The sequence below is a fragment of the Acomys russatus genome, chromosome 28 (assembly GCF_903995435.1).
Source record: "Acomys russatus chromosome 28, mAcoRus1.1, whole genome shotgun sequence".
NCBI lineage: Eukaryota > Metazoa > Chordata > Mammalia > Rodentia > Muridae > Acomys > Acomys russatus.
Window position 1 is genome coordinate 21,803,474 of NC_067164.1, and position 72,089 is coordinate 21,875,562.

General features: G+C 41.0%; 1 protein-coding gene across 1 annotated transcript; it reads left to right on the forward strand.

Moving 5' to 3' along the window:
- The first annotated feature begins 32,495 nt into the window (after positions 1–32,495).
- On the forward strand, positions 32,496–56,626 carry Bmp3 (bone morphogenetic protein 3). The gene is made up of 3 exons (XM_051170816.1): positions 32,496–33,203; positions 48,333–49,237; positions 56,368–56,626. Exons 1-3 carry the CDS (start codon positions 32,894–32,896, stop codon positions 56,557–56,559), a joined length of 1,407 nt encoding a protein of 468 aa, XP_051026773.1. The 5' UTR covers positions 32,496–32,893; the 3' UTR covers positions 56,560–56,626.
- Positions 56,627–72,089: the final 15,463 nt, after the last annotated feature.

Here is a 72,089-nt window from a genome sequence, read left to right on the forward strand (position 1 = left end):
GTATTCACCTTATAGACTCCCAAAATAACTCTGCTAATGGCTGTGCTGCTAAGGACTAATAGGTCTTGAAGTCCTGTCATGTTCATGGCCACGAGGACCTAAACTTACAGGGATTTTGCATGGACAAAAATAGGTAAATAATGTAGCTGGTTATCGCCATGTTCCCCTAGTGCCCAACAGGCCTGTGTCCCAAGATCGAGGGTGGGAATCCAATCTTGCTCTTCTAGTTCCAGGCAGCAGCAAGTCAGCCCTTAGCAGAAACCTTTGAAATGGTGTGTTTTAAGCTCTGCGTGGTTTCGTGTCTTAGTTTTAAAAGAAATTTTCTCGTGAAATAATTTTAAATTTTACTTTCATTTTTTTTTTAAATTGTGGAAGAAATATTATGCCCCAGGTACCTCTAAATAAGGGCTTTACTTCATTTAGTCTTCAAGACACTGTTGCAAAGTATGAATTATCCATAACTAGAAGGATAAAGTTAAATTAGACCAAGATAAATTAAGAAAAAGCTCACTGAAAAGCATACCGAGGCTTTCTGCCATCCACAGACTTACGGATGCCAACTCGGATGCAAAAGCTGTTGTGAGTCCTTCAAGGACACTGCGTCCTCACTACACATGGAAAGGAGTCACTCCTTCCTGCTTTGGAGTCACTGTGTTGTGTATCCAGAGACACACAATTGGACTTCCATGTTATGTAGCCAATACTCTGTTTGAATGTGGGAAAGGATTTGTCACCGTCCCCTCGCCCCCTCTCCGACATCCTACCATTCCCGTGTCCTTGCTCTACCTCCCAAGTCACCTTCCCCTCTACACTAGCTGTTATTGTCGCACACGCACAGAAGGCTATCTTTCTCAGACTCTAGGAGGGAGCCCAGGTTTTGCTCACTGCCTTCAGCGATGAGGCCATGCACCGGCTCAGAAAGATACTGTACTAGACAGGAGTTCTGGAGACAAGAAATCACAGTGGCTCTTCCTTGAGGAAAGGACAAGACTGTGCCCACTCAATCCTAATCTGCCCCCACCTTTAGGAAAGGGCTCAGTGCCCTGAGTTGAACACGGTGATACAGATTTGACCCGCGCAGCCTCGCAGAAACACCCTGTGGAGGAGTCAGTTGAACCAGGGTTTGTGGGATTACACACTGCCAAATTCTCTATCCTTTTGTTTCCCTGGCTTCCTAAAAAAAAAAAAGAAAGAAAGAAAGAAAGAAAGAGAGAGAGAGAGAGAGAGAAAAAGAAAGAAAGAAAGAAAGAAAGAAAGAAAGAAAGATTCCTTCCGAGTCCTGTGCTAGTATATATGGTTTCCCCCCTGAATTTGCCACTGAAGGTTCACTGTACTGAGGTTTGGTTCCGGAATGGGAATTGACTGAGCCGTTCTTTCTCAGATAAAGGCAGAGTCAGCTCCCATGACTGTGAGCCAGATGGAGGCTCCTCACGCATACCGAGCCACTGTGCTTCAGGAAGGAAAACAAAACGCCAGGTGCAGAATGTATTGGAAAAAGTGCAGATGGGCCTTCAAGAGCATCCACTGTTTACAATAAACAGGGATGGAGGTCTCATTACCGAAGGCATGCTCTTCCCGGAGATGCTCTTCCCCAACAGCTGGTCTCAAAAAAAGAGTACCACCCCAAAGACACAAGCAGCCTCCGGGAACGACCTCTGCCCCTTCCCAGGGTGAAGCTGGGTGGTGCTCTCACCGGGCCAAGACGAGTGCATTAGCAAGCCCTGCAGCAGTGTTTCTACAGCCTGGTCACCTCCTGGCCATATTTCCCATCTCCTCCTTAAGTCTGTTCTCAGAAAAAGAACTGTTTCCTTCTGCTTCTATTCCGGTTCCGGGCTTTGCCTCCTCCACCCAGTTGTGCAGGATCCCCTCCCAGGTGTGTCTGAGGCATTGTGGGAATGAGAGTCAGTTCCACCAGGAAGAGACTGGGAGGAAAGGAGAGGCCCTGTGGATCGGCCTGTGCCCCCCACCCTGTGAGTTCTCGTGTTTTCACATGGGTTTATCTGGCCCTTGTCACAACTGACTCACTGTTGGAAACTGAAGGGCAGGGAGGCTGGATCTTTTTAGGGCTCTAGGGATGGAGGGCCTAGTGGCCTTGGCCTTTTATCTCAGTACGCAGGGAGGCAGACATAGGAGGAGCTCTGTGAGTTAGAAAACACCCAAGGTTGCACAGCAAGACCCTGTCTCAAACAAAACAACAACAACCAAATCAAATTTAAATTTAAAAAAATTTAATCACTCCTCAATCTCTCTTCTCCCCAAATTATCTTTTATACTATTCAACTAATTTTCATAAAATAGAGTTCTGATTATTCCACACTCCAGCACTCATTCTCTGGCTCATAAATAAAGCACACGTGGCTTCTCTAGACGCGTCCACTGCTGAACCACCCAGCTGTGCCTCAGGTCCTCCACAGAGGAACTGCCCTCTAGCAAAATCCCAGGTGTTGGCCATTCCTTAACTGAGAAGTCTTGAGTGATGAACCTGCTTTCATCGTTTTTCCCATGCTTCTCACAGGGGTACCCAACCACACTTCACAAGTGAGCACAAAGATTGTCTCCATTTATCATCTCTTTTACAACCGACTTGCTCGGCATTAAGCCCATCGTAGCTCATTAAACTGTTGACACTTGCCTTCTTTCAGCGTATGTTCAAACTTAAAATCAGAACCTCCTCAAGACAGGGGAATTCAAAGATCCAGGCCACATAGTAAGACCCTGTCAAAACAACAACTATGAGCAAATGATAATAATAATAACAACAACAACAATAATAATAACTAACAATAATAGTGATGGCTGAGGTGGGGAAAATAAACACTACTTCCCTATAATTAGAAAAACCTATATAAAACCCCATATATATATTATTTATATATTATATACGAAGATAAACTCATAAATGACTAACAATATATCACTGAAAAGAAAAGGCTCTGTTGCCTTTTGCCACTATACTGCAAATACTTTCATTACTGATAATTCAATTTCAAGCTACACTTGTAAAAAAAAAAAATGTTGGAGGAACTATCCAGTCCTGGCTCCAAAGAGTTGGCACCACAGCCTTCAAGCACACAACAGTGAAAGCCAGTTTTTATCCTTCAAATCAGGGAGGATGGTGACAGCACAAGTTGCTTCAGAGTGGACCAGATCCTTCAGTAGGCTTGTGGGAACCATTGGCTTCCAGATAGCTCTGCTGTGTGCAAACTTCACGCAGTTGGAGGCTGCTGTCTAGACGATCAGCAAGTTACTGAAAAGAGGAAAAAGTACATAGACAACCTACATGCTTCTTTTTTTGCTTGTTTGTTTGGTTGGTTGATTGGTTTTGGTTTTTCAAGACAGGGTTTCTCTGTGCAGACTTGGCTGTCCTAGACTCACTTTGTAGACCAGGCTGGCCTTGAACTCACAGCAATCTGCCTGCCTCTGCCTCCCAACTCACAGCAATCCGCCTGCCTCTGCCTCCCTGGTGCTGGGATTAAAGGTGTGAGCCACCACACTCCGGCTCATGCTTCTTGTTTCTACCAGAAGAGAGGGGAAAGCACCAAGGATTGGTCATGTGGGAACCAGGTTCTCCATAGGAGCCTCAGAAGAGGAAGCTCGCATAGCACACAGTAACAATGGTGAGAAACACCGGCAGGTGGAGAGCAGGCATCCTTTGCCTTACCACACACACCTGCCGATCCCTCTCCATGCAGAGAAACCCAGCACTTTTTGTCTCTTAATCTAGCACACGGTGAATTTCTCCTTGCTCCCTCAGTCTATACAGTTTCCTTCCTTTTCACCCTGCAGTGGCTTACTGTTCTTTTCTTCTGCTTGGTTCCTTCTCTCTGTTACCGTTGTCTTACTGTTATCTTTTGGTTATAAAGACTCGAAAGCAGTGAGTATGCTGTTTCCCAACATTGCACTGCACATGTAATTCATGATGGATTGTCAGGGAAGGACTCGCATAAACGGAATATTAAACTGTGGTGCCCAATGTCAGGAATGGGAGAACAGGCTTTAAATTTCACTCATCAAGAGGAAGAGGCAAGTAGTTCTCTGTCAGTTTGAGGCCACCCTGGGCTACATTGCTAGTTCCAGGCCAGCCAGGGCTACACAGTGAGACCCTGTTCTCAAATAAATACCTAGATGATAGATAGATAGATAGATAGATAGATAGATAGATAGATAGATAGACAGACAGATGAGGAAAAAAAGTAAAAGACTCCATCTTACAGCTGAGAAAATACAACAGTCCCATCTGCAGATTGGAATACAAAATTAATTTCTAATACCCCAAGGCATTTTAGTTCTTTTCAGTGGGCACAGAGCAGAGATATTGTATAATTTTTAAATTTTTGGAGGTCCTAAAGATTGAACATAGGGCCTTGGTACATGCCAGGTAACCGCTATGTCGGTGAGACACGTCCCGAACTCGAGGCACAAGTTTACAAGTATATAAAGCTCACATTCCAACATCTTTTTGAACTTCATCACCACTGTGTGACTGTGCGTGGGCATGACATGTTGGTTGGGTGCTGGAAGCACATGCCATGCCACAGCATGTATGTGGAGGTTAGAAGGTGACTTTGTGGAGTTGGTTTCTCCTTCCTCCTTTATGTGGGCTCCAGGAATCAAATTCAGGTCTCCATGTTTGTCTGGCAAACGCCATGTCCACTAAGCATCTTGCTGGTCCTTCAGATCCCATTATCTTAGAGGGGGAGAAAAAGGAAGTTTGGTGAGAAATAGACTAAGTATATCTTGTTTCCATAAAGAATTCTCTGGTATATCATTTAACATTGTTCGTTTCAAACGCAGCTTCATAATTGAAAGAAACAATTGATAGTTAACAATAGTTGCAAATCAAGCAAAATACAAAATAGCTCATGACAAAGAAAAGTCTTTGCAGTTAAATCAAATAGTTCTCTTTTTTTTTTTTTTAAGTTATATGCTCAAGAGTCACTTTGCAGTCCTTAGCCGTTGTCTAAAGTATTCCCAAGGGGAGAGTTGGCCTCTTTCCCATCCACCAGCACCCTCTTCGTGCGCCCCATTTGTCAAGCCATTTGTCAGCACACAGCCGCGTCCAGCAGGCCTGGACTCCATCAGGTTCTCGTCTGGAAAGTAACGCAAAGCTGTCTATGGGCACGGCTGTCCCCACATAATGAACAGGGCCCAACCTCCACGAACCTGCCACTGCCGAGCCATGCTCACCCTGCACCCCGTCTCTGTGTAGCTGCAGATCCACATCTACAGCCCCATTTATAAAACTGACCGGGAACGGAGGCGCAGGATGGACACCTGGCTCTGAGCACCTCCAGGACTCTGAGATCGGAGCCAGATGGTCCTAAGGTCATTTCCAGGTCAGAATCTCTATTGTGACTTGTTGTCTTAACTACAAAGATTCTGAGCTTGAACAAGTGTGATAACTTTGGGGTCATTTATCCTAAACAAGAGAAGGCTTTAGAATTTCTTAGCGATTGTTGTTACTGGTAAACAAAAATCTCCAAAAGCAAAAAAAAGGGAGTTAATACCCACCAAAAATGCACTGTATAGACACATGTTCTCAGAAGGCACGGCCTCCACCTGCTTGCTGCATGGACATAAAGTTGAACATCTCTGAGTATTTTGACCAGAGCTTCCACCTTTCTGGTATCAATTTTGTAATTGAAATATAAGGGGCTTAGCTATTCTCCTTAGAATGGCTGTCCGCCCGCTGAAGCAACATTATTCCCCTTTCATGAGATGAGGAAACTGAACCTCAGAAATTTTGGGAAACTTCTCTAAAATCCTAATCATTTAGAGATGCAGATTGGTTTTAAACCTTAGTCTCTCAAGCTATAAATCTACTTTTTTTTTTTTTCAATATTCTAGTATGTAGTGTGATCTCAAGACTACCTACATGAGAATCCCCCAGGGTACATGGTAGTGTTCATTCCTAGACCTCAGGCTACACTTCGCTAACTCCCCCTCATGTGTGTGTGTGTGTATGTGTGTGTGTGTGTGTGTGTGTGTGTGTGTGTGTGTGTGTGTGTGTGTGTTGTAGGTGGAATGGGGAATAATCATTTAAAAATTCTTTAAAAAACAACAAATTTTGGTAGGTCATTATATGTATCCCAATTTGAGGTTCTGCACAATAGCATTTTGCCTTTCTAAGTAAAGTTGACAAGTACTTGATATAATATCAATATTCATATAGAAAAACTTACAGGACATGAAGATACTGAGAACGTTGTGACATTCAGGTAGGATGGCCAGTCTATTCTCTTCCAACACCAAACCTTCTCAGTAGAGGGGACAGAGAACAAACCAGAACAACTGGAAAGGATTTTGAACTGATTGACATATTTATCTCCACTCTAGGCTGACATGACAAGGAAACTAGTTTTCACAGTGCCCTGTAATTGGCCAGGTCTAAGTTAGAGCTGATAAATGTTTGCTCTTTGTCTCCTCTGGTCAAACCAATTCACTCATCAATACACTTTAATCAGTCACAGAGTAATATACTATCTACTTGCTATGAGTCCTGTGAAGAAACAGCCTCAGCCAGTTAGCACACCTGAAAACCATTGCACTCAGATTGTAGGTGATACAAATAGGCGATACTTACAGACACCATGGTCTAGGTGTTCTCCTAAGAGTTTGGTTGTATCATCTGTGTGAATTTTTACAGCATTGCAATGAGGGAAAACTCATTCTAAGCGCTCCTTTCACAGGTGCTAAATCCGAGCCTCTAAGAAGTAGGCAGGCAGAAGAGCTGGGACAGGAACACAGGCAGCTGAGCAGCAGGCCAGACTTTTCCCCACCCTGGCCCAGAACTTCTAAAAATGACCCATATACTTATTTTTTTTCTATTTTTAGCTGTTGATGACAAACCTACATCTATGTTCAAGTGGCATTTTAAAGAAAGACTTTGAATCTAACAATTAAATATTGGATAGTCTAACAGATGTTTCTGTCATAGAGACATGACAAAGACATTAGAAAACTAAATTGCTTTTAAGTATCTGGTTTTCCTATTCCTATAAGCACACTGTCCATTCTAATCCAGTGATGATTTTAAAATTACATAATACAAATATTAAACACTGACGTCACTTGGGAATATTAAGTTAAGTGAGTGAAACATGAGATGTAAGCATATCATTTCTCCCTGGTTGCTTCAACCCCCACCTAACATTTGCTGGGTATTTTTTTTATGATAAATTACTTATGAACTTAAGTTAGACTGCCTAATTAGTGGTTACCTCACCACCCCCCTCCACACACATACACACCGCATTGATGCTGACAGTAGGGACAACTTCCTGTTGGCTTACCCGTTTCTTTTGCTGTTGTTGTTTTGCTGTGCTACTCATCGGTCCTAGTTTACAAATGAAATTTGTATGTACTTGTGGCACATGATGTCATACTAAACTAATTATACTTGTAGTGTTCACTTGCTTTTCAAACTCTATTCCAATGAAATTACCCTACAAAAATACACTCATGTTAATTTATAGAATGCATCTAAATTTTACTTACCTTATAAAAAAATCTCTTCCAGAATCAGTATATGGCTTACTACTTTCTAAATACAAACAAAAATGCATGCAATCTAATTTTTTAAAATAAATATATGATCCTGACTCAAATGCTGTCAAAGAAGACAGTAAGATGTCCTTGAGAAATCTACCTTTGGTTTCCCTTGGAGAAATAACTCATCAGGATGTAAACATTTATAAAATTGGTGTAGCAAAACACTGTTAATGGTGTTTATTTACAAACTTTGGTAACTAATGGGTGTGGAAGAGGGACCAGGGAGCCTCTGTTTAGTGTGGAGCTGTGAAAGCTATCTGACTTACTCGAAGTTACATGTAGCTTGTGAATCAACACAAACCAATCTCAAATAATTTCTTAAGCCTGAAATAACTCAATGAGCTCATTTAATCTGCTGAGGTCGGCAAGAAAACTGTAATAGTTTGATTTATGCGAAGAAGGAGAAGAAGAAGAAGAAGAAGAAGAAGAAGAAGAGAAGAAGAAGAAGAAGAAGAAGAAGAAGAAGAAGAAGAAGAAGAAGAAGAAGAAGAAGAAAACTAAGTTTCTGTCCCAACTTCTCAATCCAAAAGTAATAGTATACAGTATTCTTTCCACTGCCAATTTTTATTGGCTGACACCCAATGGGTGTTAATTTGCATAAACACTCATATATAAAATGGTCTTCAAAATTAAGGACTCCTGGTGCTAGAAAGGGCTTTAACCCTACAGATTGGAGATAGTTTCTGGTCTTTACTTTTTTTTTCTTGTTTGGTAATTTTTTAATAAACTGATTTGATTTTTATTTATTTTATTTTATTATTATTCCTTAGATGGTTGTTTGTTTTCTAAGATGAGACAGAAAGGTTGTGAATCTGAATGAGAAACAGGATGGGGAGGAACTTGGGGCAGTGGCAGGGAGGAGAAACTGCAATCAGAAAATAATGTATAAAAAAAAAATCTATTTTCAACAAAAGAAAAACTAGGATTTGCTTTGGGAAATAAATAAATAAATAAATAAATAAATAAAATGGCCCCTTGGAGGACCAGAGCAAAACACTCAGCCGAGGTTATAGGGTTTTGTGAAAACAATAGAGCCTCTCATGAATTATCCCTCAGTGAAAAGATCTTAGCCTCAAAAGAAGCAACAACTCAAAAGAAAAGGTAAGAACCTATAACTGAAAATGCATTAGAAAACTGGGTGGATAGAAATTCAAAAGGCAAGAGGTACTTAAAGAGTATCTAGGATTCAGCTGGAAATGTACTCGTCCATATCAAGTTTGTCAGCATGCACTACATTTTATTTTCAAACTGCTGCCTGGAAGGTCTACTGCATCTGGAGGTGAGATCTGCAAGGATGAAAACCAACCAGATACTAGCTCTGTCTATCAGGTCTTGTCTTTTGCAATAAGACCTTCCATACCAGCCTGAGCTTTCCACTCTGAGTACTCCCTGGTGTTATGCTGTGTACCTGTAAGATAAAGATACAATGTAATTTGAATTTTCCAAGGCGATGATTTAGGTTCCTGTGACCTCAGTCAGCATTAGGAAACAGGCCATGTTTCTTCTTGAAATGTTTGCCTTTGTTTAATAAACAAACTAAGGGTACAAGAGTTTCTCTTTCTTACCATCCTTTCCCCCTCAGTTTTGACTTTATATTTGGGTTCTAAATGTCAATCCAGTTTCCACTATTCCCGTTCTAGGCAAACTCAAGCAACTTCTGCTAATTGAAAAGTAAAATGTGCTATAATGTTGCCTCAAGCATAAATTAAAGTTGATTATCTACAAAATGAAAATAACTTTAGACTTTCTGCTCTATTAGATAAACCAGGCAGGCAGTCAATCAGCTGGTTTATGTATTGTAGGGAAATCAAATATACAGAAAAGAAAAAAGAACTGAATGATTCAGTTGTGACTGGGTGGCTAGCTGGATGCCAGCAGCCCTTGAAAGAGAATACCAAACAAGATTTCTCTCTAGAGGTTTTTTTTTTTACTCCATGCCATTGTAAGAAAATACTTCACAGACTGGTCATTTGTAAATATTAAAATTGGCTCCTCATCAGTCTAGGAGCCAACAGTGCAAGAGGAGAGTGGCAGCAGAGTCAGTGTCTGATGAGGACTCCCTCTGCTCCGTAAATGGGACACTCTGTGGCCCGTCCCAGCAAAGGGGCAAGAGAGGTCTCTTCACCTCTTAATAAAGGCACTGACCACCTTCAGGAGAGCAGACCCCTCACCACTTAGTCATTTCCCTCAAGGCCAGTCTCCTATTACTATCATATTGCTACTGAATTCTGAGGAACGCAAATAACATTCAAAATATTCTGTTCATCACCTGAAATTACTCATTTTCTTCCTACGTTGCTATCAAACTGTGTTTTGTTTGAGAACATATGCTTAGCCTAGACTTTATTTTTACATCAGTGGGCCTTCTAAAATATAGCCCTCCAAAATAAACTCCAGAATTAATCCTAAGAATCCACAAATATAAACATTATTGTTTTCAATCTTACTAGATATAGAGGTAGGATGTCTAATTTAACTCCAAGGGACAGAGTCCTTTATTTGCAAGTTTAAATTATTATCATTTATTATTATTGAGTAGTTTCTACTCCCTTGGTCAATATAAGATTGTACATATACATGTGTAACATATATAATCTTACGTATAATATATATTTAGCATGTACTAAGTTTTCAATAGACATTGACTCTATTATATCTAAACAAAATATTAGTCAGTTTAATTAAGCATTCAATGAGGTTTATACAGAGATGTTATATTTTTATTTCAAAAGTGTCTCTCAGGACTGAGAGAGTAGCTCTGGCAGACTGTTTCCAATGCCACCAAACAATGGCTTCCTTTTGTTTTGTTTTGTTTTGTTTTGAGACAGGGTCTCTCTGTGTAGCCTTGGCTGTCCTGGACTCGCTTTGTAGGCCAGTCTGGCCTCGAACTCACAGTGATCTGCCTGCCTCTGCCTCCCGAGTGCTGAATGGTTTTCTACAATAGAAGAATGTGCAGTTTGTGCTAGAGTTAGGAATCTATGGGTATAATTTAACCAATTGTCATATTTTTATCCTGTTTTTAGCTTATAGTATATTATTAGCTATTAGTATGGTATTATATAATGAACTCTATCATAATGCAAAAAAAAAATCTTTTTCATGTCCTAGACAATGGGGATGCTTTCTTGTCTTAGTTGCTTACTACAGGAAAACTCTTCAGGATGGCAGTTCACATCTTCATCACTATCTCACTCCATATGCAGACAAATACATGCAACTGCCAATCACAAGAGGACCAGATATTTCAAATACTGAATCACATGCATTGCTTTACTACCCCCCCCCCCATTTTAATCTATTATCAAACACTGGAATATTATCTTTTAAAAATCGTATCTTTATACCTAATAAAAGAGTAAAATGTTTCAACATGTTTTTACTTAAAGTATGAAACATTGCTATACACGGCTACATCTGCCTTTCCATAGACAACCAAAATAGGTATAATAATACGGGAAAACATATTAACAGGAAGGTGTGAGGCTGACAGATATAAATCCATTGTATCTTGAAAATTTGGTGTTACAAAATATAGTATGTATACGGCCCTGATCTCACAGAAGTCAGTTCTTGAGGAGAAGGTATGATTTAATATGTAAGAGTCAACTGTGCAGAGCCAGTCAGCCTGTTAGGAGGGTAGAGACTGTAGAGATCAAATCAACACCATTTTGTGTTCAGGGCCTGAGCACCTGACCTTCCCCGGCCCCCGACACACCCATCCTCGCCCCAGAGTTTCCAGGAAGAGCCACAAACACACAGCTAGCAACTGTTCCTAAGAGCTTGCACCTGGGGCCAACCAATCATAGCTACAGGTCACAGTGACCAGAAGAAATGAAAATTTTCCTCCTGTGGTCTGGCCCTTGGTCCCCTTGCTTAGTCCTGGTTACCCAGCCAATCAGTGTAAAGGTCAGGTCACCCTGTTAGCCAATCAAGTTTGTACTAATCGCTGTTGCTGAAGTCGGCTTCTGTAAAGGGTATAAAAACCCACAGCTTTTGCAGTTCAGGGTCTCCTCCTTGTCGAAGGCAAGTAGACCCCCATTGCATTGGATCAATAAAAGCCTCTTGTGTTAGCATCAGTCTCGGACTCCGTCTCTCATTAGGGCTTCCAGGAAAAGACTCTCCTGACACAAGTCTTACAGCGACAAAGACATTTTATTTTTTATTTTTTGTCTTTTTTTTTTTTTTGAGACAGGGCTTCTCTTGTAGTCCTGGCTATCCTAGACTCACTTTGTAGACCAAAGACATTGCTTGAACAACTTTAAGCCATATGATTTAACACAGCATAGCCCAGCCCTGCAGTCAATACTAGGCCTCACGCACAGTGAGAGTTCTGGGTCTATCTCTGGATGAATGGACAGATGAATCAACCATAGTTCATCTATAAGCAGACAGACACAGCAAGATAATTTTTGTGGTGTGTGTTTTGTTTATTAGAAGAACCTCAGTTTCTTCCTCAGAAAAACAGTTATCAAAAGAAAATAATTCCACGTCCTTCCTACTCCTAGGTGTTTTGTGATTTTTTTCAAATGGGTTCTCTGAAGTACACAAACATTTACATAGTTTTTATTTTACTTCCTCAAAAAAAAAAAACAAAAAAAAAAAACCAAAAAACAAAAAACAAAAACAAAACCCCACTACGTTTTTGCCCATTTTTCTCCCACTAAGTCTTCTGGCACATCTCCAGATGTGGAATGAGGTCAAGGGTAGAACGGAAAGGGCATTCGTGGGCACTGGTACTCAGGAAGAAGTGAGAGAGTTTGCTTGCGTTCATCCTTCTTTGGAGTGACTGAGACTGCCTGGAACAGGCGTGGAGTCACCATTTCCTTCTCTGGGTCAAGCTCTGGATGGTTCACATGAAACAAGGTGTGGGAGAGCAGCTACCACCCTGAGCTGAAGTACAGTCATCACAAGGTCAAAGTGCGAGAAGCATACGTTGTTAGGCAGGGCTGCTTTAACCTTCACTTGCCCTCATAACTGGCCTGACCAGGTGTGACAAACACGGTCCTTTCCTGAAGGCAGAGGAATTTTTTTTAGGAGTGCACAGACATGAAGCAGAACCAGAATTTCCTAGGTTAAATATTCATTACATGTGGGTGGTATATTTTAAACATATCCAGGACTTGCAATTGAAATGCAGATGTGAATTTTCTGTCATGAGGGAGATTGTCAGAAAGAAAGAAAGAAAGAAAGAAAGAAAGAAAGAAAGAAAGAAAGAAAGAAAGAAAATAGACAATGCCCAGAGCTAGAAATTGCCCCCTGGGCCAAGGGCAGATGTGAGGCAAGATCATAAACATGCAGGGAAGACATGACGAAGAGAAGAATAAGGAATAAAAGGAGCAAAAAAGAAAAAAAAAAAAAAAGTATAAAGAGCCAGCAAGTTCATCCCAGGAGAGCTAATTAAAAAGTCACATCTGAGCTAAGCTTTTTCAGCATCCAGGAAAAAAATCCTCAGGATGTAATGGGCAGAGTGGTCCACAGCAGAGGGCTTGGAGGCCCCTCCTCACAGAAGCAAAGGTGTGAGAGCTGAGCTTAACTTCTCCTGGGAAGACAAGACTCAGAAATTTCCTCCTGTGAGTGGCATAATCCTAAAGAAACTCCATAAACAGTGGAACAGCAGCACCATGAGGGACACAACAGAAGAGAAATGGCTGACTGAGGCAATACACAGGAGAGACTGAATCAGACCCATGAAACTGACTGCTTGCTAGCAGAATGTCTGGGGGGAAGTGGGGAGAGAAAAAAACCCATTAATAACACTGTCCATCCTTACATCATTTCCCTACCCTAAAGCTGTCTAAAATATGAGCAAACACTGTAGCCAGGCAAGGTTATAAATGCAAAAGCATTAATGCCTGAGACAGCATTGCTGTTTCTTGAATGTTCGATATATAAAAGCAAAATGGTAAAGACAGTTGGATGGATGGATGATGATAATAGGTGATAGATAAATAGATAGATAGATAGATAGATAGATAGATAGATAGATAGATGATGGATTGATGGGCAGACAGACTGATATATAGATGATAGATGAAAAACAAAGTGAAAACAAAATGCAAGATATGCTTCATTGTAGATACAGTGTCCATGTGAGTCCATGTGCATTAAAAAGTATCATGAAATTAGATACTTCATGTACAGATTAAAGTTAAATAGAAGTTAAAGAACAATTTTAATCTTTTAAATTGATTTGTTCAACCAAACATCATCCACAAACACTTAACTAATGTGCTGTAGGCTACTTTAAATCCTGAGCACAGAGCACTGAGCAAAGATGGACACAGTATCCACTCTATCCTTAGATCAACAGAGCCTGCATGCTTTTGCCCTAATGTGCTGAGGGCCTTTCTCCTGGCAGAGATGGGAGATGCAAGACATCAGATGTCACTTTTCTCAGAGTAAAGTCAGAATCAATTTATATTGGAGAAAGATGACCACATTAGCTGCTTAGGGATTGGATGCATGAGAGGGAGGGTTGTAAAACTGAAGAGGTAAGGTTGCTGCATTACCATGGCTTAGAGGACAAAGAAATGGTCACAAGAATTGTGTTGATGAATAAATACACTGCTATTACTATCGCTACTCACTATGATGATTGTGGTGATGGTGGTGGTGGTACCAGGCCTTTGCCAGACTGACAAATTTCCAAGCAGCCAATCACTGGAAGAAAAGAGGAAAGAAAGTAAAAAACAGAGAAAAAGTTTTACTAGAAAAATCTACATGCTAGGAAATAATTTCTTAGTTTAAATGAACTCATCATTCTAAGAAGCAGAGAGAGCCAAGAGAGTAAGTTCACTTGACTGAAAAGGCAAGCCTGAAGGGTTGCAGCTCCCCAGCCCCTGCGGTCAAGGTGGGGCTGGGACTGCCTGTCCTTGACTCACCTGTAAGAGCCTCATGGATAACACAGCCTCACTAGAGCTAAGATTGTTTCAAGGTTGGAGCTCCCCTTCATCTTGCCAAAACTATAAGAAAAGAAAAATACTTCTAAGACAAATCCCTTATCCATCTCTTGGAATATACCCAGAAGATGCTCCACCACACAACAAGGACATATGCTCAACTATGTTCATAGCAGCTTTATTCGTAATAGCCATAACCTGGAAACAACCTAAGTGTCCCTCAGTCAAAGAATGAATAAAGAAACTGTGGTACATTTACACTATGGAATACTACTCAGCTATTAAAAACAAGGAAATCCTTAAATTTGTAGCAAAATGGATGGAACTAGAAATGATCATACTAAGTGAATTGACCCAGACGCAGAAAGACTCATATGGTATATACTTACTTATAATTGGACATTAGCCCAAAAGGGATGTCCCATGAAAGTCTGCACTTACTAGGAGATTGGGATAGATGCGGGGACCTCCTATTGGGACTCTAGATGAGAGAAGTATGGGAGAATAGGGAAATAGAAGGATCAAGAGGGTCCTAGAAACCTACAAGAAAAACATCAGGACTGGCAGATCTGGGCCCAGGGGTTCTGTTCAAACTAATGCACCAACCAAGGACAACACATTCAGTAAACAATGAACCCCTACCCAGATCTAGCCAATGGACATGACATTCTCCACAGTTGTGTGGAGAGTGGGGGCTGACTCTAACATGAACTCTGGTGCCCCATATTTGACCACTTCCCTTTGGTGGGGAGGCCTGGTGGCACTCAGAGAAAGAATAGGCAGGCTACCAGGATGAAACTTGATAGGCTGTGACCATATGCTGGGGAAGGAGGTCCCCTTCTGTCACAGAGATAGGGGAGGGGAAGAGGGTGAAAGAGTGAGGGAGGGAGGAATGGGAGGATACAAGTGAGGGGATAACAATTGAGATGTAATCTGAATAAATTAATTTAAAAAAGACTAGTCCGTTATTTATTCTTAAAAATGTCCTTTCACAGAACATGTCTCCTTTAGAAGGTAAAAAGTAACAATAAATTTTAAGGAATATCAGATTAGGAAAACAACAACAACAACAGTTATTTTTTCCCTAGCCCTGCTCTGCTGTCTACTAGCTACACAACCTTGGTAAGAAAGGCACCACACTGTGCTTAAGTCCACACCGGAAGCTGGGATCTCAAACCCATTCATTCTTTTATTCATTCAATAAACATTCTGTAAGCATCCTCTTTGGGCTAAGCAATATCTATGACCCTGTGGGGTCATACTTGAACATAAATCAATATTGAGGGAACACAGTGTACATATGTGTGTAGGACGCATAACTAGAGAAGATCAGTACTCTCTTTTGGGCTCTGGAAACTTCTTAGAGACAGTCAAATGCAACCTTAGGCTCTAGAGTTGAGCAGGAGTGTGCTAGGTTCATCTATTGAGGTTGGCTTTCCCAGTGGAGTGGAAGAACTCATGACCAGCACAGTAAAATACATTGGACTAGGGGCTGGAGAGATGGCACAGCAGTTAAGCGTATTAGCTGCTTCTTGTAGAGGACCCATGCTCAATCCCCAATACTCATATAGAAGCTTACAACTGCCCGTAACTCCAGTGGCAGTGAACGGAGGAATTCTTCTGGGCTCCACAGACACCAGGAATATATGGTACACAGATATGCATGCAGATGAATACTCATACATTAAAATAAATAAATATCTTTTTAAACTATTGGATGGTGGGGTCTGACTTCCACACAAACTCTGGTGCCCCATATTTGACCAGGTCCCCTTGATGGGGAGGCCTGGTGGCACTCAGAGGAAGGATAACAGGTTGCCAAGAAGAGACTTGATACCCTATGAGCATATACAGGGGGAAGAGGTCCCCCTCAGTCACAGTCATAGGGGAGGGGAGTAAGGGGAAAAATGGGAGGGAGGGAGGAATGGGAAGATACAAGGGATGGGATAACAATTGAGATGTAATATAAATAAATAAATAAAATATATTTTAAAAAATTAAATTATTGAATGGATAATTGTCTTTTGAAAGTGGGTTTGCAAATCTTCAATTAAAAATTCTCTTTTCTTTCCAGCAAATGACACCTTAATTAATTAATTAATTTTTAAATTTTATATCCACAGGTGGGTTTTGCTGCGTGTATTATCTGCACCGTGTGTGTGTGAGCCTGGTGCCTTCAAAGGTCAGAAGATTGTGTTAAAAGAGCAGACAGTACTCTTAACTTCTGCACCATCTTTCCAGCCTATGTAACTTTTGAGAAGAGGAAAATGAAATTGAAGATGTCAAGAAATTATCCTCATCTGGGCACATTACTAAGAAATTTTACAAGGGACTTAAGGAATTAATATGATCTGCACCTTCACATGGATTTCTGAGAAAGAGAAACAGATACAGGAAATTCTAAAATAGCGTCCTATAAAATCAAGACATTTTTTTTGCCAAGCTCTTGTGTGCCTTCTCAAGGTTTTGTTCCTGCTTCTTCTCCTCAAAAGATGTTAATCTTCAGCTTTAAAATACACAGAAGACTCTATTCAGTTGTGTGAGCAGTTAGAAACTCACTGATTTATATTATTCATGTTTCATCATTTTGATTAGAACTAGAGCAACAAGCACTTGTATGTGGGAATGGTAGTCTGATTCTGGTATGTATCCCATTTATCCGCACATCTGATAGAGCAGATGTGTTCTTTATTCTCCTGCTTTCTCATTCCAAACACATCTGTGATTTCTTTGAGGTATAACTACAGCGTGTATTTATTAGAGTGCCTTTGGGAAATGGCATAGTGGAAGAACATAGTGACATTATACTAAATGACCTCTAAGTTAGAGTGATACTCAAGTGCTAAAAAGCAGCCAGTGATAATTTCCTGAGGTCTTACTTTTGCAAAACATATTCTAATATCTTAATCTGCGTGATGCTCAGATGACATAGAGTGAATTCTTATTTGGGCGCACTTCTGTTCTCTAAAGTCACAGTGGACATTAAGCTAATGTCTACTAAATCTTTGCTCTACGAGGAGCCTCTGGCCATAAAATTTTCATCAATCAATCAGCATGTGATTTGGTTTTGCGTGGGTTTCCATTCAAAGGCTTCTTATGTGCTTTATACTGTTGATTCATTACCAATGATCACAGCCAGCAACACTGACCCTCATGCCTGAATGAAGTGTATCTGATGCCCTCTTTCTATATAAAATACATGGCATCCCTCTCATGCCCAAAAACCTTGGCCAACACTTTAATACTATGTTTGAGGGAGATTCTAAATGGCAAAAGCACTACAAAAACTCAATAGAAAACCAAGACAACTGTTTACAGCTCCAGAATTGAAGAAATACATGGTTGCCTTGGTCATGTACCTGCTGAAGAGTTCACGGTTCTCACTCCTTCTGTGCATGCCAGCACAAGAGTGGCTGCAGAAGTGCCCCACCACAGAATCTGTGAAAGACCAACATTGTGACTGTAATTCTTGCTACTATGTATAAAGAAATAGAGATTTAGAGTGCAAATGTAGTTTACTTGGACATCTACCTAGGAAGTAACCAACTCAATAATAACTCACTAAGGTTTTTAGCCTTCATCCCCTTTTGCAAATTGTGTGCTACAAGGAGTCACAACATAGATTTGGAATCTGAGTGACGAGGTTCAAAAGCTAGTCTTCACATTATTTTCTTTTTGGTTTTAAAATATCAACTGGCCCCTCCAGGCCTGATTAATAGCTGGCAAGGATGGCATGGAAATAAATAATGCTCTGTCCTACCTGGCAAACACAATTGTTCTCAGACAAAAATGTTTGGTCAATATCTCTGTAGCCATCATATGCTAAATGACAACTGAATTCAAGCCCTGAATAGGAACATAGGTGTCTATTGACTTCCTGACATACTCTGGACAAGGTACAGAGAAGGCAGAGGGAAGCTAGGTGCTGATCAAAGTACAATGATACAGGATGAGTCTACAGATAGAGTACAATCTATACAAGGGGAATAAGTCAGAAAGATGGCTGTATATATAAAGATGTGTGTGCCGAGTACTTAAAATGACAGGGATTGATCGGATGTTAAATATTCTTTTCAAAGCAAGAGATAGGGCAGGGAGCCTTTAGAGGTCATGACTAAGTCATAGAACATAGATAGGGCACTACATTGTGCTTCATGGGTATATACTCAAATGCATCAATAGAAATAGATCCAATATGCATTTTTTCATGTCAGATGTAGCATGTACATGTTCGTATGTATGTGTGTCTGAGTGTGTGTGTGTGTGTGTGTGTGTGTGTGTGTGTGTGTGTGTAGATTACTCGCATGCCTGTAGAAGCCATAAGTCATCATCAGGTGTCTTCACTCTCCACCTTTGTTTCTGAGATAGGGTCTCTCACTGAAACTGTTGCTCACTGATTAGCTAGGCTGGGTGGATTACAAACTCCAGATATCCTGTCTCCACCTTCCCAGTACTGGAGTTATGGGCACTTGCTGCTCTGCCTTGCTTTGACATAGGTGCTGGAAATATGACCTCAGATCCTCATACTTGCGCAGTAAGTGCCATTCCACTAAACCATTTCTCTAGTCCCTTCGCATCTCTGTCTGTTTTATATACAATTTTTAAACATTTTTTGAGCCAGTGCTTCTCTGTGTAGCCTTGCTCTGTAGACCAGACTGGCCTTAAACTCAAAGAGATCTGCCTGCCTTTGCCTCCTAAGTGCTGGGATTAAAGGTGTGAACCACTACCACCTGCATCTTACAGACACATTTTAAAAAATATTTATTACAGACTTAAATGCCAATACCTCTTGTTACTAGAGCTTTTCAAACCTTTTAAATCACCATGGGTAATTGAGTAGTATATATATATCCTAGAAACTTGCTAACTTACTCAGCTTGTCTAAGATGGTAATAACAGAACCAGAACTTGAATTCAACTCTTTGACCCCATCAGCTTTGTCCTTTTAAAAAATATTTTATTTACTTATTTATTTATTCACTTTACATCTCCATCATAGCCCTCCCTCCCTCTTCTCAACCCCCTCCTTTATTTCTCAGAAAAGGGGAGCCCCACTTCCAATCTACTCCAGGTAGAGATGTGTAGGTATTCCTCTGTAGGTAGATGCAGACAACAGGCCCTTTGTACAAAGTGCTTGTGAGCAGAGTGTCCTGGGGTTTTAGATTTTGAAATATGTGCATAGATCTCACCAGCTGGTCACCCCTAATCCAGAGATGACACTGGAAGTAGTGCAGGATTTGAAAGTTTTTTACATACTTTGGGACTCAAAATGTTTTGGATTTTAGAGAATCTTCGTATTTTTAGATTAAATGTTGCTCCCTACCCCACTCTTTCTACAGGTCCCCTTACTTTTTTATATATTTTTTTCTAATTTTCTAGAAAGACTCTGATGCAGTGAACAGCAATCCTGGGTTGCATAAGAGATTGCTCGTGTGAGACATACTAAGAGCAGACTAACCCTGAGCAAACTGGCCGTGGTTGTCTAAGTCAGCAGTACATTGCCGAGAGAAAGGAAACAATGGAGTCATGTAGATATTCAGAATTCTTCTAATGATCTCAGGTACAACTTATCTAGATAATATTAAGTTCTACTGCACTAAGAGGTGTGTGTGTGTGTGTGTGTGTGTGTGTGTGTGTGTGTGTGTGTGTGTGTGTTACACAGAGGACCTGCACTGTAGGGAAGGTCAATACATTGGAAATAAGTACTCTTTGCATTACATAAGAGATAGATACTTAGTTAAGTTAATAAGATCACATTTAGGTGAGAAGAAATTCAAGGCTCAGCTCTGACATCTAAGCTTGTTCTCTCATATATAAAACATGTTTACCTAAACCAATAACATCTCTTAAGCAGCAAATCAGAGAAGTAAATAGGATGATGAATACAAACACATGGACCGGGTCTTGAAGGGCCAAGAGTTAGGTACACAGTGTGTACTGACTGATGTATCACACTGAATTAAGTACACAATGTGTACCAATTGGTGTATCACATAGTATCAGAAAGATATCTGAGGAATCAAGTCCTGAGAACTGAAGACATACAGACTAGAGGAAAGAAAAGAGGAAGGGATTTTAGGCTTGAAATTATTGATGCATGCATCAAATGACCCTATTAAACAGCCGCTATGTACCAAATGCTCTTCAAAGTTCTGAGATTTACCTCAGAATCACAGTGCTGACGTCGGAGGTTGGGCTGTTTGTGGCAAATAAGATAGATTACTGATGTCTATGGGAAAATGGAAATGAAAACGAACCTGACAGAGTGGATTGATAAATGTTCTTGAACTTTGGAATGAGAAGTTCAAATGTCAAATGTTGGTCTCTGGCGAATCATTATGGATTCCTTAATAAGTATGAAGTGAAAAGTCATCGTAGCTATTCTAGTCCTATTTTTAAGTGTGAAAAGAGAAAAAGCAAGCAATAACTCTAAACCAGCTTAAATGTCAGTACTGAGAAAGTCGTAATGACTATAGAAAAAGAAAAGATGAACTTCTCACTTTTTCACAGGATTGAAAAGTAAAAACCCCTACTCAGACCGACTTTGAGCTGGGCTAGGCTCTGCATTCGGATATTACTCATAGATACAGAATGCCATAAAACACCTGTGTTGGGTAATAAACTCCAACAGCATTGCTTTTACATGAGGACCTAATCTATATTCATCATTATTTAGTCGGACTCTTCTACCATGACCTGGGTACAGATACAAGTAGACCCAACTCTCTAAAGCAATCCCTCTGAATATCAGCATTCTATGGCTACCTAATCCCATTTACAGTCCCATCATAAAACCAATAATAATACTTTGTACTTGTGAACTACCTCACACTGAAAGCCTCAAATGTTTTTATAGGCCATAAATTCTCTCAACACCCTTCATGAGATAAAAAATAATTATGTTCTCCAACTAACAGGTAAACTAGGAACTAACTTAGCTGAAGAACTCACTTGTCCAAGGCCACTGGGGTAAGTAAGACAGAGTCCACTTGTTCTGAGACCCATGAGCAGGGCTGATCCTGACTTGAGGACAGGGAGAGAGACAGGCCTTGCTGCTGGGCACCTTCCTACCTGCCTTTTTCCTTCTATACCAAATTTTGGCAACTCTCCTAAGTTTCCTGTAAGGTGTTAACTGATACCAGTTGATAATGCTCAAGGTGTCAGCCTTCCCAGGAATATCTCTGTTTTATTAGGGGGCTTTTGAAGGCTGAGTGGATGACGAAAACCAGAGAAAAGAACTCAATCTCTAGTGCAATAATTGCTCCTTTCCCCAAAGCTCAGTGTCCTACCCAAGGGCCCTGAACCCCTGGACCTTACCTTCCTGGAGACCATCCCCATTGAGAAACTACCTTCTGTGTTGCTCAGAATGGAAGACCTTACTTTATATTAAGGAGAAAAGTGAAACAAAGAGGCCACTTTTATGTGCCATTGGGATAGCATGTGTCTGTCTGTGTCACCCTGGGAAGGAGGGGAAATTTCTACCACATTGTGAATCTGTTCTTCATGCCCACTTCTTGTTTTCAAGCGAACATCTGGAAACACAATATGAGCCCTGACACTGGTGGAATTTCTTTCACCGTGCAGGACAGATTTGCCCATGGTATTTCCAAAGAGGCTGACAACACTTAAAATCCTTTCTTACAGAAAAAGTTGAAGCCACCAGGTAAACTCCTAGTTGCCCTCTGCCTTTGGTTGTCACTTGTATTGGATATCCTGACTTAATTTTAAATAAAAAATCTCTTATATATGATTTAAGAGAAAAGTTGGGACTAGGAAGCTGGGGTCTGGGGATCACAGTCATATCTTTTGGATATGAATGACGTCAATTACTTAGGGAAGAATTTCACATCATAAACAACCACCAAATCTAGAAGGGGAAATGCTGAAAGCAGTCTCGAGTCATAGTATTACTGAAAAGTTTATTTATTCGGAAGGAGACATAGAAATGGAGCTTGTTTCTTCTGAAAGGGAGCAAATGTCTGCTATCAGTGTAAGGCATAAAGTTACAACCATATAAAAAATGGAAGAAAAGAAGCCATAGCTCTCACTTTTCATCTTCCTTTCTCTTGACATGACAGAATGAGGTATCTCTGACTGGGCCTTGGTGTCCTTTCAGGCACCCTTCAGTAGTGATTTACCAAACAGGCAAAGAACTTTCCTGGCACAAGGAGTGACTTCTCAGGAAGTTGGTTCTCAGGAGAGATATGAGTGTGCTCTAATGCCCAATTCCTGCTGCTACTAGCTCTCACATGCTTATGCATCACGTCATAACAGTCTGGAGCTAGCAGAAAGCCAACACGAAACAAGTGAAATGGGAAGTTGGCTGATTGGGACAGTGTTGATAGTGCGGGTTGGGGCTCATTCCAGGGAAATTTGCACTAGAGTAACTAAAGTAGGAACAAGTAGACAACAGGACAGACATTTGTTAGGGTGAATTCTTATCAGTGAATTTGAATAGACAAATCTGAAGTGTCACCATTCAAAAATATATAGTGAACTAGCTACAAAAGGTAAATACAATTATATTTATCTGTACTACTTTCAAAACATACAATTCAATAAAAATAGGCTGCATGTTGAAAATAGATAGTGGCATTATGGAAACAGAACAGCAGTAGCCATTTCTCCTATGAGCTGTAGAGTGTAGGATTTGTCAGTTTCCACTGCATTGCAATTCCTGTCTGGCCAAATCCCATTAAGCTTCCCCCAGCACTATTCAGAATCTCTGCCCTGTTTACAGCGATGGTTACCAGGACTGACAACATGGATACTTGAACTATTTATATACCGTTTGTGCAATCACTCTTCATTGCCCAGTAAAAGAATTCATTGCAAGGGGCTGGCTCCTTGCCAGAGTTATCGTGATCTTCATTTTATAAGGCAAGAATTAACCTCAGAGTTCAAAAATTGAAAAACAGGGTGGAGGAGTTGTTGGTAGATGATCATTTGTGGTCAAGTAAAGCTGGTTGCTTCTCTGTGGCCAGATATCCAGGGGCAGCTTAAAATGACTTCCCTCAAGGAAAAGATGCCAGAGAGACACCTGGAAACTCCGAGGCAAAAGGAAACAACAAGAGTTCATGGTGGTGACTTTTGTCATTTCTATACCCACATCCGTTCTTATATCTAAAATCATGAGCATCATACCTCACCAACTTTAACTGACCTTTTTAAGGTTTCACAGGGGTCATCTAAGCAGCTACACCTGGAGTCAAGAGGGGAAAAAGCCGAATGAATGGACCATGGATGAGATCCCCTCCCACAGTGACTCAGCTCCAGATCCCGAAGGGTCAGTACCTTCTTCCATGCCTGTCCACAGCATTTACAGGTGGTGTTGGTAAGATGAGGAAGAGAAAAAAATAATTAACCAAGCGAAGGAGGGTACAGAGAAGACCCTGACCACGAGAGCAGGGAGCCAGTGAAAGAGAGAAAGAACTGCAGGGCTCATTGCCATGTGTGAGCCTTCGAACCACTCTCACTCAAGAGAAACCACTGCAGAAATAAGAATGAAAGTGATCATCAAATTATGCGTGACACAATTGCCAGGTATAAAATATTTATTATATTTCCCTGTTTGGAAACTCATCACAGGAAATAATCACCAAAGAAGTAAAGTGAAAGCAGAAAGACAGGCTCTAAAAAGAAAATCATTTGGAAGTAACTGCTTCTAAGATCAAGAGTCATACTAAAAAGAAATTTCTTACAGAAACAGCTGTAAAGACTGGAATGGGAGAAAGGGGGGCAGGGAAACAGACACACAGAGACACAGAGACAGAGACAAAGATGGGGAGGGTGAGGGGGGAGAGGGAGAGAGAGAGAGAGCCGTCTGCTGAAGGAAGGAAGGCCTTTTAGAGGCCATTGAGACTTGAAGGACAGATTTTAGGTGAAATACAGTACCTGAACAGTGTGCAGGGAGACACTGCTTAGGCTGGTGAGCGCATCCACAGGGCACAGGCCACAGGCAGCCTGGGGAGAACTGGATGAACAGCTCCTCAGGCCTTAATGGAGCATGTACAGGAAGCATCAGAGGTAAGCTCACTGCATGTGTGTCTCTTGATGTGACTAAGTCTTGACTCAAAAACATTCCCTTAGTGGGCCCAAACAGTTGGTGGAACTCAACTTTCACCTTGGTTTTGATGGATGTTGTGACAAATTCTTGGAGCACTATTATTAGGAGAAAGTCTTAGAAAACGTGGAATTTGGTAACATAATGGAAAGTACAGTCAAGTGTGACGATCAGTTATAAAACTGTAGTGTACATGTTTTTCTGATTTGTTAATTAAAATGGATAATGAAATAGCATAGAAAGAGATAATTTCTATTTTAATTAACTAGAAAAAAAATCAAAATTCTATATGATTATAAAGATATAATCAACACACAGAAATATTCTACACCCTAGGCAAAGAAAAAGTGTGAGTGGAAAGTATGTTCTAAAATGCTAATTTTGGTTTCGTTTGAGTCCTGTGACTATGGGTGATACAAAAATACATAAAACATAGTGTATGCCCTCAAGGAACTGACTAATTCTTCTTCCTTTTTCTATTTGTTTAGTCATCTCTAATTTTCATATCATTAAAACTTTAAGGAATGCCTTAATTGAAGCAAGGCAAATGAATTTTATGAAAGAAAAAAGTAAACAAATGATAAATAGTATTATTTTATTTTATAAGAATATGAAAATTATTTTAATTCAGTGTATTTTCTAAGATAAACAAATGGGTTTGGGACACCCATTCCACATGTCATTATTCTATTGAATTCAGTCAGTAAATATCCCTATAGAATATATAGGTATTACTATAGAAAGCAATTCTATAGAATTCACCCTGTAGAAGGCAGCAAGAAGTAAAGCTAGAGAGCCAGCCTCTACATCAAAGGATTTGGGGTTAAGAAAAGTAAGTTTATATAAAAATAGAACCAGCTCTCCCCACACCCACGACTGCCTTCCATTCCCATTTGATGTTCCCCTATAAATCAGAGTACAGATTCAGGATGATGAATATTTTTATGTAAATTTTCCAGAAAGTGAGCGATTGTCACTAGATGTTTCTTAGCTGGCAAAGGTGAGGACTGGTCAGCAGAAGATGCCCATCGGGCCATTCTTGCCAATTGCTATGCCTATCTGGAAGCCTTTCTTCCCGAGCCTCTTACACCGGCCTTACGTATCACTCACGTTTCCATGCAAATACTGTTCTTTCCTGACCTCAGTATCACAAGACAGTGATGTACTTCTTACATTCTTCCTGATCCTACCGCTCTGATTCATTATCTCTGTGATGTTTCTGTGAAATTTTTATATTTACTTTGTAGAATCTTCTTGACATTTCAGGACTCTGCACTCAATGCAAGAAGTCGTTTGAGAGTTTCTAGAACAGTGTTTGTATGGTTCATAGCATGTACTCAATAAAGATTTATGAACAAATGGGAGAGAAACATCTGCCCCTGAATCTCTGTGTCTTCCTGTCTTGGCTCAGGACTTAAAAACCCATAAACTTACACTTTTTTTCCCAGCTGTATCGCCAGCAGGTGGCATGTTCAGCATCTAGTGATATTGCAAAAATGATGAAAAGACAGAGATTCAAATAAAAGCATGTACCTTTCATCCCAGGACTTTGGAGGCAGAGGCAGGCAGATCTTTATGAATTTGAGGGCAGCCTGGTTGGCAAAGAGAGTCTAGGACAGCCAGGGCTATTACACAGAGAAACCTTGTCTCTCAAATAGAAATGAGAGAGAGAGAGAGAGAGAGAGAGAGAGAGAGAGAGAGAGAGAGAGAGAGAGAGAGAGAGAGAGAGGAGAGTCAAAAGGCAGAAAACCAGAGCTGAAGAGAGGGTTCCATGGATAAAAGCTCTTGTACTTTCTCCAGAATAGACTGGATGCCCTGTATGGCCTCTAGCACACATGCTGTACATTCACATACACACACACACACACACACACACACACACACACACACACACACACACACATTTTTCTAAATCATATTTTTACAAAGATAGAAAACAAGTGAAAAATGTCATGTAAGATAGATTACGTAGCTGTGTGTTGATGTTGGTGTGTTCATCCCTATGATTCTTTAGCAAATTTTGTTTTCAAGTCCCAGTGTGTCAATGGTGTACCAGGAAGAGGATGGCGTGCATGTTAACCTTGGGCCAGACTGAGTGAGAAGAGCATAACAGGCTCCCTCCCTGCATTCCTGTGAATAGAGGAACTCATAAGAAAACAGTGGAGCAGATGCAAAGTCAGAGGTCAGATCCTGCTGTCCCTCACTGGCAAGGAGCTGAGTATGCTTTATTATCATCATGAAGATATTTCTATTATTATTACTGTTGTTGTTGTTTTATAAAAGTAAATGAGCAGCGTAAACAGAACCTCTCAGGTGCCATACGAGAAGCACTGACACTGGGTGCTGAAGCTATAAAGCACTAAGGACAGAAAATACTTTGAAATATCCAGAGGGGAAAAAGAAGAACATTTTCAGATGGATGAACACCCCATTGACAAACCCAGGCAAAGGAAAGCGGCAAGGGGAGGCAGTTGGAATGAACCATCTACTCTGGCTGTGATATTGGAAGTGTGTAAGAAAAGAGAGAGAGAAACTCAAAAATTAGGTTGAGGGGAAAATCTGAAAAGCTTGAGTATCAACCTGAAGTCCTAATTTGATTTTTTAAAAATGTAGTTGGTTGTAGAATGGTTATTGATTTGATATAAATTTTAAATTTAGTATGATGGCACTTTATCTTTAGCCAGCTATCTGCCCAAGTAACAACACATGGAAAGTATGATTTATTTAATTACCCTAGAGTACAATACTAGCAATTATTATTCCATCCTAAACCTTCAAGCTAGTCTAGCTTGCTCTCAGCCAAACTCCCCCATCTTACTTGCATTTTTAATCATCTCCTAGTTCTGGTTCTCTCCTTATGGCTCAATCTCCTTCTCTCTCTCTCCCTCCCTTTCTCTCTCTCTCTCTCTCTCTCTCTCTCTCTCTCTCTCTCTCTCTCTCTCTCTCTCTCTCTCACTCTCTCTCTCCCTCCCTTTCTCTCTCTCTCTCTCTTTCCTCCTCTTGCTGTAACCAGATGCCCCGCCATATCTTCTTTACTGCTCAGCATTAGCTGGTCAGCATTTTACTAGCAGAACAGAGAACAAATGGTGGACATGTTTACACAAACTTAAGACAAAAGATTCTTAGAATAAACATTACAATGTATGTAGACTGAAACCAGATAATGGGGTAGGGAAATCAGCATTTGAATAAACAAGGGTAAACTTTCCATAGTCTACAAAAACATTATGCCAATGGTTAGTAATGTACAGCTCCATATTGCCTTTGGGAGAAAGTTTATAATAAGGATGGACTGTTTAGGGAGTATAAAACTAGTAGTTGACTACTTGGGCACTGTAGTAGTTAGCATTCTAAAATAGATCCTAGTGACCTGGGAAATTTAAAAGGGCCTAAGAACTTCTTCAGTGCTAGTTAAAGATAGAAGGGAGCACATAGTAGAAATGACTAGTGGCTTCCAAGAGTTGATACAAACCCTAGGAAACAGCTAGCTAGACTTCTATCACAAAACTGACAGAAATGGCCAAAAATGGATGAGCCTGGAAAAAGACTTTTGTCCAGAGCCCTCAAATGAGATCATCAAACTGACCCAGAGTTTAACTGTGAGGCCCTGAGCTGAGAACTCAGATGAGCACACCTCTACTCTAGACCTATGAGTTGATAAATGGGCATCACTTAAGCCTCTATGTGTGTAGTAATTTCTTATGTAGCAATAGAAATCAAACATAACTGGAGTGAAATATTTAAAAACAAAACAAAACAATAACAAAACTAAGGACCACTCTGGAGATTATGAAATGAATCTATTTAAAAATAAATAAATAAATTCATACCTCAATGACCGAGGTTTCAATAAAAATAAATAAGGTGGATAGGAGAAAAGTTCCAAATAGATGTACTTAAGGACTCATGAGACAACCTGAGAACTGTCAAATAAGAGACCAGGACATAAACCTGGGTGACTGAATAGGAAATGGGTCCTTTAAAACTGTTTGGGGGGTAGAAATGATGAGTTCCATTTTTCATATGCTAAATTTATGGCATCAACAGGATATCCATACATTTATTATACAAGTGGGTTCTGAAGCCCCGTAGAGAAGCCAAAATCAACAATGTCATTTGTAGCTACCTACCCTGATAGCCAATGTGACTTAACTGAAGGTATAAGTGGTGAGGAACACTGGGCAGGGGGCAAAGGCAATTTCATAAGCATGGCCTCACCTACTCTTATGTAGACGATGTTCTTCCTCTGCACTGAATACACTATCTAAAATCTCTTGGAAAAGGTCCTGCTTAACTTTTAAACTGTTCAAATGTCACCTTTTCCATGTAGTGTGTGTCTTTTGTGGTTAGCAGGGGAAAAAATGACTCAGTCAATCAAAATTACATCAGTATTTCCAAAGTGAACTAGTGAGTTATCCCGTGTCCCCAGCAGACTAAGTTTTCCAAGGAAGAGTCCATTATTATATCATCTTCTTAATCATGACACTAAATTGAGTGCCATGATCAAAATAGATACTAAATAGTTATTGGATAGATGAAACAAATATGGGAAAAATAAAAATGATAAGAACCAGAACCCACATCTGCAATGCAGCCTTACATGATGCTATGTTAATTCCTCCTGACTCAGTAGTTGGTTGGAACAGTAACACTGGCATAAAGGGGGAATGTCCTATTATTAAGAAGTAAAACAACATGCTGGACTTGGTGGTACATGCTTTTAACCCCAGCACTCAGGAGGCAGAGGCGGTGGATCTCTGTGAGTTCGAGGCCAGCCTGGTCTACAAAGTAAGTTTCAGGACACCCATGGCTATTATACAGAGAAACCCTGTCTTAAAATAAATAAATAAATAAACAAATGAAAATTAAAACAACTCAATTTATCTGATACAGTAGAGAAATCAGATATAAAACATTCGTGCCAGTGATATATTTAGCTCTGAAGTTCCCTCCATAAATCATGAAATCCTAAACTCAAGGCTGACCAGAATTAGAAAGCCAATGGGCTAGTTATTTATTGTTTGAGGGAAAGCAGGCATCAAAAGATGCCAACATTCTGAAACAATTTCTATGGCCAGGCCTGAGGATCTGTGGCCCTGACAACAGAAATCACTGTCCCGCTGTCTTGAAGTAACCCACAGTGGCAAACCCAGGAGTGCAGGTGAGGGAGCAGTTTATTCCAATGCAATTTGCTTTCAAATAGGTTCGCTCAAGAGTTGATTTGAGGATTGGAAGAGGTACGTTTATTTGTCTTCGGTACACACACTGTTCCTGGGTTCCTCTGATTCCTCAATCGGTTCCATCTCTCTGGAGGGGTTTGAATAAATGAGCCTAAAATGGTTTAGGATTTGGATCCCCATACTGTTACCCACTTGGTTTAACTGGTTTAACAGTTTCCACATTCAGATTCTATGCAGTCTTTACATTACAGCTGACAGGCCTGTTACAGATCACTCCACAGGTCAAACACATCCTTGTTATTTTACTTGTTTTAAATCTAATAGCTTGTTACTAAAATATAAAGATGGGTGTGGTCTGTTGTCTGTTTGAGACAAAAGCTGACAGGCAGTTCTCCTAGGTTTCAGCCAACTCTTCCTAAGTACTCAGTGTATTTTGGGCACTATATTAATATCCTCATCACAACCATTGCTAGTCCTCTTCTCTTCCCACCTTGCCCCCTCCCCCCTCTCTCTCTTTCCTCTTCTCTAGCAGGGTCTTAGTCTTGCTGTGTAGACTAGGCTAGCTTTGAATTCATATATAGCTTTTTCTGGCTTCCAATGCACAAGTCCCAAGAACAGGGCCTCCTGAGTCCTAGGATTATAGCGGTGTGCTGTTAGGCCCAAGAGAGAAAATACAAGCACAGAGAAGTGAAGGTTCATTCAGTTAGAAAGAGGTGAAGGCACAGAAGGGGTACGCAGTCATTTCCAGCCCCCAATGACATCACTTTCTACAAATTATAAGAACTATGGTCAGCAAACTGTGCAGTTGAACTATGTACCATAGTTAAAAACATGAGGGAGACAGATCCTTGGACATACTAAGGAGAAAGGGGATAGAGTTTTTATACTGAGGGCTCTGGCTGGAGGCAAACTAGGCTATAAACTGACAGGTCACAGCGACCACCTTAGTCGGGAAGAATGGAGAATTTTCCTCTGAATTTGGCATTGCTTCAAGGCAGAGCATGAAGACATGAGAACATTTCACACAACTGAGAAAGAGCAAAAAGGGGGAGGGAACGCCAAGACTCACAGGGGAAATCAAAGAGCATGTTCACAGTGCCTATTGAATTTTGCAACTAGGTTTTCATTAGTAATCACAAAAGCTATTATGTTTTCTATGTCAGGCGAAGATTGCCTGCATGATCTCTTGACTACTCTTGGAGTGTGTGCTATTATCTGCAGAGTTGTTCCCCGGGGTGGCTACGGGCAAAATCCAACTAACAGAATGGTGGGTCGAGAAGTGATGGAGTAGAGAGAATGCAGTCTGCATTTGGGAGAAATTTGGGATAATCTGGGATTGGGGGGAGGGTGGTTGAATCTCTATTGAAGATTAAGTCATGTGCCAGTCACTGTGTACTGCTTCCTAAAATTATTCCAAGAAAACTCTAAGAGGAAGTTATTATTATTCACGAATAAAGGGGAAACTAAAATGCAAAGGTTCAATGTGGCCTGCAAACTTTTTTTTTTTAATGCCCCATAAACTGGACAACTTTCTGTAAGGGAAGTTGATTGAGAGGCCTCCTGCCAGGAACCATGGTAAGACCCTGCCCAGAGATGGTCCTGCTCAAGCATCTTTAAATGTCCCTAGAAGTCAGGCTCTGTGGGTTTGGAGTTCGGCTCTGTGGCTTACAATGCATGGCTTACTTTTCTCTCGATCTTCTAGTCTGTAAAGTGGCCTTTGTTTTGAAGAGTCTCTGAAAACAACACCTATAGCCCACGATTTGTGATCTACGCCTGTAATTCTAAATGCTGAAGCAGAGGGATTATAAGTTCAAGGCCAGCCTCGGCACAAGGGATGATAAGTGATTAGGATATGGTATTTGCAGTCTGGGTGCTAGCTAACAGTTTAACGTCTCTTTTACAGCTGAGGATACTGGAATAGCTTGGACGTCAGAAGCCGTTATATTCAAGTCTGCTCCGCATACCAGGTTCTTTCAAGAGCCAGGACTCACTCTCACTTCAGCTTTCTTCAAGGAAAGCTGTTGAGACAGGGTCTGACAGGGTGGCCCTGGGTTTATGGTAGTTAGCTTATCGTTTCTTTCTTTCTTTCTTTCTTTCTTTCTTTCTTTCTTTCTTAACATGGCGTTGAATTTCATTTCATTTTTTTCTCCTCAGAAGAAGATGAGAATTTTGTGCAAAAGAAGGGCTGTGACAGATAAGCTTTAGGGTGATGGTGCAGGTGTCTGGGCATACTGCCCTCCCAAGAGGCCCAGGAAAGGAGCCAAGTGTGGTGTTCATGTAGTGGTGATTTTATTTGGGATCAGAAGAATACAAACTAAACTACAATAGCAAAAATCTCCACAACAAACAACAGAAAAATTAGGGAGAAACCTTCTGTTTGTCTTTTTGCTAGCAGGAATGTAGCTACCGCGCTCTGATTCTTTTAAAAGTCCCTCCTACTCTTCCCCTGTCCTTCCCTCGCCAGCGCCACCTGCCCCTCCCCATGCGCCCTTCCTCTTCTTCTCTCCCTACCCTTCTGGTTCTGATTCGCTGCTTACTTCCCGCCTGCTTCACTTCTGGAGGTAGTCGCGTCCCAGCTGCCTTAGGAAGGCGAACTAGAGGCTAGAAGGGAGAAATCAGGCGAACTGGACAGATCCAATCAGGGCAAGAAAAAACAGAACCAATCTGTCTCTCTTGTCTCTGTCTCTCAGTCTCTGCCTTTCTCTCTCTGCTTGTCTCTGGTCTCTGTGTCTCTGCGTGTCACACACACACACACACACACACACACACACACACACGCACGCACGCACACACACACACTCACTCACACGCACGCACACACGCACACCTCCTCTGAGAACTCAGCAGGCTGCGACCGCGCACACCCCGCCCCGGCGCGCGTCCCAGGCCGGTGGAGCGCAGATCCAGATCCCCAGTGCGGCCGTTCCCGAGCCTCAGGTGGCGCGGAAGGGAGAGCCGGCCCGTGACAACCCGGCTGCGCACTCCAAGACCATCAGACCTCGGGTCCCCGAGAGAAGCTGAGAGGGCCCGGCTGCCACCCAGAGCCCACCTGTGGGCCCTCGCGGATCGCCGCCAGCTGTGCCGGACTCCAGGCGCCCGCTCCACAGCTGGAGCGCCACCCAGGTTCTGCCGCCAACCCCTTCACCTCCAGAGTGTCCCGGGAAACCCGAAGAAGCACTGCGCGACAGCGGGACCTCGCGATGGCCTGGGCGCGCGGGCTGCTGTGTCTGTGGCTATGTTCCTTCAGCCTGAACCTGGCTCAGGGACAGAGACCCAGCCTGCATCTCCCTGAGCTTGGCAGGGCTGGGCCAATCGACCGCGCGACAGGTGGTGGCCCTAGCCCGGACCTGAGGCGGCACGACAAGGTGTCGGAGCACATGCTGTGGCTCTACGACAGGTACAGCGGCAACAGCAGAGTCCAGGCTACCCGGACGCCCGGATCGCAGCCCCCGGGTCCCCAGTCACTGCGCGGTGGCAACACGGTCCGCAGCTTCAGAGCGGCAGCCGCAGGTGAGTGCGGAGGGGAGGGAGCCCTTCCCTCCCGGGAGTGCAGAGGGCAGCTCCTCCCGCCGTGCCACCCAGCAATCTTCTAGCTGCCGGCGGTGCTGTCCTGAGACCTTTCCCCTTTACAGCCTTCCATTCGCCGCACCCCCCCCCCCCCCCCCGGCTCCGTATTCTCTGCCTTCTCCAGCTGCATTCAGGACAAGTCCAGTTTGAGCGTGGCTGAGACCAGAAAGTAGAAGCTGGGACAGTGGCCTGGGCTTAGTTAGATGTGCAGCAAGAGAAGAGGCCAAGGGATGACACCCAGTGATCAGAAGCCCTCTCCCGGGCACCCCTATGGATATCTTATGCAGATGACTAAGCTACTCAGCGGAAATTCCCTCCGACGGGCTTTGGCTGCGTTTTACTAAAGCGGATGCCATTTTATGCCAACCCTGGGCCAGGAGAGAAAAGCGCACTCAACAGGCTTTTCCCCAGACAGAGCACTCACTCTCAACTCTGAGACCTTTGTGCAGTTACATCTGACACTTTCTTCTTGAAAGTGCCCTAGTGGCAAACTCACAAACAAAACCAGGTGCGTGAGTGTTTAGATTATTTCTAACCATCTGGGCAAATAAGTCTTGCACAGTCCACGCTGGGAAAGAGTTAGCACGGGAAGAGGCCCCCGGCTGGCCAGTGGAGAGTAAACATCCCATAGTAGTATCAGTGCTGAAAAATCTCATCTTACTGTTTTTCAACACAGATCACTGCAACTGAAATTCATGGCTTAATGCCACCTCACCCCAAACCCTGTCAACCCCTGTGCTGAAGGCAGCAGCTTACTCTTAACAGCTTGAGAGCAAATTTCCTGGACACTCACTGCTTTGAGGATGCACTAGGGTTTGTGCACACTACCTTCAGGATTAAGAGGAAAGTGATTGCAAAGTCTGCCTTTCAGACTCAGTCAAGAACGTTCAAGGGTTGAGGCTGTGTCTCCAGTGCTCTCTCAATGCTGTCCAAAGCACTTAGATGAATTTCCCCTCAACTTTTTTAGTTAGGACTCCTGGGGGCAGTGGGGATGGGGGTGGGAGTACCCATCCTGCAAAGCCTTTACTCGCCATTGTGAATTCACTTTGGAGCTCCCAGGCATGATGACATTTACAATAAATGTGAGTTATGCTTTTAATGCAGAGAAGGCTTTAGTTAGAAGCTGGACTAAGCCGGATTTCACTTTCTTTATAGACCTTATGGGCACGACCTGTCAAGAGCTGTCCTCTACTGAGGACACAGAAACCTGCCCTGCCTGGTGCACATCATCCTAGCTGCTTGAAGAGACTGCCCTGACAGTGCTAATACCACTGACCCGCCTCTGTTTACATTAATGCATCGCTGAGGGCAGAGCTCAGCCAAAGAGCACTGTGGGGCTGACAAGGTCTGGATGGAAGCTGGTGGGTGGGCAAAGCGGGTGGTGATGGGGAAGATACCCAAGCCATCCTGGCTTTGATATTTTTATTTGGTTATATTCCCAAAAAAATAGTTGAGATATCCAAGTGACAACCCCCCCTCTCTTGTGTGTGTGTGTGTGTGTCAACAGGTTTTATTTTTAGTGTGTGTCACGCTATTTGAAGGTAAAATTGGGTTTTGTATCATTCACACATATTGCTCTGCTACTGATTTTAGACCGAGTAAATCGTGGGTAAGAACCTAACATCTGGGCTTTCACTCGTTCTACCCATTATAATTCCAGGGTCCCTTATCAGCTTCACTGTGCCTTATACCATCAAATGATAAACTCTGTTACCGAGGCCAGGCACTCCCTTGAAATGATGGATTGCAGCTTGAAACATATATACAAGGCTGCATGCCCTGATAAGAAAAGCAATCCCTTTAGCATCCTACAAACAGCCTTAATGACTTATTCATCAAATGTAGACACTGGGTTTTGTGTGTGTGTGTGTGTGTGTGTGTGTGTGTGTGTGTGTGTGTGTGTTTAAGCTTAAGTGTCATGTTACCTCCTTAGAGACTCCTGGAGAGGTGGTTCTGGTTGGACTCCTTCCAAGAGTGTTCAGTTCCTCGCCCAGGGAAAGGGTTTTTCATAAGACCTTTCTAGCTGTAAAAGGCAGGACTCTGGGAAGGTGCTAAAGTTTCATGTGGTGATCCCCCTGCATAGTATTAGTATTCCAATACACCCTTCACTTGGTAACCTGTGTTGATGTAGGCAAAAGGCACTGTCTCTGTTAATAAATTAGATTTGTTGTTCCACTCCAGCATGCTTAATTCCACAGCATATGTGCCTCTCTCTACCAAAGATGTTACAGATTTTATAGAAGATCAGGTGCCTGTGCCCTGTAAATGGAATGCCTACTGATCTGCCAGGCTCTCCAAGTGCTTATTTAGGCTGAGTTATAGCCTCGGAGAACCATTTACTCCTTGGAACATAGCTAATTAAAATTATTTATTGTTCTAAACCTAGAATATCTGAAATTTAGCTGCTGTGGTCTCCCTCTGATTACTTCCTACTTAAACCATGACTTGCTGGTGGGTGGCATACATCCTAAACACACTTTCTGCTAACCTCTTTTCTCCTCTCTCAGCCCGAGGCAGTTGGTGTGCCAAAACCATAAGCTTGGAGTCTTATAGGCTTTTCTTTTTGATATGTGAGAGTTTATGTGAAGACGAGTTTTATCTTTTCCTTAATAAAAAGTGATTCATAAAACTATGGATGAGAAAGACTTCCAGGCTGATAGAGACACACCATTTGGAGGGAAGACAGAAGGGTATGAAAGTAGCCTTTATTTTCATCTTGATTTAAGATTGTCCTTGGCTGCTATGGGCTAGCACAATATTTTTCACCAGGTTTTATCCTGTCCTGATCCTTTACATAATTTGTGCTCTTTATTTCTATAGTCACTTGATATCAGTCATAACATCTCTAAGAAAAGCAATGAAAGTTTGGTTTTCTTATTTTAAAACTATCACTATTTATGACATACAACTATAAAAAAGATTACATCGCAGTGAATGTGTGTATTGCCTTTAAGAAAATTATATTTGCCTTCATGAATAAAAAAAAGAAAGAAAGAGTGAGGTAACGCAGACTCAGAAGTGAATGTTTTGCCTTAGTGAAAAAGGACAGGAAGATTCTTACCTAATATGAACCAAAACCTTTCAATAGAAAGAATTGTGATTTGGGCACATTTCTAAAGAGCAATGGTAACCTATGTGGCTGTAGCAAAGTTGATATCTGATCCAGGGCTAAAAGATCATTACTTGACTAGAAAGCCAGTGCCCTGAAGGATACGTGGGCCAATGATAAAACACCAATTTTGCTGTGTTCCATAGCAATAGAATATAGTAATTTCATTACGATATAGTTATCAAGATTCCAGGCCCCTAGAAACAAGGCTTGAAACTATAGAGTCCTTGGACTGTACGATGTTTTTATTTAAAGGACAATGGTACATCTGGAGGAGAGGCGCTGGGATGCGCAAGCTGCTTTGAATTACACACTACTTTGAGTACATGATAGCCTCTAATGAAGTTTTACTGTAATAAGCAAGACAGCTTTACAGTCCCTGACATTTAAAAATCCATAATACCATGAATTCTTGATTATTCATGCTGGATGGAAAGGAAAAAGCGAATGAATTACATTTTAAAAAATTCAAATGTAGCTTTGTAGTGTAGTTACACATACTCAAAGACCCCAAGAGACCATGAAGGTCAATGTGAAAAACTCCTAAGCAGATAATTCATTTGAGCAGATTATTTACTCAATTTTATGCATTAAAATGTATGCATAATAAGCAACTGAGAGAGAGCTACATACATTACTGAGCCATGGAAGTTCATAAGTGCATGTTTAATTGGTTCAAATATTTTTAATTAGATTAAATTAGAAAGTCAAATTTACTTTTAAGTATTTTTCATTATAAACTTTTGTATTAAGAAGATGGATGGAAGAAGACTGGTCCTTTAGTGGGAGCAGAAATGAGCATCATAATATTTTTGTTAGACAAATTTTCAGCATATAGAACTAATTTCAAAGCTCATTATTTCTAGTGGCTTCATTGTATTTTATAGAGCAAAGTTTTACAGCAACAGGTCTCTGGAAAGTACTGTATAAAATTGGGTACCAAGGTCAAATGAGTTGAAAAGAATGATCAGTGTAAAACCCATCAGTTCCTTTCGGTGACGTTGTCCCCCTAAAAGAGTCAAATTCCTTATTTTTTCATCAAGGGAATCCTCTGAGAATTGTGGCCCTAGCATGAACCAGTTGGAAACACTGGTTCAAAAGCATCCTAATTCACCATAAAAGTAGATCTGTAAAACTCAGTGACTGCCAAACTGCAAGTAAGCTGGGCTCTCACTTGCCAGTGGTATGGGCTGGGATATATGACTCCACCATCACTTTTTAGATGTTTGTCTATTTGGCACTTCAGCATCTTCTTTTCTCCAGATCAGAATCTTCTCTGAATATACCAGTAGAGCCTCTGTCTATACATTTCATTCCCTCCACTTCTGTAGGAGTTGTCTTTCATGTTTTCTTCTCTATGATTAATAGTTTTTGTTTTACAGCAGGCATAATGGCTTGAAAAAAAAGTTATTGTATTTGTGGAAGAGTACCTATCACTTATTTGGGTCAGCATTCATACCTTGATGAAAGACATATTTACTCAAAGCCCCTATTGAGTCTTTTATTCCTCTCCAATGTTTGCTGTACTTAACAGATATACTAAACTCGTACCTATCAGGAAGACCTGTGACAGTCATTACACAATTTGACATGTATTGACATGTATTCAATTATTATTAAATAGTAATTTAAGCAGGCTGTTGAGCTACATTATAGGGCAGAACTTTTATACTCCCCAAATTTGATGATTTTCATTTGTTGAATGCATTGAATAGTTAGTATCTTCATCATTTCATTGTGGTTCTAGTAGCAGAAAGTTTGGATTCCTATCATTATGTTAAGAACTCTGTTATTGAATAGAATTGGTGAGGGGGGGGCTTGTATGAGAGAATGTCATGTGTATCTAGGTGCTCTTAGAAGCCAGGTCAGGGTGGCAAATCTCTTAGGGCTGGGCATTGCAAACATAGACCACTTGCCCTCCCAAGGCTGACTGGTCAGGTCTTTTTCCTTTCAGTAAACCCATTAGGTCACAAACACCCTACAGGTGAGGAAAAAGGACATTCCATTTTCATAAGCTTCCTTGCAAGCCTCCACCAAGGGAGAAAAAACACTATCATTGAAGCCTCCAGAGAGATTCACCATGACATAAAGGACTGTTTCCCTCATCCGCTAAGATGCCACTAAAAAGGCTGAATGAGACAAGAAATAGAATATTAACTCACATTTCAGTGAGCATCTATCATGTGAATCCTAAACATTCTAGGGACCCTACAGAGCAGTGTTCCTCAGAAGTGCACACACACCTGGTGAAAGCACAGACCTGAGCTCCACTCCTGTAACTTGCTTCAGAACAACCCTGTGAGCCACAGAATTCTCACAAGCTTCTGGATGGTGTCCATGCTGCTGATCCCTGCTCCACACCAGCAGACTAACCAGCTTCAAGATATCAATTCAAAAAGCTTTGCAACCCTGCTTGGCTCAGCCACCAAGGCCAGGACAGAACCAGCCACTTGTTACAAATGGGTTTGGAATAGCATGGATTGTACTGTAAGATGAGCTCTCTGTGTCGACCACATCCCACAGACCCCTGTGCTCACAAACACACGCTTATTTCCAGTGTTTGAGATGTGTTCATGTTTTATGTGAAACCAGAATGAAAAAGTTTCTGAAAAATATTAAGACACCCCCACACACATGTGTCAATGTATCTTTACATTGAGTTTTTTAATTGAGTTTCACTTTTTTTTTTTTTTTGTGAGATGGACTCTGGCTTGCATTAACCATAGATAAGAAATGAGGAGTAATGGTGTTAGATGGACTAGCACTATGGCCAAGATTGGAGTTTAAATCTAATTCTTACTCTTTGCCAGCAGAAAAATAAACCTCCCCTCACGTGAACATTATTTAGCTCAACTGATACCTGAGTTTAGCAGCTGTACTCAGCCCAGGCTTCACATTAACTCATGAAATTGTTCTAAAGGTGCTGTGAAAGAAACACAAACAATAGTATAGCACACTCTAGCTGTTTAAAATAAGAGAGCTCAACAACAACTTCTTGAAATTCTTAGTCGTTGGCTGCAATTAGTATATAAAGGAACATTTGACAAGACCTTGCTTAGGAAAATGAAAAGAGTCAGCTGAAGTTAGCAATCCAATGTGATAATTTTGCCCAAGCTCTTGAAGTGATAATATTTCCAATCTCCCCCAAGACTGCTGGTGCCATGAGATGCATCTTACAACGAGCAAGTTGTAGGAGGATTCAACAAAGACACCAAGGTCACGCATAATCAACACGGTGCTATTTCAGATAAATGAAAAAGAAATCTCTGCCTTTAAAAATAACCATGCTTTTCCCTTGTGGAGCCTTGAAAGGAATTGTTATATCAAAATGTCTTGCCTTTCACTCACACCCTCAGAGGGTTTCCAACCTAATGGGTTTGTTAAAAGGAGAGAGAAGGGGCCAAGGGTTTCTTTACCTCATCAGCCTTTGGAAGGCTTCTATCTCATTTTACCATCATAATTGGGGGGATCTACCACAGTTCGCCATATGGTTTGAACTCAGTAAACATTTCAGTTGAATTAAATATAGTATTTAAGTTGTGAAGTAAGAAAAGAGAGCAGCAAAGCTGCCAACCACAAACAGTATCTTTAAAAGTAAATTGGCCATAAAACAATCTCCAGTAGGATATATTATCATCAACATATAAAACAAGAAGAGTCTACATCATAAAGTAACTGCTTTAATAATTCTTCGTTTTCAAACGAACAAGGAGGGAAGAGTATTGAGTAATCACACTAAGAATGGCTCTTGCCAGCTTTGCGGAATTTGAACTTACTAGACAAGCTTTTCACTTTGGTGTTAAATAGGAAACATTTGAACTTGGTAAATTTAACAGTTGTTTATTTAGCAAATTAAAGAAATGATCTTCAGTATATAGGTGATCCACAGAATATAAAAGTAAGCCATAGCATTCAAAGAGTCACAGGACCTGTCTGGTCCCTAGGAGCTCACAATCCAGCAATGCCCTTGGGTGGAGTCTCTGTGCACATTAACAACTAGTGAACATTTTTCTATTCTAGAAAAACATACATTATCTCATCTTTGGCTGGTATTTTGCTCTGGCCATAGAGAATGGCTGTTTGGGGAAGCCCACAAAATATAATCATTTGACTAAGACATCAAAATGACACAAAATGCTATGATTTGTATTCGATTTTAGAGCCTCTGTCAGAAAGAGGAAGGCAGCCTGAAGAAGTGCCTTCTAAGTTACCAGCAGAGGACAGTCAACCAGTGGCTTCTGGGCACTGACTGTCCCCATCTGTACTCCCCATCCGAAGCACTGGGCCTTTCTATCAACTCAGCTTCTTTTGGAGAAAGAAATAGGGAGTGGGTGTAGAGACCTGCACTTAATTACATATTTTCAGTATGATTGAGATAGTTCCCTCTTCGTAGGGATTTTACTAACCATCAAGATTTCATTTAGTCTATTTGGTTTAAAACCAGACTTTGCCTAGAAAGCTTTTCATCGTCTTTGCTAATTCCCTATGGAAATATTCTGTGCAGGTCAGTGTGACTGTGCACTTCCTTTACCTAGCTCCTGGTGACCATCTCAGCCAGGCACAGAGTACAGCTGAACAAAAAAGAGGCCAAAGCCTTCCTGAGAACCCTAAGTTTGAGCCTAATTACAAGCCCCCAGAATTGGAGTCTACTCCATAAGCTCAATTTTTGGCTTTGTTTTTTCAGATGAAAACATGAACACATCTTTTGCCTTTACTTAACGATCCAAGCACTTAGAAAGATCAATGCAAGTAATGGACAACCCAGCTTGCTAACAGTTGCTAACTACCCAGCTGACTTCTGTGCACTTCCAGTTTGTGACAAGTGAACAAAATTGATGTGTTCATGCTACAAAACAAAATAAAAAGCACTTATTGCGTTTTGCTGAAAGAGTTAACTGTGTTAGGAAGGGGTCTTCCTGCAAGGAAATGATCACCAAGGAGGCAGGGTCTCAGCACCAGGGTACGAGCTCAGTGGAAAAATTTGGCTGGCTTGTTCAAGACCCTGGGTTCAACCTCCAGTACAGAACCTCACCTTCCAGTCCTCAGATCTAATGCAAAAGGTCAGGACACAAGGTTGTAATTGGCAACACTGACCAAAGTGCAATGGATTCAATCCCAGCAAGGAAAATTGAACTTGGCTCTGTGTTGCCACCAAACAGTATGAAAATAGCACCACCTATTGGTAGCCTTATTTTTTCTTATTAAAAAAAAAAATAAAAATAAAAAAAGCCACCAATATCTCTTTAGGAAAAAAAACCTGCTGTGTTTTGCAAGAGCACTAAGAAGATCCTTGGTTCCTGAAACCTTCTGTTACAGTGTGTGGCCCCTCCAATAGCAGTAGACTTATGGCTGTGTCACTAAGTGTCCCATAGATGTTTCTCAGTTAAGTCGGAGTCATGACCTACATTACCCTGGATCCAGCCTCCATTCAACTATGACTTTTAGACTTCAGTCTCACCTACAGCACAGGTAAGACATGTCTTGATCTTTCTGAAACCCCTCACATATATTCAAAAACAACCCTTGGGGCTGGAGAGATGGATTAGAGACTAAAAGTGCATCCTTCTCTTGGAAATGATTGGAATTTGCTTTCTGGTCCACCCACGCCCCAACAGGTGCCTCACAACCATCTGTAGTTATAGCTCCAGGGAGATCTGATGCCTCTAAAGTGATGTGGCTCACTCCTCACCAAAGAGGCTTCTCTCTACAGCAAATGGAGACCACTGCAGAGCTATAACTAGACACAATGTGGAGATCAATGGACTGTGGAGACACCAGCCTTAGGGGACACATGTGTCACATAGCTCCTACATCTATTTTTCACGGGATATTGTGGAAAAGGAAGAGTGAAGTTTATTGAAGCCAGAATGCCAAGACGTCTTCTTCTATAGAAGTGGGCTGCACAAACAAGGTCTAAATAACAGCAGTATTAATATATATGCTAACACTGAAGGGAGAACATCTCAGAAGGTTCACCCCTAGACAAAGAGCTATAGGATAGGCAGATAATGACTGCTGAGAGAGATAGGATTAGCTTTTCCTGAGGATGAGATCCCTAATTGATTATCCAACACAACATGGTCAGCCCTGACCATGGTTATACATGGGCAAACAACAAAAATGGACTCAGCAGCATATGTGTGTGTGTATATATGTATATATATTTGTATGGTGTGTGTGTGTGTGTGTGTGTGTGTATGTGATCATAGTCAAAGAAAAATAGTCTATGAGTTTGAACGTTCTGGGGTGTCTTCCTTAGGGCTACCATTGCTCTTGCAACTTGGGGAGAAAAAGGTTTATTTAGCTCCATCATCAAGGAACTCAGGCTTGGAATTCAAACAAAGCAGGGACCTGGAGACGGGAGCTGATGCAGGGGCTATGGAAGGGTGCTGCTTACTGGCTTGCTCCCCATGGCTTTCTCAGCCTGCTTTCTTACAGAACCTAAGGACCACCAGGCCTGGAATGGCACCACCACAATGGACTGGGCCCTCTCCCATTAAACATTACTTATGAAGGTGCCTACAATGTTTTGTGCAGCCCAATGTTATGGAGATGTTTTCTTAATTAAGATCACTTCCTCTCAGATAACTCCAGCCTGTGTCAAGTTGACATAATGCTATCTAGCACAAAAGGACATAAAATGAGTTGGAAGGAAGGGACATTGGAGGGGTTAGAGAGGGGAAGGGAAAGAGGAGAAAAGATATAGTTCTATTTTAATTTAACAAATATTTTAATGGGGAGATGCCTCCATTGTTAAGAACACTGGGTTCTCTTCCAGAGGACCCAGGTTGGATTCCAAGTACTCACATGGCATCTCACAACCATCTGTACCTCCAGCTCCAGGGTATCTGAAGCCCTCTTCTGGACTCACAGACACTGGGCATGTACAAGGTACATAGGCACACATGCAGACAAAATATCCATTAACAGTAAATAGAATTAATGTTAACATTTTAAAACTTATTAATTAAAATTAAAAGAAATAAAATAATTCTTATGTAAAATATCAACCCATTTTGTTTTTCCCCATATCAACTATTCAACTGAAATTATTATATGTTTCCCAAACCCTGTCATCTTTATTACTTTCTTAGCTACTTTTCTCTGTATCAGCAATTAAGAAGAGAGTACTGAAATTAAGCAACCTGCTGTACGTGTGTTTGATAGGTGCAGCATACAGTTTGTATTTGTACGCTTAAAGTGCACTGGCTAACTAATTTTGTAAGCTAATAAAGTCCACCTTTATTATTTTTTGATTCACATTACAACATGCTATTGAGACTTAGAAAAGTGTTGATGTCCACTTTAGATTTGTGATTACAAATTTAAATCCATTTGTGTCTACATTCTTAAGGACACAAAAATTGAACATTAAAGCACTCTCCCCTCACTGATATTTAAGTGTAGACAACTAAGTGTATAAGTAAAGTCATGCAAGGACCATTGATAAAGAGAAACACATGGAAATTCCTATTTTTTCACTACATGAAAACAATTATTTGAAGGTTGGATGAGATGGCTTGTGAGTTCAGTGCAAATCTGGGTTCAAGTGAATTCCAGTCTAGCCTGAGCTTCATAACTGGAGAGCAGGTTGCAATAAAATTATTGGGAAAGTTAAATGTCTTTAAGATCTAAAAGTGGAAAAAGTAAGAAAGTAAATGCTCAGTGATTGCTGTAGACTTTTCATAGGGGAGCATTTATCTCACTCTCTAAAAAAAATTTACTTTTATAGTTTCATAACACATATAGTGAATTTTAGTCATTTTTATTCTAAATTACTCTGTGTCATCCCCCTTCTTTCTCCCATTGAACCCCTTCATCTTCCCAAATTTCATGACTTGTGTGTGTTCACAATCCACTGAGCTTAGAGTTTCTTTCATGACCATGGTGGGAGGTTTCTCACCAGTGGTAGTATCACTCATAATCACTGCTATATACTCATTTGTTCAACTCTGTGGAACTCTTTTGTATATGCATGTAATATGTTGCCTTCTTGTTTGTATGAAGTCTTTGAAATTCAGGGAGTATTGTATGCTTCCAGCATGTCTCAATTAGACACAACCATCCCATATAGTGTGGTTTTAGTTAGCTGATGGTTAGTGGGTCTATGTGCTGTGCTTTGCCAGAGTTCTTTAAATGAATCTTCACACTAGCTCTGCCATTGGTTGTACTAAGTTTGCTTTATAGATGAAGAGGCCAGCACTTTGGGAGCTTGGCTATTAGCTACAGCACATCTCAGTCTTGGCCACAGTGCTTTGGCTTTGTGATAATATACTTGACTGAAGTGAGAGATGGGAGAAGGCAATGTGACAGAACTCAGAGAGTCACTTGACATTGAGGATTGGAGATGGGGAGCGGGCTAAATGACAGGGGATTACAAGCAAGAAGAGATGTGCTTTAAAGGATAAACCATCCAGAGATGGGATCTGGAGGAAAGCAAGATGAGTTTACCAGGTGGAGACAGTGAGACCACATCCTTTGGAGTTCATCTGTTCCCCAGACAGTGAGTTTCTAGGTAACTTTTCATCAACATGAACTTGAAACAGGGTGTCTTTTCTTCCTTGCATCTTAAATGCCCCTCAGCTATATGGAGTTTGGGTTAAAGTATATGTTGTGGTGTCTGGGCTAAACTAAGGGCAGACCCCTGAACAGCCCTGATGCCATGGCTTTGTTATAAGGGCCTGTAAGAGATTATCCCCGTGTCAGGGATCATACAATGTGCACAAATGGCAGTTTCCTCCTTTTCCTTCACACAATGTTAAAAATGAGTAAAATATGTTTCCCATTGCACTTTGCCTGTGCTTGGGGACTTGATGAACTCATTTTAAGTTTCCACATCTTTATAAAAATGTTTTGTTTTTACTGAAACGTGGTTTTAATCAAGAACATAATTTCACAATTGCGTGAGTGTTTCTGCAATAAGTATGTATATGGAACAAGTGCATGGAGGCAGCTCACTGGGACAGATCCCAGGGTCTGGATTATTCGGGTCCAGCCTCAGCCTCACTGGAACTCAGTAGTAGATGGCCCTTCGCGAACTGGTTTCTGTTGTTACTAACTAGCTTCCTGCTCTTCCTCTTGCTTACTTCTCGATTAGAAGAACTATAAAGGTGATCTAGCAGCTTCAATCGTTTTCCTTGAACTGTATAAGTTTAGAGTTTGAACTCATGGAATGCTGAACTTCAGACAAGCTGCACAACAATGCTGTGTTTTTACATTTTTAAACGTGCCGCTTGTTTGTTCAGTCACAGTATCCAAATTCTAAGGTCTTGCTCATCCAGTCCATGTTTTGTAAAGCAGGTAGAAGAAGCCATCATTCCTAAAATAATAACAGTACAGGCTTAGATCACAATACTAATTTACATTTGAGAAACATTGGAGCTCTTATGAACATTATGCATATCTCTCTAATTCTGACATAGGAGATAGACAGTGTAGCCAGAGACTAGCTTGGTGGCTTCCAACAAATTAGATGTGGATCCCCTCATGCAAAAATTCTCATGGAAAAGTAATAGTGGGAAGGTAGGCAAAGGCTTTGCAATACAGCAATAACAGAAAGACAGCTGGGATAAGTAAGACATCTCAGTTCGTCTTGAGGGCACTGACTTGAGCTTCAGGTTTACACAGAGGAAGAATTAGTGCAGGATGCAAAAGATGTGTCTAAGTAAGTAGTCCTGAACACACTGTGGTCTGGTTGTGTGCAGTCTCAGTTCTGGTGAATCTGGGTGAATCCTTATCCTTTGAAGGGGCAAGATGGTAGCTGAGATTATTTCTTCTACATGGGGATAGGGACAGCATCCACCACTGTGAGGTAGTCATTACCTTTTAGGTGATAACCCCATCATAAGATTAAACTGCCTGTAAGGCTTCCATATTGTTGGAATTCAATGTAGCTGCAGGTTGAGGATGCTCACCTGAGACATGCCAGCCTCTTTTGGTGGAGTGGTCCAGAATGGGACACTGGAAAAGCTGACAGTGAAATACCCTAGTTGCTCTTATCTCTACATCTTCATACTTGAAGGGAGACAAGACAGGTTGAGTACATTTGGGGCTTAGCCATTCTGCACCACCAGATTTCAGGCAGACTGTCGAGAGTCCAGCTGGACAGGAATCTGATCCAGAGTAAGAGAGAGAATACAACATAGATGCAAAGAGGCCAGGCTTTCATCATGCTTTTAGTGACCTTGTGACCCAGTGGGGAGTCCATGCTCTTTATCCAAAGCAGTTTCTAATTGTCCGTTGTAATAGTCTTTCCATTTTATGAATGAGAACGTTAGCGTGCCCAGAGTTGCAAAGCTAATAAGTGACTAAGTCCTTAATTAAACCCAGTTCAAATTCTAAGCCCTATGCTTGGACCAGAAGGATGAACAAACGTGTCACAGAGGCAGCTGTGTGAGATGCAGAGCCTGTAGACATTCGTCTCGGTATTCTCCAGGGCTTACACGTCACCCGCCACCATACACACACTAAGTGTACCAGTGTGCGATAATTTCATCACATTTAATGGTGCATCCGCAAAGAGCAAACAGACTAGTAAAGCTGATCGATCTTTGCTGTACTCTTTTTCTACCTTTTAATTTTACTCCTGCCAGCACAATGGGTTTTCCAGAGAGAGAGAAAGAGAGAGAGAGAGAGAGAGAGAGAGAGAGAGAGAGAGAGAGAGAGAGAGAGAGAGAGAGAGCAATATCTGTTCCATGTTGGTTTTCTTTAAAACAAAATTATATCTCTTGAGATTATAATATAATTATGTAATTTCTCCCTCCCCTTTCCTTCTTCCTAACACTCCCATTTACCCCTCCTTGCTCTTTTTCATTGAAGTAAAATTCACAAAACATGAAATTAACTATTTCAAAGTGAACAGATGGTAAGGTGTCAGTTATGTCTTCAGAACATTGCACTGTGACAAACTCCATCAACCCAAAATAAAGCCTCAGGATAATCAGGAAGTTTCCTCTCACTCCCAGCTGCCTCCACTGGACCCCTCTGCTCCTGTTTCTATGGATAGCTTATTTAAATGAAATTAAGCAGCCAATGAGCTTCATCTTGAGTAACTTTTTGAGATTCGTCCATGTTTTAACACATGTTAGTATCCGTTTTTCACAGTAACAGTATTCTGTTTTATAGATACGCCACATCTTGTTTCTGTTCTTCATTGAGATAATCATTTGGACCATTACTACCTTTGGCTTCTGTGTACACACTTGAGTGCCCACCTGTCTTCAGTTTCTGAGGAACTGCTTTATCATATGCTAATTTCCTGGTTAGGGTTTTTTTTTTTTTTTTTTTTTTTTTTAGGAAATACCAAAGTGTTTTCCGCAGCAGCTGCATCCACTTCTATCTACCCTAATAATTAAAAGGAATTCCAGTTTTCTTCCACAAACTTTCTAATATTTAAGACTTTCTGTTGTTGATTGTGATGGCCACACTGCCATAGTCTGCATCACATCACTGAACTCTTACTATCCGGCATGTGTTCACATCCTTATGGTCCACGTGTATATATTCCTTAGAAGTATATCTGTTGAAGCTCTCCGCTCATATCAGCAGCTCTGTTGTTGAATTAAAACTGTTACTTGTGTGTTTCTTGTATCCTGGCTACTAAACTTTTAGACACACAGCAGATATTTCATTAGCAAACATTTTACCACATTCTGTAGACCATCCTTTCATTTTCTTGGCATTTACCTTTGATGCACAAACTTTTTTAAAACCTTGATAAACTCTGTTTTATTTTAAGCTTTATTTGTTGATCTATTTTTCCTCTTACTGAATGAATTTGGTGCCATTCGCATGAATCTTTTGCCAATTCTAACGTCATGAGGACTTACCTCATGTTACTTTCTTCTAAGGCTTTAGCTGTTATAGTTAGAGTGCTTATTTATTTTTCAGTTGAATTTGGAATATTGTATAAATAGTAGTTCTTGTTTACTTCTATTTTTCTCTCTTTCTCCTTTTCCCCCTAGGAACCCTTCAAAAAAGGGGCTTGCACACTTTTAATCTGACTTCTCTAACCAAGTCTGAAAACATTTTGTCAGCCACACTGTATTTCTATACTGGAGAATTGGTGAACATCAGTTTGAGCTGTCCCGTATCCCAAGGATGCCCCCGCCGTGCTCAGAGACAACACATACAGGTAGATCTCGCTGCATGGATCCTCAAACCCAGGCAAAGTCAGCTCCTGGGTCACCTATCAGTAGATGTGATCAAACCTTACAGAGACAGCATGTCTTGGCTGTCAAAAGACATCACTCATCTCTTAAAGAAGGCCAAGCAAGATGGGGAGTTCCTCCTCGGATTTAACATTACCTCCAGAGCCCACGAGCTGCCCACAAGGATGCTGCTTTTCCCGGAGCCTTATATATTGGTATATGCCAACGATGCTGCCATTTCTGAACCAGAAAGTGTGGTGTCTAGTTTACAGAGACACCGAGATTTCCCCGCAGGAACTGTGCCTAGACTGGATAGCCACGTCAGAGATGCCCTCTCCATTGAGAGGAGGAGGAAGCGCTCCACCGGCATCTTGTTGCCCTTGCAGAACAATGAGCTACCTGGGGCAGAATACCAATACAAGGAGGATGGAGCATGGGAGGAGAGAAAGCCTTACAAGAGCCTTCAGACTCAGCCCCCGGAAAAGAGCAAGAGCAAAAAGAAACAGAGGAAAGGGCCTCATCAGAAGGGGCAGACGCTGAAATTCGACGAGCAGACCCTGAAGAAGGCCAGGCGGAAGCAATGGATCGAACCTCGGAACTGTGCCAGGAGGTACCTTAAGGTGGACTTTGCTGATATCGGCTGGAATGAATGGATTATCTCCCCCAAATCATTTGATGCTTACTATTGCTCCGGAGCCTGCCAGTTCCCCATGCCAAAGGTAAACCACTTTACCTTGGGTTCAATTTATTTTTGCATGGGGTAGAAGAGTATGCTAAGGGTGTGTTTTCATTTTTTAAAATTCTATTCATACCCTTATTTATAACATTCTAAGTATAACAGAATGGGCAATGTGGTTATGCTTGGTTTTTCTTTGATGATTGCTAAAAGTAATATGAGGTATGAAGGATATGAAAAACATATGTGTACAATATGCATTTTTTTGTTTCCAAACATGGTACATATCCAGCCATGTGATCGCTTGTGAATATATACCTGCCCACAGTAAGCAAGTGCCGGATGCCAGAAGCTGACCTCTTAGTGGCCTTCAAAAGATGAAGGAATATCATGGAAGCCGAGAAGGGCTAATGTGTCTGCTGCCCTGATGTAGAGCATGTTTTGGACAAGCAGTTTCTCATGAGCTGAACTGTCCCTATGCAGGTCAAGATCAGGGTTTGGCTAGGTAAACTGGCCTGAAACCCAACAGATGGTATTTAATTTGCTTGACTTCTTAACACACATACATGCAGCATGCATGTGGGCGCGTGTGTCCCCCTCCCCCGCACATACACACAATGCACAAACCCAATAATGTGGTGGTGGTGGTGGTGGTGGTGGTGGTGGTGACTTTTCCCAAGGTCCCTCTCACCCTGTCAGAAATTACCCTTGTTTATACCAGAAGCATTAGGGATTGCATTGTGCATCGTCGTATGTTCAGAAGTCTTTCAACTCAAATGTCTACCATTCAAAGCAAATCCAAATGATCAGTCTCTTTGCGCTAGAATATAAACAGTTCCCTCTACAGTAAGAGGTAGCCATACCCTCCAGCAGCCAGCTAAGCTCCTCACTCTACCTCCATTCTCAGTCTACAGCAGCTTAAATGCCCATCTCACACCAGTGACTAGGACGGAATTTAGAAGAGGAATGAAAATGGACTTTCAGTAAAATCTGAATCAGTTCTTTGCTGCTGCCCAAAAATAGAGAAAATGTTCCTTTGTGGTTTCTATTGTCAATTCGTTTTATGGGTATTTCTGTTGATAGTTTACGCTCTACTCCTGGGGTCCCTGGTTGACATGCACATAGAAAGGGCTAACTACACAAGGCCAAGTCTGCCTCAGGGCCAGCAACATATCTGACGCTCTGGTTTCCTCCCCAGTTGTCTCCCCAAAAGTGAGCTTTGTGCATTTCCTACAAAGTATCCTTTTGGGGGTTGGTGTCATGACCTCCTATATTAAGGACCCAAACATAAAGTAACGATTATAAATTCAAGGCTGTAACAAGATCCTAATCTTATCTGAGGATTTGCAAAGGACCTTTACTGCTCAAACAAAATTTGTTCAACTGGGATGGCATTTAGAATCTTGGGTGCAACCAGGATGGTGGGTGTGGAGATCAGAGTGTATCCTATTGTACAGCCTGGCTTGCTTTGTGACATTGAGAAGCCAGGATGTGACCCAAAGCTGAATCTGAAGTTCCAAATGACTGATTTTACATTGGTCTTAGGGTTTGCCCAAACAACCTCTTCCCCTCTCTCCTTCCTTCTCTCCTCCCCCCCTTCTTCCTTCCCTCCCTCCCTTTCATATGCTGTCATTTCTTCTGGGTAGCTTGGGAAAAAGGTGTCCCATGTGCCTTCCTCACTCCAACTTTAAGGCTCCAGAAGCCATACGAATGCAGAGGAGATGCTCTAACGCGTTGCTTTTCACCCCCAAACTCTGAGAACTTCATCTCTCTGTGGTTTCTCCCAACTTGCACTTCTCAGCTTTGTTCTACTTGCTTTCGCTGTTTATAAACCCACTGTCTCTTTTGAAGAACTTTGCTGTAGCTCCTTCGTAATGAAAAGAACCGTAGCTTTAAAGTTCACACAGGATAAGTAATAACCGCAGACATAAGTTTCAGGAGAGACACATAATACAGCATCTACATAATTAACTAACCATGCTTGGTCATAGCAGGGCTCTTAAGGTCTTGGTCTGCCTTTAAACTGCTTGCAATCTTGTTAGTACATAGGATCCGATGCAATACTTATCAAGTGGAGGCTACAGTGGATGCTGCGCATCTCACAAAGTCTGAGGTGGCATGGCAGCTGCTGATTCACAAAATGCTCTTTGGAATAGCAGTCTCGACAGTCAGTTCCTTTTTGGCTTGAATGTTGCTTCATCATCACTAAGCAACAGTGGCCTTTTAGATAAATCAATAAAACTTTATACATATTATTTTTCTCAAAAATAGCTAAAATAATGACTAGGAAATGTAACCGTACCTGAACATCAAATACAGTGAGAAAATGAAATATTAGAGCAAGCCCCACGGAGCGGACACTCAGCAGTTGTTTGCCGTTGACCTGACTAGTGGCACTGAGCAGTCTGAGTAGAGCAGAAAGGATGTCTAAGGAAGCTGGGTGTGAGGGAAACACGCTCGCAAAGGAAAGCCGTGAGGCACGAAAGGTTTTGTAAATGTTTTTAGTCCCTTTTCAAACATCACAAAACTGAAAATAGGATTCTCCCTCTGGGTTCAACAGCCCATGAGCTCTTCCAGGGAGGTTCTTTTCGGGGAGGGGATATGATGAAGTGAGGATCTGTTGCAGTAACTGGGCTCATCATAATATTTGTTCAAACTTGGAATGGCATCAGAGCTCCAGGGACGCGTAACTGGGATACATGTGGAGGTCTTTTCTCTGAGGTTGAGGTTTCCTTTTGCCAAGTCGAGAGTGGAAATTTGGCATCACCTTGTGTGGAGCTGCTTAGCTTTTAACGTGTGTTAGGGGGTCTCTTTAAGCTCTGAGGACTTCGTATCTTTTAATCCGGAACAGTAACGAAGAAGGGTGGGAATTATGACGTAAAGGAAAAGGGTAGTTAATAGACACCGCCATTAGCACGGTGTCTGGCGTGGCATCCAGAATGAGATATTTAAATAAAAATATAGTCTGAGCAGCAGAGGAAAAGGAAGGTCTCTCGTCAGATCAGCACGGCGCACGTGAGATGACTGAAGTGCCAAAGAACTCTCAGACTTTTAGATACACGTTTTCCTCGGAGGCCAGACTCCTCTGCCGGGCCTCCCGTTTTTTTAGCCTTCTGGGTGAAAGCCTGGCCTATATGGCGGGCCTCTTTGTCTGCAAAAGTCGACAACCTGCTCTATAATTCAGAACAGCTGTGTTCTGCCTTTCCCAAATTCCGGGCTTTGCCCTTTCCCTGATTCTAATTAGATAGTTTCTGGGCCATCACACCCATGTGGGCTGACTCGAAGAGTGTGGAGCGAAAACCTCGCAGCCCAGGTCAGGAATGAGGGTTCCTAGCTGATGACACACTCTCTAATGCATTCGTAATCAAATTTAACTAGAGGACAGCGTCTACAGCTTGGCAGGTGCAAGCCTGACCACTGTAGATTTCATTCACAGACACAAATATTTTGCTTTCCCCCCCCCCCCTGATTTTTTTTTTTTTTTTTTTTTTTTTTTTTTAGCTCTTACGGCCAATCTGTTCTCTCAGAGAAAAGACTCTTGGAATGATGCCATATGATGAAAAAATACCCAGATAGCCAGAGCCAAGTTCTGTGCCTCTGCCTCCCTTACCACCTTAGCAGCAATGAAAAACAGAAAATTCAAATGAAAATGATTGAGCCATTGTTTCTGACAGAGATCCAATACCCGACAAGGATTAGAGGAATGAAGTTATTTCTACAAGGAATTATGCAAAAGCTCGGAATAGCAAAGATATCGAGTTAGGCAACAAATAATTGAAATACTTTGAACGGGTATTCCATATATAGAGATTCAAATTTAATGAATTCAAAATGATAGGCTCTGAAGGAGCGCCTCAGACCTTCCCCTTCTGAGACTCAGTCATTGAAGATGAACACTATAAGCACAGGCTCCTGACAAACTTCAGCAAGACCGTGCCTGAGTTGACACTGAAAGCCCACACTATGATTAAAGAGAGTGGTGGATGCAGGAAGGGGCTAGGATTTGCACTTGTGTTCTAAGCTCAGAAAAGGGAGTCATGAGAAACACAAGCCTAGCTCAAAAACAAAAATTCTTACTGGCAGCATGCTGCGCCCCAGCAAATGACAGCATGGATTATTTGTGCATGATGCGACTTTTTTCTGGTAATGGTAGCTCCATCAGAGGGTTCCATAGTTCGAAAATAGGGGATCCTCCCTAGTCATCTGAGAGGTCCCTGATACAAAACATCCCAGAACCAAGGGGTTGGGCCTGATGCCGGTGAGCCCACTAGAGACTACACAGATACTCAGTTTCTGAACTTGGAGACAAAAAAAAAAAAAAGTCAGGAATTTTCCCTAGGAAACACCCATGAATATTTTCCATATCTACACCAAGTCACTTGCACAGAAACTTGTTTTTGTTGATAGGAGCTATTTCTTATAAATGGGCAAAATGAAAGATGTACTATTTCTTCTAAGTATTGTGGTCATTTAACAATATTGCTCCAGTGTCTAGGTACACTATGCTAGGCTCTGAGAGAGGCAGTGCATAGCCACGCTAATTACTCAAGTACTCAACTGATAAAGGCCATCCACACTGCATGACATCCAGGCATTAAGCACTAACCATACAGAATAACATCAGGAAAACTGGTTTCACTGCCTCTAAGGCTCTAGCTGCGAGCTATTTGAAAGGCTGTCTTTCAAATACCTTTCAATCAACAGGGAAAAAAAGTAGAAATCAGCAATACAAATGCAGCAGCCAGCACTGGCCGTTCACTGCTGTGTTACAGTGCTAGAGGCAGTTCTCCCAAACTTCACATCTTTTGTTTTTATTTGTAAATATTAATCATGTAGAATAACAGGAGTCATTATGACGCATTCTCATTATAAACACATCCTCTTTTGATCCTACAATTTTTCTACTAGTTTCCATTCAGTAAAGTAAATACATTTTTAAAGATTTATTTATTTTTATTGTATATGAGTGCTTTATCTGCAGAAGAGGGCATCAGATAACATCAAAGGTGGTTGTGAGCCACCATGTGGCTGCTGGAAATTGAACTCAGGACCTCTGGAAGAGCAGGCGGTGCCCTTAACCACTGAGTCATCCATCTCTCCAGTCCAAGTAAATACATTTTAATATAGGGCAAATAATACATAAAGTACAAATCCTGGAACTTTTTGAAATGTAAGGTTACTTGCTTTGTAACCAATTAGGGCTGATTAACCATTTAACAAATTAAAGCTATTTTTTAAAGACATCCATCAAGTCACTAGAAAGCAAGAATAAAAACAGTCTTATACTATTAACACCAGTTTTTAAAAAATATTTTTCACAGCAATTGGAGTATAGTTTATGGATTTTTTTCACTGAAATTAAAAGAGGGATTGATTCAGATAGCATTCCCCTTGCTCTGCCAACACACATCCTTTCTTTGACTCGTTTTAATTTCCTTACAAGTGCATAGCTTTAAACACCACTTTCTTCTCCTTTGGCCTGGTTGTCCCCTTCACCTCCTGACTTTCCCCCACGTTCTCATTCTGGTGTTCTGCATAGACTGGGAACTAGAGCCCCAGTTCATGGATCCAAAATCCTTTGTGCCATAAGAAATATAAGGGTTTTAGTTGAAATAATATTGTCCATCTTTGGCAAATTATCCTCCTGTGTTTTGTTCTTGTTTGGTTGGTGTTTCCTTTGCTTTTTGGTTGTTGTTGTTTGTTTGTTTGGTTGGTTGGTTTTTGTTTTTTGTTTTGTTTTTGTTTTGTTTGTTTGTTTGTTTTGCTGTTTTGGTATAGAGTCTTGTGTAAGCCTGGGCGACCTTGGAGGCTGGCTTGCAACTTTGTATCTTTCTTCCTTCCTCTCTCAAGAGTCAGGATTGCAGGATTGCATCACACGCTCAGTTTTGTTTTTGTTTTTGTTTGGTTTGGTTTTATTTTGTTTTGTTTTGTTTTTTGAGGGGACCTAGGGAGCAAGGCCAGGCCCTTGCAAGTGGTAGGCAAATGTGCTATTGAGCCATAGCCCCAGTCCCTAAGTTTCTGTTTCTAAATGGTGTTTAAAACAAAACTAATTTCACCCACCTAAGAAAAGATACTAGGAGAGTCAAGTGTTGTGGGGCATTGTGGCTCTCTTTTGGAAAGGTTTTGAGCACTCAAGGTTCCTTTGAGCATTCAGGGCTGGAGACTATGACTCTTTTCAACACTTCTAGGTGAGGTAGAGCTGCATGGAGTTCTCCACGTCACTGTGTTCTGTTTTCTCACAGAAGAGATTAACCCAGGCCTTAATACACACACACACACACACACACACACACACACACACACACACACACACACACACACAATTATGAGGTTTATTAAGTGAGCATGAGGTGAAAAGAAGGGGGAGGAGTAACCCAGAAAGAGACAGAGGAGGAGTAAGTGGGAGAGCAGAGCAACCCAGACTTTTCTTGGTCAAAGTCCTGACATCCATGTATCCCAGAGGACATGGCCCATCGTAGACCACCAAGCTACCCAGCTTAAGTTGCCCATGGAGCAACAGTGACCCCCAGTGGTCAATGGTGTGGTCTTGTCCAACCCCAATCTGTAGTCTGAGCTGGAAGAATTATATAATGCGAATGCCACAGTCACAAAGATTAATCTGTTTGGCAACTACAAAAATAAATAAATGAATAAATAAATAGCCTTCTACTCCATCTAGTTTAATGTGAATAACAGTGAACAAATTCCACTTTATAGTAGGTGATGTTATCTCTGTCCGTGTGTTTACTGGAGCTCCTTAAAGGTTCATAGAACTTCAGGAATGATTTTGTGTGTGTGCATGGTACATGGAGAATATATTAATTCCGTGGGTGGGGGTGAAGTTGTTTCTAGTTAAATGATTCCTGCTAACAGAACAGAGTTCAAAGTTTCACTGTACTACTTACCAGCTGTTTGACTTCAGACCTGTCATTTAACTTTCTGAGTCTCTGAAAAATGGAGCCAATTTGTTGTGAAGATTAAAGGCACCAACCAGCAAGATTCCTGGATCACAGCAGGCACCCTGTAGAAGACACATCGTTGGAGGTAGACTAGTTTGGGCTGAATAGCCAACAACATAGGCCTTTTTAGAACTGTTCAAACAAATCCATTATATGTGATGAGACCTGAGGAACACAGTTTCGCTTAACATCTTTCTCTTATTTCTCGTTCCAGTCTTTGAAGCCATCGAATCATGCGACCATCCAGAGCATAGTGAGAGCAGTGGGGGTCGTGTCCGGAATTCCTGAGCCTTGCTGTGTGCCAGAAAAGATGTCCTCACTCAGCATCTTATTCTTTGATGAGAATAAGAACGTAGTGCTTAAAGTCTACCCTAACATGACAGTGGAGTCTTGTGCTTGCAGATAACCCGTCAGCAAATAACTCATGCAAATGCTCAGTTCAGTTGTTAGTTGGGTTTTATGGACTTTTTTTTTTTTTTTTTTTTTTTTTTTTGCACTGCCAATGCATTTTGTCCCAAAAGATGTTTTATAGCATAAAGAAAATGAAAAAGTAGATTGAAGAGTTCCACCAAACAAAACTGGACTGTATTTTATTTTGAATGTAACTAAAAAGTAAGATTTTCATAAATGTAGCCATCTATTTCTTTTTTTAATCACATAGGAAAAATCATTACTCAAACTGTGTTTAGATGGGCTAGGGAACAGGCCGACTTATTTTTTTACTGAGCTTTAAGGCTAGGTAGGAAATAACAGCAATAACTTACTATCTGTCTCTACTCACATGAAGACTAAAGGGGAGTAGATCTTGTAACTCTCAAATTAGATTTCTTGCCTTAGACTCCACACCCAGCTGACTTTGACGTTCACCGAAAAGTTTTTTGAGACTTGTTTACCCTTGATTTTTCTCCACAATCATGTTGTGAGTTGAGCTAGTGTGTGCTGAGCGCTAGTGTGACTGTAAGTGTGCCAGATCTCTGTACTTTTTGTAAAAAAAAAAAAAAAAGTTTGCTTAATTTGGGTCTATAGTTCCATACATCGTCATGGGATTTCACCCGCCCTTTATTTTCAATATCATATTCCAGTGAGCACCATTCACTGGTGATGGCATGATCTAAGAGCGTATGCCAAGAGTGATGCGTGACCCAACGAAGTTGGTTTCATTTCCTTGACTCTCAAAGAAAAAGAGTACCAGAGACTCCACTTTTGAAACCCAGATATAGCTCTTCTGTATCTCTTTTATTTTTTCCTCCATGTATTTTCATTTGCTCTAAGCTAATTTAGGAAGCAGTTCCTGGAGTTATTATTTGCCTAGGTTTTTGTTTTGCTCTGTTCTGTTTTGTTTGTTGTTTCTTCATGCGATGATGTTCATGGACTCTGAGGCTCACACGCATTTCTAGGCTCTTCTCCACAGAGATCAAGATACTGGTCTTAGTCATGAAACCTGTACTCCATCAAAACTTGCTAAAAATTACCCACCAGGAAAAGGGGCCAGGACAGACACCGTTCATTTCCACTTGTCATAAACACCTCCTCTTAGATGTTTGCCTTTGAAAATTGTTTGATCTCTCACTCACAAACTGGTGTGGTATCTCAGTGGGTAAAGGTGCTCACTATCAAAGCCATTTCTGGAACGGACATGGTGGAGGGAAAGAACAAGCTAACACAAGTTATCCTCTGAATTCTACACACACACGCACACACACACACACACACACACACACACATTCATGTATGCACACACTCACAATGTAAAAAAAAATTTCAAGATCTTTTGGTAACTGTACTTACCTGAAAGATGAAAGTGACTTCAGGTCATAGATGGTTGTGCTGTTGTCTCTGAGGACGGGCCTAACCTTAGGCCATGCTGACGTGCTGATCGAATAGAAGTAATGCATTTCAGAGCCCGTGTGAAATCAGGACACACAGGGCTTTATCCTGTCTCTGCCTGTAGTCCAGTCATTACTAAACGCTGGCTGAATGTGTAATTTGTGAAAGGTACTGTATGCCCTATGGGTAAAGCAACAAAGAGGTCCATCAGTTCATCAGGATATGCTCACAGCTGGGTTTATAGGATGAGCTTCTTTGTACGTCGTCTTTCAGGGGTGATGACAACAGATATGAAAATATGGAGAGTATCTCTGTTCATAAATCAAATGAAACAACAGTTATGCAGTACTATTTGTAGAGGAGAGCGGTAGGTATGCAGGATTCTATTTGAAGGCTATTATGTAAGACTTCCAGGTAAAGTTTTTCTAACGCTGAAAAACTGCAGTGCAGGTACCAAAGTCACCTGATTTCCTCTAGTTCACTTTTCAGCCTTTAACATAAAGTTATAGACTTTCAAACTCAGGTGGGAAGTAAAATTACTTTTTAACAGAATTTCTGACAAATTTGAAAGCAAGCTATGTGACAGAAACACAAAGTCACATATTCATGGGTCTTTCATAACTTACTTTCCTGAGTAGATTGATGAAAAGATTAATGTCACTTTTTCTAAAGATACACTAACCCCAAACTCTAACAATTCTTTGTATTAACTCTCTGCTTTTTATATCCAAATTGTTGTTGCTTGCTTTTTAAATCTCAAGTCAATTTCTGCTTTTTGTGTATTAAATCCTACAGTGTGCCCAAGTCTTCTCAATGACAAAAATTTCCAACTACTGACTAATATTTCATTTTGAGGGGCTGGAGAGATGGCTCGGCAGTTAAGAGCTCTGACTGCTCTTCCTGAGGACCCTAGTTCAACTCTCGGCACCCATGTGGGAGCTCACAACTGCCTGTAACCCCAAGATCTGACACCCACAGATCACATGCAGGCAAAACACATAAAAATAATTTTAAAAATCTTTCATTTTGATCAGTGGCTGTCTATCATGCTAAAATAAGCACACATTGAGCTTTGACCTTTTCTCAGCAATGGAAATAGTGATCTAAACAGCTGCTAGCCATCATGTCAACGTGTACTAAGTTAGAAGCACACTATGGTACACATGGGGAAAACTGATTCCTTGTAGTGGGAGTTAAAGTTTTGACTGGCATTTTAATTAATAAAATTGTATTTAAATGCACTATTAAATGTCTATTTTGCAATGTGTTAGGTACAAGTTTCCATACAATTTCCACATAAGATTTTTAGAATACTCCTATACAATTTTGAGATTGATGGGAAAAAAGCATTACATTTCAAAATGCTACCTAACTCTTAAATTAAATCCCCATCTCTATTTCTGACTCTCTCTTCCTTCTCAACATCATTCTTCCTTTCTTCTCTCTCATTGTCCTAGCCATTCTTACACACACACACACACACACACACACACACACACACACACACGGGAGAGGGAGACGGAGAGGGAGAGAGAGAGAGGCAGACAGACAGACAATTAATAAAATAATTTTTTAAAACAAAAAAAGTCTACAAAAATACCCATGGGTTAGTTTTATGTTGACCACTTATTACTAGGCATAGGGCCTACTCTGAAATGTGGTTAACATACCCAGTGACACTCAACTGGAGAAAACTAATTTTTCCTTTTCAAGTGGGTGTCAATTGCAGCTAGCTTCTTAGTTAGGGGTGGGATCCTGTGTCCACTGCTCCCTCTCAGCACCAGGGCCCCATCTGGCTCAAATCTGTGCATTCTTCTTCTGATAACTGTTCTCTGGAATTCCAGTTAAGGGATTTCCAATATCCATGCAGTATTTTAAGCATTCTTCCTTGTAACCTGTGTAAATAATGTATAACTTACAGAATCTGATTCTGTAGAATGAAGCTAGAAGACTGAAGGCCTTGGATCTTGGGATTGCAGAATTCTAGATTAAATTTTATACTCACCTGGCTATGTATTAGCTGATGACCATTTATTCAGTAACATGATGTTTTTACTATTTCTATATAAAACTTGTATTACCCATTTAATATTTCATAGAAAATCATGATTAATAATGTCATCAGTCTGACTTATACAGTGCTTATGTAACTGCACGATTCAGTTAACGTGGAAGCTTTAAACATTCCCTGTGTTGCCAAGCAACAAATGTCTGAACAGGTTGGCTCAAGGTTGGGTTATAGAACGCCTCTGCATCCCTGACATGCAAGGGTGAATAAGCAACTAAGAAATCTTGGGTAAGTCTTAATGTAGCTTATGAGTGATAAAATGAAACCCCCTACTTTTTTATAAAGATGAAGCTTTTCCCTTCAACTTTTCACACTAGTTTCTGTAAATGTTTCAGTTGAAAATTTAATGCTTGTACAGTCAATGGCAATTTAAATATATATTGTATGTATATGGAAAAATTTAAAGATGCTTTTAATTTATTTAATGACTGTTGCCTTTCTATATTGGGAATGAGTTTCTTCCTTTCAAGGTGAGAAAAACATTTTTTTTGTCTATAATTCCTAGAGGGGCCATGACATATGATTCTTTTGTCAGGCCCATTTCAAGGGTGTCGCAGTGTAACTGTGAAGGACACTTCACTACTGATGTGTTAAGCTTTGCTGAGCTTGTATCATTTTTACTCCAGTAATGAAGAACTTCCATTCTATATTACAAAAAATAAAAACAGCTTCACTGAACATTTTTCCATTCTTCACTCTTTCCTGGGAAGGCACTGTTTCAGAAACATTGCTCACACTGTGCTGAATTTGAAAAGAGGAGGTAAGCTGAGAAACAAACCTAAGTCTTGCAAGTTTTTCAATGATCAGAGCATCCCTAACCTCTAATCAATGAAATATGACCAGCATCTTAGGACATGACAGAAACACACCAAAAGGGCACTATCTTGAGCCTGTACAAGTTAAAACCTTTGCCTTGATTCACTTAATGGTTTCTTCCCTCTTTAAACAATAAATTATACATTTTGTGATGGAGACTTAGGTTTTTAATTGTTTCCCCTAAATGTCTGGCTTACTAGCTTAATGATAACTTTATTTCTGCAGCCATGATTACCACATATTTTCCATGTTAGAACGTTAAGATCTAAATTTAATTAGTCTGGTCTTTGAGATGCTGTTTAAATTGCAAAATTCTCCTTAAGAAAGAAAAATGGCCTGAGGTTGTGAAATAAAATACACTCTCCTCCCCTTCTCACCCTTCAGTTTGAGCCTACTCAACTGTGACGTAATGAAGCCCAGGCAAGCTGAGACTAGAGGCTTTTGCTGATCATCTTAAGCAAATGCCTTGATCTTATAGCATAATTTATCTTACATATAAATGAGGCAATAAAGCTCTTGCCTCTTTACCAGCATTTGGAGAGAAGATTAGTATCAGGATTATACAAAGAACTTGAAAAACTAAACATTGAAAGCTGAGAGACAGGGAGGGGCGGCTGGGAAATATTTTCAAAGTTATATTGAACATAGCCCTTCGGCCATCATAGAAATGCAAATTAAAACTACTTTGAGATTTCATCTTAACTCTAGTCAGAATGGATGAGATTTAAAAAAAAAAAGAAAAAAAGACAACAAATAGCAGTGAGGAAGTGGGGAAAGAGGAACCGATGGGTGACATCACTATGAAAATCAGTGTGTAGGTTCCTCAGATGTCCAGAAATGAATACACCACGGGATCCAGCAATACAATTCTTGGACATAGATCCAAGGGACTCTAAATCCTGCTACATGGACACTTGTTCGCCCACGTTCATTGCTGCCCTATTCACAGTGTCCGTAACTGAGACAATCTGGATGTCCATCAACTGACGAAGGGACAGGAGAATCATGATATAGCTTCACAATGACATAGTATTCATCTCTTCAGAAAAATGAAATTTGCAGGTAAATGGATGGAGCTGGAAACAATCATCCTGAGAAAAATAACTCAGGCACATAAAGACAAATATGTGGATGCTAGCTTTGATCTTTAGATAGGTATGTTTTTATTTGAAAGCCCCGTAGATGCCTGAAAGTTAGTAAGGGAATAAAGGGAGTGAGGATAGAAAGCATGGATATAAAGGGGGAAAGTGGAATAATTGACCAGGAAAGGTTAAATGAGATGGGGGCTTGGAAGCCAGAGTTGAGGAGGGAGGATGGGGAAAAGGAAACTAATTCTAAATGCCTTTTGAAAAGCCATATGAAAGCCTAATATTGTAAGTACACACATATATATAATATGTATATAATATATATTATGCCACTATTATGCATCAGTGACTAAAGTGGGTGGGTAAGGAGTAAGCAAACACTTTGTGATTGGATGAAAAGACTGATCCACAAGAGAGCCCTTCCCTGGCACCATTATGGGGGTCAAGAACCTGAGGTAAGATAGGTCATGGGTGTTAGGGAAGAACATAATACTGCTATTCTGCTAAACGGACATAGTATGAACCCAACTCCTAATGACTTATTGCTATGTGCATATCAGTGCATCTCTCAGACCTCATCAGAGAAACCTCATTTTGCAATAGCTGGTGATCAACACAAGGGACCCACAACTGGTGATCATGGTGCATAGTGTAAAAGATTTTCGAGTGCTCTTCCCCTCAGTGGAACATCCATATCATACCTTTGCCCTCAGGAGTCATCACCGAAGAGGAGGAGGAAAGACTGTAAGAGACAGAGGTGGTGGGTGCCTACAGGGAAACAGTGTTTTCAGGACACAACAGGGCACTTGTATATATAAACTCACAGTGGTAATGGTAGCATGTACAAGACCTGTGCAAGTTATGGTGAGACCAAATCCCAGCACGGACAGGGGTGAGCCAAGCGAGCATGAAGTTCCATCCCTAGCTGAGAAACTCTCGGCAATTGATAGCTTCTGGAAGGGGCAGAGTTTGTTTTATTTAAAAGTATGTCTCCTGGTAAGTTGATCATGCATCAGTGACTAAAGTGGATGGGCAAGGAGATAGAGGTAAATCTGTGAGGAGGTGAAGAGTGACTGTAATCAAGACAGACTGTTAAAATTCTCAAAGAATTAAAATGTTATTTTAAATTCCTGCCCCATGTGGCTTCTACAAGGTTTAAAGAGGTGGTGTGCATAAGTGACTAAAAGAAAATAAAGAACTTGTTAACATCAATTTTAGTTATTATTTATCTCATTCAACTCCTTGCTGCGTGAGCTTGAAAACATTTTGTTTGACTGCCATTTGCTCCTTGTGTTGTTTTTGATGGTCTGTGGACTGCAGCCCTGACAATGCTTCATTCTTGGCTTGTGCGTCCTGTTGGAGCTCCTTTTACTCCGTAAGCTTCACTTGGAAGATCTTCAAACCCTTTTCTTGCTCAGGTATACCTGATTCTGGCCCGAACGTCTAATTAGGCCACAACTTGGAAGCATTTTTTTCCTAATCACGTTTTAGAGGAAAAACAGCCACAACACAAAACAAGATGGTGAGAAAAGCACGAGCGAGGACGGGGAGAACAGGGAACCCTCTCCTCTCCTGAGTCATTGCCACTGCCACTGTATGAGGTTTGTGAGACTCTCTACATTGCGTGTCTGTGCATGCTTTAATATTTCCTCCTTTCATATTAATACTAAATATAGTATTCATATAATAGATTTAACATATTACTAATTAGGAAGAGAACATATTATGGTAGTTGGGCTCTCAGACATGGATCCAAATAGTTTGTTCTGGAATCCCAACTGTGTCACTTAATAGCTATGTGACCTCCAGCAAATCATTAAGCCTCATCTCCTTCCCCTGCCTAATGTGTAAGATGAGAATAAAACACTGTCCACCCAGCGGTGTTGCAAGGACTAGCTGAGTCACCACACAGGGGGCACGTCTGCTTGTTGATCCATTGACCGTACTTGTATATCTGAGCTTGTGTCTTCACTTGATCCTGAGCAGTGGTGGGCAGTGTCTTCATGGTGCTTACCAAGGTAAGCATTGACTCAGGTCAGATCCTGGCTACGGTTGTCTTGGTAAGTCCATCGCCACTAGTGGTAGACTTGTATAAACTTTCCTATTCCTTCCTCCTTTAGTTCAGCAAGACTAGACTTTCCTAACTCTCCCTGGCTTCCTGTCTTACCATGCGATCTTCCCTCACACACTGTGTTCTTGCTGCAATATCATTCTTTACTGTGTGAGAAAGCAAAGGAAAATCTTACTAGAGCCGGCACCGAGCTGCTGGAACTTGCCAAATACACCTTGTTTCTTTGTACGTCACCCAAGGAAACAGAAATGTATGAGAACACCGCACGAGATACTTCCGTAACATAAATTCTGACATTTCTGTTTCCTTAAGCTTGACTAGTCTAACAGAATGATGACACGTTATCATAGCCCTCAGAGAGGAATGTGGTTGATGGTTGAGTGTGCAGTTTTCTTCTCTTAAGCAGTGGTATTACTGTTCCTTCTCCCATGAGGAGTTCTGAACAAAGGGAGAAATAAACAAGAATGGCCTTTCACCCTGTCTGCTCTTAGTAGGTGAGCCATGTGCTGAAAATGGCTCTTGTAGCACCTTCTGTGATATGAACCGACACATATCACTTTGAACCCAGAACACCCATTAATCACAGTTCTAAAATGAACAAATATTATATGCTGTAATACTTTTGTGTCATTTTTGGATTCCTCTCTTTCTCTCTGTTCTCACCCAATCGTGTGTGTGTGTGTGTGTATGTGTGTGTGTGTGTGTGTGTGTGTAATCCCCATACCCTGTTTCCTGTGCCTATTCTTCTACTATTTTCTCTGGTTTATAGAGAAAGAGAGTTCTATTCTAAGAGGCAATTGGATGGTTTTGATAATGACTATAACAAGTTGAGAACGTGACATATTGTACGTTGGCTGTTCCACTCTTCAGTGTTGTCAGGTTCAATTAATGGCAGGCTGGTACTCATTTAGTCTTGATCTTCTTCTGAAGCATAGAAGCACTTCCTTGGTGGCAATAAAGAATCTGGTCCCAAACAAAGTTAACCAGTGTGGCAGATGTTCTCCTCCCTCACATTAACAATCCTCCTTTGCCCAGAATATCAGTTAGCTATGTTGTCCTGCTTTAGGGAATTCTCCCATTACCATGAGCACTAGCATATGAACACATGAACATACACAGTTTTTTTTAAATGAGTTCAGCATTTGTACTTTTATTAAAGATCTTATTGTTCAAATGTAAGAAGTTAAGGACACAATATCCACATGTGGGAATTGGGACAGTCATGCAGACTGAGGACGGGTGGGCACTGGAACCCATAATGCTGGCGTCACAATTATGAGTGGGAGGGTTTAGAACTGTTGTAGTCTTCTGGGAGTCTCTATGATGCAGAGATTGATGGCGTGCCTGGCTAGGGCATGTTTAGGGCATCTGCATCAAGACATAGGAGGCCCCCAAGCTGTGTCCTAGGCTTTGGAGTGCACCATCTAATGGTCTCCATCCGTAACTGTTTTACACAGGCAGGCTGCTGACCTCATAGGCTGGGATGAGAGCTCTTTAAAGTTGCTTTTTCTCCTAATGTCACCAGTAGAGCCCATTTCTTTCGGCAGAATGTGAGAGGGCTTGTTAAGTCTAGTTCAGGCCAGTAGAATCTAGCTGGAGATCTAAAAGGGAGACTCAGAACTTATTATCACATGGGCCATTTTTGTCAGATAGCAGGAATATGCCTTTTTTTTTTTTAAATGACCTACTACGTACAATGGAAGATTGTATTGAGAGCAAAAGAAAAATAGCATAAACAGGAGTATATACATCTATTTAAATTAAAATTAATCTTCCAATGTAAAGTCTTAGAGGAACTTAGCCTTTGCTATTACTCTTTCTCTCATAAAATTCTGGAGTAATACTGGTTTGAGATAGGACTCCACTAGTTGCAGCAGTTATGAGGTCCACTGTGGCAGGAGTAGATGGCAGAACAGATCGTTCACCTCATGAGCAAGAGGCACAAGCCACAGGCAGAAGAAAAGGTCATTGTGAAGCCCAGTCCCCAGTGATCTAAGGCTTTAACATTAAACTTAACTCCTAAGCTCCCCACCCCCTTCCTGTAGCACTATTCTTGGAACTAACCCTTCAATACATGTATCTTTGAGGACTGCTCATCACTCACGGAAACCACAGCATTACTGAAGATTTACACATAGGAAGGAATTGACAGAGTATTGAGTTTATGGGAAAATGACAGAGCCACACCCCAAACTTTCATAATTAATGGAAAAAATAAATACTTTGGCTGTGAGGCTTTTTACTCAAAGAGGAGAAAAACAGAAATATCTGCTTTGAATCATTGAGCATTTGGAGAGAGTTACCATGACTTCCACCAGAGGCAAAAATTGGTAGAGTAACTGATTTACTGATGGACAGAAGTGCAGCGGCTCAAGGGGGAATGATGCAAATAAGTGGACCCACAGGTTTAAAGTTCAGCCTAAAATTAGTTCTGAGGTAGTTTAGGTGCTGGGCATCTGTTAACATCAAGAACTCAGAAAAGCTCTCCGGAGGCAAAGCGTTGGTGAGTATGAGCCCACATCTGCACATCATGGCTAGTTTAAGATTGAATGAAGCTAATCTTCAGCTCCCCAGCTGCACTAGCCACATCCAAATCCTCCCTAGTTCCATGCTACTAATAGCTTCCTTTATTGCCTTGCATAGGTATAAAATATTCCCTTTACTATAGAGAGTCTGGGATAACACTGATCTAATGGATGAGCAGGCTGTAAGAAGGCGGTCTTTGTCCAATGCATGGCTCCTGAGAAATGATTAGTCATAGCATCCTCTTGTAGAATAAAACCCAAAGACTGCTACAGAAAGATAAGGCATACTCTTTTGAGATTATGTATCAGTCTGATGGATAAGCTGTCTCCCATCATTTCTCCTGGCTCTGAGCCCAGTTTCTACTCAACTGTAGTGCAGTGCTTAATACAGATGCTAATTGATAAAGACAGATGTGCTACTCATTCCAACACCATATGACCAAGGAAGTTCCCAATAAGGCGTTCATCCTATCCTAACAACTTATCAGATGACATTGCATCTGCCAGAAGTTAGTCCTAATTTAATCAGACATGCCCACTTGAGCAAGGAGGTTCTCTTTTCCACCTTAAGGAAGCTCAGCATACTTGTAGGTTGCAGGTGCGGCTTCACACACCTGTAATCCCAGGACTAGGGGGTCTGAGGCAGGAAGATTGCTGTGAGTTCAAGCGCACTTGGTCCACATGATGAGTGTAGAGACAACCAGAGCCACAGAACAATAGCCTGTGCTGCTGCTGTTAATTAAATGGTAGGATCTGATAATGTTTGTTATTAGCCCTATAATTATTATGGTGGTATTATCTAATCCACTATTATAATCAATAAAAGACAGAGAATTCCTGACAGATTTTATAACTGCTTTATATCACCTTGGGCTAGGCAGATAACTGCACGTATGACATCTCACATCTCCCAGCTCCCATCCCACCCCATCTGCTTTAATCATTTACAATTGGGCCACCTCCCATCCATAATCCCAAACACTTGCTAATATTCTTCTTCTGGGCTAGATCCTCCATTCATGACAGCCATGTGCTTCTTTCTCCACCTCCCATGGCGTGGCAGTGGCCTTCTTCCTTCTCCTCTTCCTCTGCTATCCCCCCCCCCAACATCCTCTTCTACCCCTAGCCCTGGAACCTTAGCCACACCTACCCCATTCGCCCTGCCCAGATGTGTCTGCCTTTTCTGGTCAAACAGGAATAAGTTTTTAGGCAAGGTTACAAACATCATTTTGGGGTACATGAGTGTCTGCTCATTCGGTCAGCAACCAGCTCTTGGGGGCCAGTAATTGGCATCAGAACACATAGCACAAGACCAACCCTCAACAGGCATGTGTCAGAACAAAAACAACAAAAAGAAGAAGATAGTTGTGTATAATCTAGTTGTGGTGGCCAGACCCTGTAATCCTAGCACTTTTGGAGGTAGAGGCAGACAGTTCTAGGTCTCCTACAGACACTCCACTACATAGAGAGTTTGAGGCCAGCCTGATCTGCATGAGATACTGTGCCAAAAAAAAAAAAAAAAATGATATGTGTAGGTAAATAGGCAGAGCGATAGATAGTTAAGTAAGCAATATTAAATAATTTTCAATCTACTTTTTATATCTTCGATTAATTAGTTATCCAGGCAAACTAATCAAAGGCATTAGCTACAACCATGTAAAATGTTGTACAAGAAAATCATATTATATGCAAGCACGTGTGTGTGTGTGTGTGTGTGTGTGTGTGTGTGTGTGTGTGTGTAAAATATTACCCAAAACACAATTTCAATATACATTTTACAAAACTGGGAAATGCTCCCCAAATTTTCATCTACTTCTTTGGGGATATCAAAAAACCATAATAAACACTTAGAAATACTTTGGTCAGAAAGGTAGCTATTTTCAAGGCTGAAATAGAACATTGTGGGCCTAAGCTAAACAAAGACAGTTAGTTTTAGACTTCCAGCTGGTTCTCTGTGCGGGGCTGAATGTTTGCCCAGAAAGCCACAGGCTTACAAGGGAGTGTTGAGCTTCAGTTACCCAGAGATAGAATTGCTTTCTGCTTTTCTGAGGACTTGTGTTTCCCTATAATCTTAAAAAATCAACAACTTTTTTTTTTTTTTAGCTTTTTAAGACAAAAAAAAAAAAAAAAAAAAAAAAAAAAAAAAAAAAATCCAAGACTGGGGCTGTTAGTGTATCCAGCGCTTAGAACTCCTGGATGGGGACAAGATCTTAGTTATTCCTCAGAATAGGACTCGTTCTCCAGTATTCTCTCTAGAGTCTTGAGTGACATTTTAGAAACAGAAGTAAGATGTAACTAGATAGATTTATAAGATGTCAAAGTTGAGAAGTCGTCATAAAGGGTGCTTGAGAAAGCAGGGGACGTAGGGAGAAGACATCACCGCAGCATTCTTTGCTCTCTGTTGTTCTGATTACTTAGTTGGCAGATCTTTCCTTCCTCTCCTAAGAGTGACGGGTGTTTCCTAGTTTGTTGTGCTTAACCTGATCAGTTTTTTTCCCTGCTCTCCTCTGTTTATTGCTCTCACGAAGTGTATTCTTTCCTGTCTTCTTGTGTTTTAAACCATTATTTTTCTTCCTTTTTTACATAGAATTCTGTGCATTTCCTGAACTGCTGTTGTCATAAGCTAACTTAACTTGTATTTGTCCTTAAATATTTCAATTTTTCTACTTATTTCAATAGATAACTTTGTTGAGTACATCAGTCTTAGTTGACAGTTAATTAATTTCAAAGCTATAAATACATCAGTCCTGGCTTTCAGTACTGCTGATGACAGACTTAATACTGTTTTGGCATTACTGCCACTGTATGTAATTGATGGGGTTATTTCCATACAATTTTAAATACTTTTGTTTTGCATTTTTGACATTTCTACTATGGTATTACATGGCGATATTTTTTCTGGTCCGGTCATGTTTTCTTGCCATCTAAAATGCTTCCTCTGTTTTAATGTCTATTTCTTTCTCTAGGTTTACATATCTAGGACATGTTATTTTTACCTCAACTCCTTCTAGCCATGGATGTTTACTTAGATTTGTTCTCAAACTGTTCTATAGAACTAAAGCAATAAAGATAACATGGTACTGACACAAAACAGATATGCAGACCAATGGAACATTATAGAAAACCCAAACATAATCTAACATAATTGTGGATTTTCCTTGCCTATACTTGAATGAAAATAAATTTAAGCGGATTAGAAATGCAATAATTTGAGACGTAAAAATGCTGAAAGTGGTAAAGGAAGCCATAGGAAAAACACTTGAGGCTCTAAGTGTAGATAAGAAATTTCTGAGTGGAAAACTAACAACACAGGAAATAGTGTCAGAAACAAACAAATAAGATTATATGAAATCTGAAAACTTCTGGGCAGCAACCGAGACTATCAGTGGAGTAAACAGCTTTCAGAATGAGAGACACTCGGTGCATCTAAGAGTTAAGACTTAGAATATGTAAGGAACTGGAAACGTCAAACAGAAAAGAAGAAACTTCCAGTCAATAAATACCCTGATGGATTGACCAGACAGTTTTCAAAAGACAGAAGACAAATGACTATAAGTATTTTTTCTTAATTATTTAAAGCCCCCAGCAATGGGAAAAGTATATGATAAAACTACTTTAGGACTCCATCTTGCCCCAATCAAAATGACTATCACTAAGAAAATAGATGACAAGTGCGGAGAGGGGAGTGAGGAAAGGGGACCCTATTCACTGCAGCTTGGAGAGTAGTCCAGTATGGTTACTATGTAAGGCACTGGGGAGGTAACTCAAAAGGCTGAGATAGAACTACCATGACCCAGCTTATAGCCCTTCTGGAAAAAACACGCTGTTTCCTGCTATAGCAGGACTGCTTCTTCATGTGTTTATTGCTACTCTTTTTACAACCATGGAGAAACGGATGCCCTAGGCCCACCAAAAGATAAACAAATAATGAAAATGTAATGCATACATATAGTGGAATTTCAGCTTTGAAAAAATAAGAAATTATGAAAATCAGAAAAAGTGATATAGCTACAAAATATTAACTGGACAACCCAGGGTCAGAACGACAAACACCAACCACATGTGCTTTCTCACATGCAATCCTAGTTTCTAATTGTTAAATGTATGGGTGTTAAGTTGGTATAAATGTGGGAAGCGCCCATGAGACAGATATCAAGAGGACTTAAAACAGGCACGTGGGGAGGGCAATAGGACATAAAGGAATGAAAGTGGAAGGGGTCACTGGGGGCAGAAGGGTGGAGTGGGAATTGGAGGTGAGGTAGTGAGATGGGCAGGGAAGTAAAGGGGATGCAGTCATAGAAACTGTGTGTGAATGACATAAGAGACCTGGTACTTTGTAGAATATATTTTTTAAAGAAAAGCAATGAAACTCTTCTAAAGACAGCAAGCAACCAGCTGAAAGGTGTTGCAACTTCTCCCGTGGCTCAGAGTGTGCTGATGTCTCCATCTAGTGTTCCTTTCTCACTGACTCCCTCTTCCTCGTGTGGAGACACATGGGCATGCAAACACGTGCAAGTGCGCAGTTACCAAAAACATTTCCCCACACACGACAAATCTTCATTCAACTCTCCTCAATCTCGCCAATGCCATTGCATTCCGATTTTCTGGTGGAGATAGAGTGGACACTATCAGACGCCTCCTGAACCAGTTAGGTAAATAATGTACACCTGCCTTTGGGCCTCCATGGAAATCCAAATAATGTGATGAGGAGCAAATGTCATTCCCAGCACTTCAGGGAAACAAGCCAGCAACTCATTGTTTATTCTGGTTTTGGTTTTGGTTTTGGTTTTGGTTTTTTTGAGACAGGTTTTCTCTATGTAGCCCTGGCTGTCCTGGACTCACTCTACAGACCAGGCTAACCTCGAACTCACAGAGATCCGCCTGCCTCTGCCTCCCAAGCACTGGGATTAAAAGTGTGCGCCACAACGCTCAGCCTTCATTGTTTATTCTTGATGGTGGGAATTTTGTGTTTATGAAACTGTGTTGTGTCAGTATGCAGCTTTACGTGTCTACCAATTTCTGTTTATTTAGCCTATTAATTCACTTATCAATGCCCAATTCTCTAAAATCAAATAAGGTTTTTCTCTTTTCCTGAATAACAGTGTTAATGTTGTGTTTTTATGAACTTAATGAAAACTTTAAAAATTAATAGAACTCTAAGTCCTAAAGTGATCTTGTATATGAGCAATGTAGGTGACATCTTTTATGCATTGAGCAGTAGGCACTGCTTATGTCTTTTCACAGCAGTTGAGTTTAACTGTTAGACTTGAAAAAGTCACCCAAGCTGAGATTCCAGTACCATAACAGTTGGCTTCAAATGTAGCAAACAAACCACTGGGGAAAATGTCCTTATTTCTGCCACAGACAGAATTCTGCCTAAAAATGGGCAAGCTGAGATGCAGGCAGAATCGACAGCCGAACTCTGCCAAGACAGAGTAAACAAGTCCTCAGTAGTTCCTGCCTTGCAAATATGTCTGTCAGATATATTGGTCTAGAATGTCGAAGATGATGCTCCAACATTATAGAGAGTGTTGGGTGAAT

Excerpts from the sequence above, each read along its gene's own strand:
- Bmp3 (XM_051170816.1), top strand. The coding sequence starts at position 32,894 with ATGGCCTGGGCGCGCGGGCTGCTGTGTCTGTGGCTATGTTCCTTCAGC. Across the intron at positions 33,204-48,332 it reads CTTCAGAGCGGCAGCCGCAG|GAACCCTTCAAAAAAGGGGC; the intron begins GTGAGTGCGGAG and ends TTTTCCCCCTAG. Across the intron at positions 49,238-56,367 it reads GCCAGTTCCCCATGCCAAAG|TCTTTGAAGCCATCGAATCA; the intron begins GTAAACCACTTT and ends TTCTCGTTCCAG.